Source organism: Geotrypetes seraphini, chromosome 6, assembly GCF_902459505.1.
Source record: "Geotrypetes seraphini chromosome 6, aGeoSer1.1, whole genome shotgun sequence".
NCBI classification, from domain to species: domain Eukaryota; kingdom Metazoa; phylum Chordata; class Amphibia; order Gymnophiona; family Dermophiidae; genus Geotrypetes; species Geotrypetes seraphini.
Genome location: NC_047089.1, coordinates 196418647 through 196490735, shown reverse-complemented (window position 1 = coordinate 196490735; position 72089 = coordinate 196418647). Strand labels below are relative to the sequence as shown.

Below are 72089 nucleotides of genomic sequence, written 5' to 3'. Positions count from 1 at the left end.
ATAATGTGAAATATTTGACAAAATGAATACAATACAACTAACACAAAACTTGATTATAAACAACATTTTTAGTTTCACCTCCAGGAGCAAGAACATATAAATTCTTGGGTGAACCCACCCTTGAGCAAGCAACATAGAGTTGACCATGGGAAAAACAGGGGGATCTTAAATCCACTCCACAGTATGTAATAGTCTGTCCCTGTGATTTGTTGATTGTGATAGAGAATGCAAGTATCACTGGAATTTGCAATCTCTTAAACTGAAAAGGAAGATCTGTTGGAATAAGTGGCATCCAAATGTTTCAGTATTGATTTAAACAACTCAATATGTGGAAACTCAGGTTGAAAAGAAACTCCATGCAGTTTGTTCCCGGTTCAGAATGGAACCTGTGTTCCTAGTTCAGGATATGTGAGTACTCATGTAATGTAATAACAATATGAACTGGGGTGCATGAAGGAAACAGTTACAAACACAGTTAGAACATACAAACTCTATATGTATGGTGTCCGTGGTAGAATAGAAACGATGTCCCTAGTGGTTATAGTGTCATAGAAAGTGTTTTATAGTTGGAATTACGGTGAGAATGGCAGCTGTTTACATTTTTTCCATTGACATGAATGGGTGAAATCTGATTTTCTGTTTGTAGCTCCTCCCACGTGTGCCAGGTGGGCTGCGAGACCCCCAGAACATATCACCCCAGGTAGTGAGGGATCTGCATATCAAGTTTTGTTCAAATCGGTCAAGCCGGTTTTGAATTACAGTGAGAATGGCAGGTTTTTACATTTTTTCCATTGACATGAATGGGTGAAATAAGATTTTTGGTTTGTAGCTCCGCCCACGTGTGCAGGTGGGGTGCGAGACCCCCAGAACATATCACTCCAGGTAGTGAGGGATCTGCATACCAAGTTACGTTCAAATCGGTCAAGTCGTTTTTGAATTACTGTGAGAATGGCAGCTTGTTACATTTTTTCCATTGGCATGAATGGGTGAAATCCGATTTTATGTTTGTAGCTCCACCCACGTGTGCAGGTGGGCCGTGAGACCCCCAGAACATATCACCCCAGGTAGTGAGGGATCTGCATACCAAGTTTCGTTCAAATCGGTCAAGCCGTTTTTGAATTACTGTGAGAATGGCAGCTTTTTACATTTTTTCCATTGACATGAATGGCTGAAATGTGAATTTGTGTTTGTAGCTCCGCCCACGTGTGCAGGTGGGCCGCGAGACCCCCAGAACATATCACCCCAGGTAGTGAGGGATCTGCATACCAAGTTTCATTCAAATCGGTCAAGCCGTTTTTGAATTACTGTGAGAATGGCAGCTTTTTACATTTTTTCCATTGACATGAATGGGTGAAATCTGATTTTCTGTTTGTAGCTCCGCCCACGTGTGCAGGTGGGCCGCGAGACCCCCAGAACATATCATCCCAGGTAGTGAGGGATCAGCATACCAAGTTTCGTTCAAATCGGTCAAGCCGTTTTTGCGTGATCGCGGCACATACACACACACATACATACATACACACCTCCGATTTTATATATATAGATTTATGACTTTCTTATAATTTTCAATGTAGTTCGACTTATTTTATTTAGCTTTAATGTAGTTTTCTCTAGTAGAGATGTTTTTTAATCAGGCAGGGTGACATAGCCGACATGTTTTGCGGGAAACCGCTTTATCAAGGCACCACCCCTTTAACACTATCGACCTCCTCGACTGCTGTCTATATTTTGCACTATGGCCCCCTTTTACTAAACTGCAATAGCAGTTTTTAGCGCAAGGAGCCTATGAGCGTCGAGAGCAGTACGGGGCATTCAGCACAGCTCCCTGCACTAAAAACCACTATCGCGGTTTAGTAAAAAGGGTGGGGGTATTTGTCTATTTTTGTATAGTTGTTACTGAAGTGACATTGCATAGAGTCATCTGCCTTGACCTCTTTGAAAAACCCCCCGAATATAAATGATAATTAACATTTTCTCTGCGTACAATGTGCTTTGTGTTTTTTTTAAATTTTATTATTGGTATATCATTTTGACTTGGTCATTTTAAAAGTAACTCGCAAGCCCAAAAAGTGTGGGCATCCCTTCTGTAAACAGTGGTGTCCGTCCCCGCTTGTGCTCCCTCCGGTGGTTGTTTCACTTCTGGCCGGCTCCCCTGCTCAAAGCCACGGGTATCGGCTCCTCACGCAATCCGCGGCTGCGTCAGAAATGTTCCCTCTGACGTCACGATGTCAGAGAGAAGGCTTAAAATGCAGCCGCGGATCGTGTGAGCAGGGGCTTTGAGCAGGGGAACTGGCCAGACATGCTGGGCAGGGAAGAGATGTTCCTGCTGCACAGGGAAGGGGGGGGGAAAGAAATGTTGCACAGGGAAGGGAGTGAGAAAAATGCTGCTGCTGCACCCAATTGGAGAGAGAGAGGGAAGAAGGGAGAAGGAAGACAAGGGAGAGTAACCAGAGATGCCAAGTCCATGGGAGGGATGGAAAGGAAAGGAGATACCAGACCATGGAGGGGGAAGAAGAGATGCCATGGCATGGGGGGAGGGAAGGGAAGGAGATAGAGATAGAGATACCACACCATGGTGTGGAGTGGGAAGGAAGGAAGGAAAGGAGAAGAGAAAGAGAGAGATGCCAAAGCATAGGGGAGGGGTGGAGATAGAAAAATGGAGAGGGGGTGAAGCTGAAATGAATCATGTGCAAAGGAGAGAAGGGACCCCGGATATACAGTTTATTGAAGGGACATAGAAAGAGGGAAGATGCCATATGGAAGAGAGAGAGGGTGAACGGTAGATGGAAGGGGCAGAGGGAGTGTGGGCAGTAGATGGAAGGGGTAGAGAGAGAGAGCAGAAGCTGGGTGGAAGGGGCAAAGAGAGGGCAGATGTTGCATGGAAGGGAGAGAGGACAAGCGCTGAATAGAAAGAAGAGAGAGAAGATGATTAAAGCAGAAATGACAAAAGGTAGAAAGATTTTTTTTGTTGCTGTACTTAGAATCAAGTAGTATTGTAACTGTATTGATAAAAGTTTATAAATAGGAAATGGAAATAAGGCAATTTATTGGACTACACCCCTTTCCTCAGGACAGAATAGCATAAGAGCAGTATACTGTACGGTTATGAAGAAAGATTTGGCCTCTGAAAGCTAATTGAAAAATGGATTAGTCCAATAAAATGGTATTTTTTTATTTCTCATTATTAGTTTTATTTTTATTTGTTAATTTGTAAAGTGGTGATTGTTATGTATCAGTTTTTTCAAATTTACATCTACTGTCTTTATATTTTGCACAGTATTAGGGGACAAGTGTCACTGTTTTTGTGGTGTTGTGGTGTTGCATTGTATGCACAGTCTGGTTTCTTGGCGGTTCAGTTTAACTTTTGTCTATATATTTCTATTTTTAGTTTGCGATTATTCCATATTGGGTGAGGGTGTATCTCTGTTCTGTGTGTATGAAAAGGACATAGTTGTCAGTTGGCATTGACTGCAGGATCAATTGACTGTGCGGGATCTGGCTTGTTTAGTTTTATAATGTATGTGTTGATGTTCTAGTGCTCACTGAAGTGTTTAAGATGCTGCCTTTTTCTAGGTACACTCTTGTTGTGTGATATGTGGATTATTACTAAAAATATATATCTATATATTGTAGCACACTGTAGCCCAGGACAGGGCCCAACAGCACTCTCAGTGGTTACTACAAAATAGCACACCAGCGTGTGACCCGAAATGGAGTCACCCTGCAGGACTGAACTGTTTTCAACCGGAACCAAAAATCCCAAAACAAAACACAACAATTGAAGTTCATAGGAAATAAATCAATTTTACTCATTCCTTCCTGAAGGTAAGTAGTTCATGATACAGCTGCTAAACTTGTCAGAATGTTCCCAAACAGCAGCAAACAAAAATATCAAAATAAGCAAGCAAACAAACAGCATACAATAAAGTTCTTGGCTTGCGCTCAGCAATGATTTAGTCTCAGCAGTGTCTGAGAGTTCAGCTCTCCTCAGAGCTAGTTCTGACTGCTCCCAGGCAGGCAGTTTCAAAAACACACAAAAAAACAGTTCATGGCACTTATTCAGTAGCACTAGTGCTCAAAGTTCATTAAAGCCTCTGGCCAGTTCAATTCACTGCCAGGACAGGAGAGTGTCAGGTTTTGCAAATTAAAGCCTCTAGACAGGCTTTCAAAAATTCCCTCCCAGGGTGTTAGCAAAACCTCTCCCAAACAAATCACACTCCTAGCTTGCACAACAAAAATAGTCCCCAAACAGTCCAGAGCAAAAATCACAACTCACTGTTCATAGGTGAAAGCCCAGCCCACCTGCATGGCTTCAGGAACATCAGGAGCATACTCTGCCAGACTCTCTTCATACTCCATGGGCTGTTCTCCTGGAAAAAGCAGCTCCTCAGCTTGTCCAGCCTCTAACAGCTCCATTGGAATGGGTTTGTTGCTCCTGCTTGGCCCAGGGGACTCTCTAGGGAGAAAAGGCTTAAACCTCCTCCCTAGCTGGCCTGCTTGTCTGTTCTCAACTACAGGTTTAAATACTTTAGGGCGACGCCCTACTCTGTCTGACAATGTTCCAGGGGCCTCTTGAGCTCCCCCGGTGGTAGCTCGGGGATGAATCACCCAATTCTTCATCACATAAATCAGGCTCCCTCTGGTGGTCACAGGCTAAATTATCAGTCTCAGGATTTACATGGACCTTCCTGATTCCACCTCGGGTTTTCATTTTTACTTTTTTTCCTGAACTACCAGGGACCCTGGCAGGCATCGTGTCTGCCTGGTCACAATATATAAAATCGTGCCGCGATCACGCAAAAATGGCTTGACCGATTTGAATGAAACTTGGTATGCTGATCCCTCACTACCTCAGATGATATGTTCTGGGTGTCTCGCGGCCCACCTGCACATGTGGGCGGAGCTACAAACAGAAAATCAGATTTCACCCATTCATGTCAATGGAAAAAATGTAAAAAGCTGCCATTCTCACAGTAATTCAAAAACGGCTTGACCGATTTGAACGAAACTTGGTATGCAGATCCCTCACTACCTGGGGTGATATGTTCTGGGGGTCTCGCGGCCCACCTGCACACGTGGGCGGAGCTACAAACAGAAATTCACATTTCACCCATTCATGTCAATGGAAAAAATGCAAAAAGCTGCCATTCTCACAGTAATTCAAAAACGGCTTGACCGATTTGAACGAAACTTGGTATGCAGATCCCTCACTACCTGGGGTGATATGTTCTGGGGGTCTCGCGGCCCACCTGCACACGTGGGAGGAGCTACAAACAGAAAATCAGATTTCACCCATTCATGTCAATGGAAAAAATGTAAACAGCTGCCATTCTCACAGTAATTCCAACTATAAAACACTTTCTATGACACTATAACCACTAGGGACATCGTTTCTATTCTACCACGGACACCATACATATAGAGTTTGTATGTTCTAACTGTGTTTGTAACTGTTTCCTTCATGCACCCCAGTTCATAATGTTATTACATTACATGAGTATTCACATATCCTGAACTAGGAACACAGGTTCCATTCTGAACCGGGAACAAACTGCATGGAGTTTCTTTTCAACCTGAGTTTCCACATATTGAGTTGTTTAAATCAATACTGAAACTTTTGGATGCCACTTATTCCAACAGATCTTCCTTTTCAGTTTAAGAGATTGCAAATTCCAGTGAGACTTGCATTCTCTATCACAATCAACAAATCACAGGGACAGACTATTACATACTGTGGAGTGGATTTAAGATCCCCCTGTTTTTCCCATGGACAACTCTATGTTGCTTGATCAAGGGTGGGTTCACCCAAGAATTTATATGTTCTTGCTCCTGGAGGTGAAACTAAAATTGTTGTTTATAATCAAGTTTTGTGTTAGTTGTATTGTATTCATTTTGTCAAATATTTCACATTATAATTTGATTATTGTACTTTTTATAAAGCTGTAAAAAAATAATTTCATTCACCACTATAAAGTATCTTTATTTCAATCCATTTACTGTGTTATTGCTATAATTAAATACCCGTGCAACGCCGGGGCATCAGCTAGTTTTTCATATAGATGGGGGGGTGTCAAAAAATGATGGGCCCCGGGTGTCACATATGCTAGGTACAGCTAAAAAACTCAGATATGATGGAAACCAATGTATGTGTAAGTAACTCTTCCAATGGGAGACAAATGTGGTCATAAGATGTTATGATACAATTATTGCAGAAAAGAGAAGCAGTGTCAAATCTCTATTGCTCTAAAGGAAGGAAAAACGCCTCAGAAAGGGCCCCCCCACCTCCACAATGGTGGATCTTAAAGGTGGTTCAGCGATAACCTCATAGGCGAAAACCTTCTTGATAAAGTGAGCAATTAAATCATAAACTGTGCTTCACAAAAATGCTGAAATAGATAGAGGCAAAACAACCACTTATCTTAGAGCTGATCGGCACACCGACGGAGGCCAGCGTTTCACCGACAGGCTACATCAGGGTGTGACCCGACCGATCAGTTGATGGGTCTTGCACGTCGAGCAAGCAGGCACGCCTCCGTCGGTGTGCCGATCAGCTCTAAGATAAGTGGTTGTTTTGCCTCTATCTATTTCAGCATTTTTGTGAAGCACAGTTTATGATTTAATTGCTCACTTTATCAAGAAGGTTTTCGCCTATGAGGTTATCGCTGAACCACCTTTAAGATCCACCATTGTGGAGGTGGGGGGGCCCTTTCTGAGGCGTTTTTCCTTCCTTTAGAGCAGGGGTGTCAAAGTCCCTCCTCGAGGGCCGTAATCCAGTCGGGTTTTCAGGATTTCCCCAATGAATATGCATTGAAAGCAGTGCATGCACATAGATCTCATGCATATTCATTGAGGAAATCCTGAAAACCCGACTGGATTCCGGCCCTCGAGGACCGACTTTGACACCTGTGCTTTAGAGCAATAGAGATTTGACACTGCTTCTCTTTTCTGCAATAATTGTATCATAACATCTTATGACCACATTTGTCTCCCATTGGAAGAGTTACTTACACATATGCTAGGTACGCCACTGACTACAATATAGTCGAAGAAAAGAACATAGAAGGAAATGACAAAAGGGATGGGGAAAGATATTCAGGATTGCCTTTATGTAGTCCAGGAAAATAACAGAATTAGTGCTCTTCGATTAGACTTTTTTTGAAGTACTATAGTATTTATATTTTGAGAAGTGTTACTTCTGTATTGGGAAGACACTGGTGATAAACTGTTTTTTTGGAGCAGAAGGTTTTGTTCCAGTTTGGCTTTTTTCAGCTTGGCTTTTATCCTCTGCTCTTTTCTCAAGCCTGTGATAATTTGCAGCACTCTATGAGGGCAGAGTTGTTGCAACAAGTTTTGTCAGTGTCTATGCCTGTTGAGTTCTTTGAGGCTTGTTTGTTAATATTTTGCTACATATCTATCTTCTCAATCAAGGAATTTTAAATCAATAAGTACAACACTTTGATTTTTGGTTACAGTTATAATTGTGGTGTTGGTTGCTTCCTGTGTGGACAAGCTATAACTTTTTAAAAATGTCCATATTTGATTTGAAGTCCTAGCCTTTGCAGCTGATCCTTATAACTTCTTTTTAATGATTTTCCTTATTTTTATCATAGGCACCTTTTTGAAAATATATGTTTTTGCTAAATGAACACTAGATAACTATAATGACTCCTTCAACTGTGTGAGTTGAATTTTAAAAAGGTTGTAGCTCCTGGTACTTTTTCTTTTTTTAATTCCCTTCTAAATGTTCAGTTACTCAGTCAGGAGTGAGTTATATTTTTTTTGAACCAGACCAGTTAGAAAGACTTTTATTAGAGAAGGAAGTCTAGTAATAAGAGCATAGGAGGGATTAAATGATAGAGACTGCCTTATAAGTTATCCAGGTTAAATGACTTTTTGTCTTGATATGTAGCTGAAATCAATATAACAATTAGCAACCTTATATCCTATCCTCTTCCTTAATATGGATTAGATTGTTTGCTTGGTATTTTCTTCTGTGTACTATATAAATTGAAATAAAAGGAATGTGACACTACCATTAGGGTATGGTAATGTGTATTGTTCTTGTCTTGTTTTCAATACATTTCTGCATGTTCACTGAAAATGTGATTTAAATAAGCGCATAACAGTTAATGGGTAAATATTCAGCCCTCAGTAGTGAACATATTGCTGACCACTGCTAGCATTATTCCCAGATAGTCAATGCTGGGCCATTTCCAGACTTCAGCATTGAATATCTGATTTATATATAGCCAGCTAGCATATAGCCAGTTAAGTTGATATTCAGTACTTAATAGGCCATGGGTTGCCATATACAGATAGAACTATATTTTATTCGGTTCCATTCATGCCAGTACCCTGACCAATTAAGTGCTGAACTAGAGAATGACACGGGGACCGTTTACCGCGGTAAACCGTGGTCACCGCAGTAAATCCACAAGAATGGAGACATTTGCAACTGGTTTACCACAGGAATGGGGACAAGACCTTTCACCACTCCGCGGGAACGGGGACAAGGCCTTTTACCGCCCCGTGGGAGCAGTGAAAATTCTTGCTCCTGTGGTTAAAAAAAATTGTGCCCGTGTCAGACTCGGCATCTCCTCCACAGCTCCTCTTGTGCCTAGTTTACCTTCAGGAGCCAGCCATGCCACATGAAGACAGAAGGAACCTAAAACCAAAGCCTGAGACCAATGTGATTTGAAAAATAAAATTATCAGACAAAAGGTAGAAAAAAAATAATTTTTATATTTTGTGATTAGAATATTTCAGATTTGAAATATGTATCCTGCTAGAGCTGGTATTAGACATAACTGGGGACCGCAAAGCCCAGGCTGTGCTTCTTTAGCTTCCAGCTGGCTTAGGGCTCTCTCTCTGACCAGGGGGCAGTTGCCCTAGTTGCTCTCCCCTAACACTATTCCTGTCATGTGTGACTGTGGCATTCTGTTAGCTTGATTTTTCTATGTAGCATTCTGTAGTAATTTGGTTTGTTCAGTTTTCACAATAGTGGAGGGGATATTTGTGAAAGGGAGGGGAGACAGGGGTTTTGTTGATCCTTGCTCTGTATTATTTGTGTTTATAAAATGACAATTATACAGAATATTGTCTCTTTTTATACTTTACTAAAATAAGTTCAGTATAAAATCATAACTATTCGAGGCTTTTGCAGATGGGATCTAACAGTTTGCAAGGCGGGAACGAGGACTGAACTCGTGGAGATGAGACAGGAGACTGAGCTCGCAGAGACGGGGCAGGGACAGGGACCGAGCTCGCTGGGACGGGGCAGGGATGGGGATGTGCTCACTGGGATGGGTCAGGAACGGTGATAAATTTTTTTCCCCATGTCATTCTCTATGCTGAACATCAGCACTTAACCAGTCAAGTGTTGACTCCACCCCTGGAATTTCCCGAAACAGCCGGTTTACACTTAGGCGCTAACCACTAATTTTCAGTGGCAGTAATTGGTTAAGTGCCACTGAAAATTAGCAGATAGCCCCAAACAAGTGATTTAACTGGTCAGCAGCTGTTCCTGGTTGAATATCAACCATCAGGGGTTTTTTTTCTTTATATATTTATTCCATATTTCCAATTTGCAGTGCACATATTTTCTGGAAACTTTTCCCTTTTGGTATTTGCAGCTATTTAAAGTCATGCATAACTATGGGCCAATATTTTAATAATTTTAGTCATGAGTGGAGAACTTGAAGAAAATTAGTGTTTACCTCTCTGGAAAATAAAACCATTCTGAGACTACCAAAAAAAATTACATTTTAGAGCTCAAATCCTTAATTGCACTAGCAGGTTTTACATATGTAAGTGACATAATAAAATCAGCACTTATACATGTAAAATCCTGATGCTTACACATGCAAAGCTCAATGTGATGCCACTTTTTATGTACCCATGGTTTTTTTTGTTTTTTTTTTCTAATATGGCTTCCAGTGCTGTGCTTACTAACAAATACATGAGTTTCTTCCACAGTGCTAATGAATTATATAAATGGATCCATGTTTAACAATTTCTTTTTATAAAATACAATCTCTGTTTTGCAAGCAAGGACCTAAACATCTATTTTCTGACCTAGATCCCTATCCAAAACTGGGTTTTGCATGACTGAATATCGCCATTTAGATGTATATGTTGTCATCTGTGAAGATCCCCAAAGCTCCCTCCCCCCCCTTCTGAATTAATAATTTTTGGCTATATAACAATTTCTACTTTATAAATTATCCCTTCCAAGTGGTTTGGACTTTTTTTTTACGCATTTATGAGGGCAACCCCAATGATCCAAATAAATGATTTTGTATATCAACCTTACAATTTTTAGCTGTTAAAGTATTCATAAAGTATGTATTCATTTTGTAATAAGGCGCATCCTATGCATTATACACTGTGACCTGGATTCTGTAAACAGCACCTAAATCGGCCAGTGCCTAGAAAAATCGTTGTCAACCACATGTCAATCACACTTAGGCACCGTTAACAGACTCATGGCTAACAGCGCCTAAGAAAAACTTAGCCGCCTATAATGTAGGCCAGGGTTTTACTGGCCTACATTTTCAGTGCCTAGGTTTTCAGAGAATTGCGCAAAGTGGTGCCTAGTGATGTCTAATTTCCACCCCTAAACATACCTACTTTGACCTTAGGCACGATTATGGCACCTACTTATTTTTTTATTTGTATTTTTAATCAGTTTTAAAAGGTGTGGTCGGTTTCTACACTGATTAAAGCAATTAAGCTAGGCACCAGTAGGCGAAATCTAAAGACATCTACTGGCACCTATGTTTTAGCACTGTTTACAGAATTATGGCTCTGTATGTTTTATAGCTGTGGTTTATTTACCTTGGAAGCAGAATCACCACAAAGGATTAATTTTACAAAGAATTCCAGCTATTAGAATGTATATTCATTGCAGCCATCCTGTAGACCAGTGTATCGCAAACTGTGTGCTGTCCGAGATTCCAGGTGTGCTGCAAGACGCCGAGAAGGAGAGGTGCCAGGCCCAGCTGACTGCTTACAGGACATCCCTCTCACTGCGAGAGGCACATCCTGTAAGTAGTCAGCCAGCACCAGCACCTCTCCTCCTCCCTGGCGCCTCTCTGCATCTCTTCCCTTCCAGCATCCCCCCCCCCCCCCTCCACTGTTGACTCTGGCTCCCATCTAGAGGGCCTTCGCACATGACAACATCATGCATGCATGTGATGTCATTACATCGACATCTGTGTACTTTGTATGCCCTCGAGCCGTGGCCACCAGTTTAGTGTACCGCAGCTTTGCAAAGTTTGTGAGCCACTGCTGTGGACTAAAGTAGAGAACCAATAGCATAAGATATGGAAATTGATAATGCTAATGTATTGTGGTGGCAGCTGCACACTGTAGGAAATCCACAGGCCTATTTCAGCCTTTGTTGCAGTAGAGTCAAGTGAGGGTTGCCACAGGTTATAACTACCAGAACTAATATAGGAGTACAATAGGCAGCCAGAAGACAGTCTAATCCAACAAATGTAAGGATTGTCATAAGCTTTACATTTAGACCTATTAACTTATCATTACATCCTTTGTTGCATCTCTAACATTCTTTAAAAAGCTCATAATTGGTGATCCTCCAGTCCCTCGCTCTTCTAAAGCTGAGGAAGGGGCATAAAGGCTGCCCATCTTCCCTCTTTCTGCTTTGGCATTGACTCCTGCCAAGGAAACATACTTGCTCACTATGGCAATGTGATAGGTCCTGAGTTTGACTAGGGCGGCCACACATTCATTGTAAACACAGATGAGTTGCTGGTTTTTAGAGGTGAGAACATTCTGTCGAAGGGACGGACTGGCGTGTATTTCCTCTATGAATGCCTTGTGGTGCGGTGGCATGTAATCTCTCATCCGATGGAGAAATGCAGCTGAAACAAACCAGCAGAGAGAGTTATCACAACATAGTGCAAAGTCTATGCCAAATACAGCAGGTGAGTCAAGGCTATTGTCCTTAATACAAAGGAGCTGTATTCTTACCTGGTCATGCACATGTTGTAGAAAAACCTGACAAGTAAAATAAACTATTTCTTGGAATGTACATGGCATAAACTCCAAGAACCCGTAATCCGTAAGTTTGTTTTTCCACATAACAGTGCATGACTTTATAGGATACTAGCTGATGCCCCGGCGTTGCACGGGTATTTAATTATAGCAATAACACAGTAAATGGATTGAAATAAAGATACTTTATAGTGGTGAATGAAATTATTTTTTTACAGCTTTATAAAAAGTACAATAATCAAATTATAATGTGAAATATTTGACAAAATGAATACAATACAACTAACACAAAACTTGATTATAAACAACAATTTTAGTTTCACCTCCAGGAGCAAGAACATATAAATTCTTGGGTGAACCCACCCTTGATCAAGCAACATAGAGTTGTCCATGGGAAAAACAGGGGGATCTTAAATCCACTCCACAGTATGTAATAGTCTGTCCCTGTGATTTGTTGATTGTGATAGAGAATGCAAGTCTCACTGGAATTTGCAATCTCTTAAACTGAAAAGGAAGATCTGTTGGAATAAGTGGCATCCAAAAGTTTCAGTATTGATTTAAACAACTCAATATGTGGAAACTCAGGTTGAAAAGAAACTCCATGCAGTTTGTTCCCGGTTCAGAATGGAACCTGTGTTCCTAGTTCAGGATATGTGAGTACTCATGTAATGTAATAACATTATGAACTGGGGTGCATGAAGGAAACAGTTACAAACACAGTTAGAACATACAAACTCTATATGTATGGTGTCCGTGGTAGAATAGAAACGATGTCCCTAGTGGTTATAGTGTCATAGAAAGTGTTTTATAGTTGGAATTACTGTGAGAATGGCAGCTGTTTACATTTTTTCCATTGACATGAATGGGTGAAATCTGATTTTCTATTTGTAGCTTCGCCCACGTGTGCAGGTGGGCCGCGAGACCCCCCAGAACATATCACCCCAGGTAGTGAGGGATCTGCATACCAAGTTTTGTTCAAATAGGTCAAGCCGGTTTTGAATTACAGTGAGAATGGCAGGTTTTTACATTTTTTCCATTGACATGAATGGGTAAAATCCGATTTTCTGTTTGTAGCTCCGCCCACGTGTGCAGGTGGGCCGCGAGACCCCCAGAACATATCACCCCAGGTAGTGAGGGTTCTGCATACCAAGTTTCGTTCAAATCGGTCAAGCCGTTTTTGAATTACTGTGAGAATGGCAGCTTTTTACATTTTTTCCATTGACATGAATGGGTGAAATGTGAATTTCTATTTGTAGCTCCGCCCATGTGTGCAGGTGGGCCGCGAGACCCCCAGAACATATCACCCCAGGTAGTGAGGGTTCTGCATACCAAGTTTCGTTCAAATCGGTCAAGCCGTTTTTGAATTACTGTGAGAATGGCAGCTTTTTACATTTTTTCCATTGACATGAATGGGTGAAATCTGATTTTCTGTTTGTAGCTCCGCCCACGTGTGCAGGTGGGCCGCGAGACCCCCAGAACATATCATCCCAGGTAGTGAGGGATCAGCATACCAAGTTTCGTTCAAATCGGTCAAGCCGTTTTTGCGTGATCGCGGCACATACACACACACATACATACATACACACATACATACCTCCGATTTTATATATATAGATATATTCAAATGGATTTTTAACTGGGCAGGAAGGCTCCTACCTGGTTTAATCCTGCTGGCTGGCCCCAGAGTACATAATCAGTGGACCCTTACTGGCTAGTGCAACTGAATATGTACTCTAACAGCCACTGGTTAATGCCGGGAAGGTATGGGACAAGTCAGGACAGCGCCGAGACTTCCCTAATTAGTGATGATTTTAGGTCACTAACTGGATAGGTGCCTGAAAAAAAAGTTAGGACAGGAAAAAATCTTTATCTAGGTTGGTACCTGGACAGCAGTTTAAATATCCAGCATCCAAATAACTTCCAGCAGCTAGCCAGACCCCAAAATTCAATACCAGTGTCTGGATTAAGTGTGTCATTGAATACCTAGTGCCAGTGGCAGTTATTGTCTTTAAATTTCTTGACTGCCGTGGGTGGAATATTGGGCACTATAGTTTTTCTACCACCAGTATGTGCACTATTACTTTTTTAGAAAATTATTAAAGACATAACTATTCGATAAATTTGTAACTTAAGCTTATGCTTTTATTATTCTTATGTACTGTTTACATTTTCTATGAAACTGATGTATTTTTTATGCATTGTTTATCTTCTGAATGTTGAGCATTATTTGTTGTGAACCGCCTTGAACCATTTGTGATCTGGCAGTATATAAGAATAAATTATTATTATTACTACTATTTATTATTCAATAGCGGTACCAGACGCACACCCCTGTTGAACTGGTTCTAAGGGATTATTGCCAAATCTGGACAATTGTGCTGCTGGAATTCACAAGACTAAAGAGAAGCTGCCTATCTATTTGGCTGGCTAGGCCTTCAAGAGGAAGGGAAGAGGTTTGTTAGGCCATCTTGCTGTGATTGAGATGAAGAGATTATTCTTTTCATTATATCTTTATTAATTTTCCATTTAAACAGCCCAAAGAAGGTTTTAGTGAGAGTGGTGAATGTCTATCTGATTGTTGCACTGTAAGTTTTGCACTGTAAGTTTCGAGGAGCTCATCCAGAGTGCTACAAATGATTTTCAAACACCCTTAGAAGTATAGTATTGCATAAAGACTGTATTGCTCTACACTCTGCCTCAGTCTGTTAACCCTTCCAATAATAAATCTTGTGGGGTAAAGGGGTTTTCCCCAGTTCTGTGGCTAACTACTTCTGGGTCAAACACAAAGTCTCTCCTTTCAGGGACCCACTTCCTACTACTACACTACTTATCATTTCTATAGTGCTGCGAGACATATGCAGCACTGTACATTAACATGAAAGAGATAATCCCTACTCAGTAGATTTTGCAATCTAATTAAAACGCAGACAGGACAAATAGGGGATTACAGAGTAATTTCTTACATGGTACCTCTACCTGTTGTCTAGCTCCTAAGTGGGGTTTATTTTCCTTGTCTTGAGGGCCAAGTAGCTGGTCCCCTTCTCAATTAAATAGCAAGAAAATGAGTGGTCAAAACCTCTTTCTAGTGCAACAGGCACATCATTCCTGAACCTTCGGGTAGCCAGTCTATTCCCACGAGAATCTGTGTAGAGAGTCTCATTATAATTTTTTGCTCCGCCTCCCATCTCTCTGAGCTGTTCTCCAACTCCCCAGTTGTCTCTCTACACACGAGATGGTAGGAGCCAGTTTCTTCTGCTCATGTTTATTTTTCCTTTCTTTTCTGGTTTTCTAGGTTTTTTTTCTATCTGTTTGTGAGGCTTTTGGTGCTACAGAGGCTCCCAGTTCTAGAACATCTCTGGTTGCAGGAGAGCTCCATAGAACTAACATAAGGGCAAGTACCTATACATGGCAGGAATGAGTGCAACTTACAGCATTCAGTATGCTAATTGGGTAGAAGGTACCTAACTCGATAGGCACTTATGACTTTCAGGTAGGTGTCTACCAGAAAGTGGGCGTGTTAAGGTACATATTAAAGTGAATTCTTAAAACAAACAAAAATATCTGAATATTGGGGAAAAAAGCAGTGCGTGTCATTACATGTTAAAGAGCCTACTTTGTATAGCAGAAGCGAAAGGAGGAGAAGAGAACCCATTTTAAACTTACCACTCTCCTGGCTATGGCTGATCCCTAGCAATTCATCAACGGCATGAAGTATTGTGCTCTGTGCTGCACTGCCTCCAGAGTATGCCTTTGGGTCTTCAGAGACCCCCTCATATATCAGCCCTTCTGGCATTGCCGCATTATCTTTCCATCTGAGGAAGAATATAGGATTGATAAAAATGAGTACCACCGAGTTGTGCTATGTGTGAGACAAATTTAGGTAATGTGCTAACAGGATCCTTCCAATCAGTCAGCACAGTTAGAGCTGGATTCAGTACGCGGCGCTCAAAATTTGGTGCTGAAAAAAATTCAGCATTGAATGGTATTCTTTAAAGGGCGTTCTGGGATCTGTACTCACCTGTGGGTGCAAGGAGTTATACCAATTGAAACCATATGTAAATCCTGGTAAGCAAGTTGGGTGCAGATCCACACTATTCTGTGATACTGAGCGCACCTTAAGAGAGCGCCTCTGATTCATCTATGTCCCTCTCATTGTTACATCCCCCTTTGCAGATCCACAGACCGAAACACATAGGCACTATTATATACATGGGTGCGTAAGTGTATTTTCATGTGGATTTGCTGTTCCTGCACAGAAGTAGCACCTAACCTTAGACATTATAGGCCTGATTCTGGAAATGGCACCTGCCATGGTAGATGTCTGCAAAATGGGTGCCTACTGCATGCCACGTCCAGAATCACGTCTATTTTCTTCTACAGTGGCATCCACTCTTCTGTGCACAGTTCTTTGCTTCCTATATTATACAGTTCTCAGTGGCATACCTAGGGTATGTAACACCTGGGGCTGATCATTTCTAACCCCCCACCCAATATAAAAAAAAATATTTTTAGTAATTTTATTAATTCATTAATTTATTGATTTTTTTATAGCCCATCCTCCCCAGAGATCTCAGACAGATTACAGTTTAACATTCACAGTGTTACAGTATAACATTACATTAGTTGTTCTATGTTGAAATTTTTCCTATACAACTGGGACCAGGCTGTCACAAATGACTGTGGTCTAGCAGAGTGCTAGGTGCCCTGTGGGTTGCTGGGCATCCAACATGCAGTATAGGTTTCTCCTTTGTTAGGCTGTGAATGTGGTTCTCCTATCATCATTGGAGTTGTTTTCTACTCTGATTTTATTGTATATATCACTATGATCTGCTCACCAGGCTAAGAAGTATATCAAAGTTTTAAATAAATATATAAAAGTAAATAAACTTGCTCAAGGTCACAAGAAGTATCATTTGGAGATGTAGGATTCAAATCTTGGCTTTTCTCATTGTGTTAGACTCTAGACTACTCCTTTTGCTTACTACAAAAAGCTGTAACCTGATAAAAATGGCATGCCAAAATGCTGAAAAACAAAATTGTTTTTCCATGATAAAAAAAAAAGTGGCCACTGAGTTTCTGTGCTGTGGAACCTCTGGCTTTCATGATAAACTAAGTTAAGTTATAAACTTAAGAGGATGATAAACTAGATTATGAAGCTAACTAAAGTTTTTTTTCCTAATAAGGAGATTATTGCCCCCAAGATGAAGGTTATTTAATAAACCAGAGCTTAGCTATCTGAACTGACTGTAGAAAAGGAAAGAGGCATAATATCTCTACTGAGATTGCAAAAATCTGAGCAAAAGGAAAGAAAGTCGCTTATTGAAAAGTTTGCTAAAATGCAAATCACCTAAGCAGCAGCAAAACCTGTAACAGGAGCCAGAAAGTTGACCAATCTGACCTGTGGATATATACCAAAATTTGCAATCAAAGCTAATGCAATGACACAAATTATTCATGTGAAAAATATTGTGATACACCCATTCATCACAAGATATAATTCAAAAAAATGGGTGCAGGCCTGGATCCACCTCTCCTGGCAGTGTACTTGAAAAATGGAAAGCATTGCTGCAGCTGGTATTTAATAACTTTAGATGATGATCCATAAAGAAATGTATCAAATGCTATAGCCTCAAAAAATTATTTAAGCTGCCATAGAAATATCACATCTACAACATATAGCAGTGCACACAATTCAAGATCAATTTAAATAATTTTTTTTTTTTTGCAGATTTATCAGATATGCCTCCACCAGCCAATTATTATTTGAAACGGCTGCATGAACAAATATTTGGCGTATATATCATCATCTAATCTGCTTTATTTATATTTTTAAGAGTGCTTAGTGCTCATAATCTCACTTAAAAAATCTTCACAAAACTTTCACATCCATAAGAATGTCCCGGGAAGGGACTGGTCAACATGTTTCGCTGTCAAGCTTTGTCAAGAACAACCCGGCACAGATAAGCAAAATAAAAAACGAAAGCAAAAGCCATCAGCCTAGCGACTACAAAGCTAAGTTATTTAATATTTCTATGGACATTCTTATGGATCTGAAAGTTTTGTGAAGATTTTTTAAGTGAGATTATGAGCACTAAGCACTCTTTAACAATATAAATGAAGCAGATTAGATGATGATATATACGCCAAAAATTTGTTTATGCGGCCGTTTCAAATAATAATTGGCTAGTGGAGGCATATCTGATAAATCTCCAGAAAGAACTGTAGCATACTCCAAAGATCACTTTGGAGGCCCAGATGCAGCCACTTCTGAGATGGATGGCCAGTGTAAAGATTCCTGGTATACTGTATTTCAGCACAGTTTTAGGGAAGAGTCACTATTTTGTTAATGATACAAACTGCGGATCACTTAGTTAAAGAATCATGATCAGACAGATAGTTTACTAGTAAACAGGGATGCACCTTTACTATTTAACCACCTGGTTACACCCATATGTAGTATTATTTAATCAGAATTGGTGATGCTGAGGTGATAGTTCTCCTGTTTTGTGTTGGTTGTATTCACTCTGAGTCAAAAAATGGATAAAACGTCTTGATTCTTTATAAGAAGAAAACTGTCCCTTGTCTAATGTACTTCTCATCCAGATGTTAATTAGGACTATAAATGTTTACTGAAGCTAAGGCAAAAAAGACTAGGACACTGAATAATTGAGACCAATATTCTTTACAACATATTCTTTTTTTATCAGCTGGAGGATACACAGAGTTTTAAATAGATTGAGCACTAAATATGAGGCTTACATTTTGGTCTTGCTTAGACCCAAGGGACTAAGCAATAAGCAGGAACAGCTGTGTCAGAGACTTGAGAGAAAAACAGCTGAAACATCCTTTCTCAGCTATTTTTAGCATTTCTAAAAATACATCTCAGCATACCAAATGGAATGAGAAGTTGCAAACATTTTTTTTTATTGTAATAGTATGTTTTTGATGTTTCAACCTATCCACAAAATAAGCTAATTTTAAGAAGCAAAGGTGTAGCTGCACTATCAAAACCCTCCTCCTGCTTATGAGAAGGGCTTAACTGACTGGAGTAATGGCTCAGAGCAGACAGTATGAGTTTGCTTCCTGGGTCAATGTGCCTGATTCCTGTGCCAGCCAGGATAAGGGTGGTGCGGAGGAGGCATTCATAATCCCTGATGGGTGGAGGAAAGATAATTCTAATCATCATGCAATGGTGACACCTAAAGGCAAACAAAAGTTCTTGGCTAGTAGGTCACATGTGAGGAGTGGCCAATAGGAATCTTAGGCCACTCCTAGTACATGCCTGTTGAGCCACCGCGTGAGCGGACTGCTGGGCGTGATGGACCTCAGGTCTGACCCAGCAGAGGCATTTCTTATGTTCTTATGTTCTTATGCCAGAATACACTGGGAAGGAGGCCTAAGACTCCGGTTGGCCCAGGTGCCTAAATACCCTCATATAGGAAGGCCCTTAGGCACCTGGGCCAAACAGAGCCTTAGGCTCCTCTCCAGTGCATCCCAGGATGCACTGGGAAGGGGAAGGCCTGCCATTCTGAAGAGGTAGGTCTGCCAGCCGGAGGGAGTAGGCATCCCTCCGGCCGTCCTTCCTGTTAAAGGTCTGAGGGGTCAGGGTAGGCTTTGGGGGTGGGAGTTCAGTGGTGGTGGCAGGAGGGAGTGGGCATCCTCCTGCCGGCCGACTTGTGGTGGGATTTGGGGGTTCCCTGCCGCTGCTGCTCAGCTGATCACGACAGATAGATTTCCTTGCTGCGATAAGTTTAGCAGCTGCATCTAATTGAAATGTAAGCCAGCATCCCTATGCATCTCCCTCAACTGCGGCAGAAGCCTGCAGTGTAGGTGACCTGCCTTGGGTTGTTGTTTGTAGAAAACGTGTCCCACGATTTGCTGGTTAGACAGCAGTAGGATGTCTACCGCCACCTACAATCAGACACCATTTATAGAATATGGCCTTTAGTCTTCATTTGTTATTTCCCATTTCTGTGTCATCAATAACAGAAAAAGATGATTGTGGAATGATACATACCCAGATAGGAAGATACGGATGACTGTATAGAATATTGCTGAATCAACGTAATCTGCAAGAGAAAGTCAGAACCTGAGAGTCACTACTGGCATTGACATTTGTAAACTTTGTTAAAATGATAGAAACAAGTTCACCTATTCTTAGATTTTAATAAGATTCCTTGGTATAAAGTGTCACCAGCCACTCATTATTCCATGGTATGTAACCCAAGATCAAGTACAATAAAAACAAAACATTTTAACAGGGTACTATTTAAATAGGTTTTCCACATTATTAGACAGGTTTCTGAAGACTTATTTTGGGGAATGGGGATTCTTTTAACTCTGTCCATGTGGCTAAAAAACATCTCAGTTCCACCATTACCTATCTACTATCTGCTGATGGCATCCTCTTATGAAGAGCGGTCATAAGCTCAAAATGATGCTTCTTTCCTGTTTAGCAGGAGAGAGTTCAATGGTAAACAGTTATGTGGCATTCTCCCCTTTATGAATTCATCTGTACATGTTGTAAAGAATTGCCCCATGGACAGCTGCTTCAGAACAGCAAAATCTCATTATGGTTTCTGAATTAACCATCATCCATCTAGCGCTGTACAGCTGCATGGCATGTATTCCACTCATGGTTTCCATGCTCCTGCCCCTGTATAGCCTGACTTTTCTGGACCTGCAGGGTACAGTGGAATGGGAGTTAAGATATCAGTTGTGACCCAACATCATATGTTGACATGCAGTCTATGGCTCGGTTCAGACATCAGTCACTCAGTCCCTTCTCCTTTTCAATACTTAATGCAACGATACAGCTAGGCTGATTGTAAGAGATATTTGTAATCTGAGATTGTTTACTGTGCTTATCACAATAAGAACATGCTTGAGCACTCCACTTATGGCAGTCCACTGGCTAGCTTTGTTGCAGCATTGTTTAAATACCTAAACTAAACTAAATCTTGGACTTGTATACCGAGTCATCCCTGAGAAACAAGGCTCGACTCGGTTAACAATAGTTGTAGTTAATAGAAATAATTGACATTGGAAACTTATCTGCCAGAAAACGCTAAACAGAATTTTAAAAAATAGATAGGTTGTTCCAAATTGTTGTTAGTAAATAGGGGAAGGAATGAACAATTTTACTGATAGATCTGGCACCTTTTACAGTGGGGAAAGAAAGTTTAAATACATGGATAGTTCTGCACTTGAAGATCTCAAAGAATTTAAAGCTAGAGGGACCAACAAATCAAAGATACCATGTAAGATTTTAAAAACTGTGAATTCTCAATCGAAAAGGAAGCCAATGTAAACTCCTTAACAGAGGTGACATGTGGTCACAAGGGAATGGGGATAGATTATTACAGTCATATTTAACTTTTCTTCCCTACACAAAACTAGTTTGGGAAGGATTTTCGGTGCTTGGTTCCAACATCACACAGAATCAAAGTTACAAACTTAGATCTGTGTCAAAGATGACCCCCTTTATAAATATTTGATTCAGCTATGCCACCTCTGTTATGAAAAGGAGAGAAAACCCTCCCAGAGTCTCTCTACCCACTCCAGCTTCTCACTCCAGTCCCTTCCCTATACACTTGCCAAACAATATAGATAAAACCTAAACAAAATGTTTTAGGTGATGTAGAAAAAAAATGGATATATCATGTGCAGTAAGTAAATGTATGTCTATATCCAAAACCTAGTGGTTGAGAGGGAATTAAAAGTAAAGAATATTGAATAGGTCCACATTAAACATAAAATATGCAAACATCCAAAGGAGACATAGGGGGTTAATTCTCAAAAGTTCACCTACAGATAGGCACCTAAAGTGTGTAGGCCTTTAAAACCCTGGCCTACATTACCAGCGCCTAAATTCATCATTAGGTGCCAGGTGCTGTGATTCTCTAAGTGGTGCCTGAATGTGATTGGCAAGCAGCAGATGAGGAAAAAGAAGAAGTTCTTCGCCTCAAATAACAAACAGTACAGGGAAAGAGGCAAGGGAGGCATCCTGTCAGCCCAAAAGAACTATCTTTATTCAAGCTAATGGTCCCAGCAAAGATCCAAGTTTTGGCGTTTCAAACAACGCTTTCCTCAGGGGACACTGGCACAGTGTACTCTATGGCGTACTTACAAAGCAATGTGAATCAGATTTCCAAAGAAATCTGATTCACATTGCTTTGTAAGTGCGCCATAGAGTACGCTGTGCCAGTATCCCCTGAGGAAGGCGTTGTTTGAAACGCCGAAACTTGGATCCTTGCTGGGTCCATTAGCTTGGATAAAGATAGTTCTTTTGAGCTGACAGGACGCCTCCCTTGCCTCTTTCTCTGTACTGATAAGCAGCAGATGACATTTTTCTAGGCGCCTGCCGTTTCAGGCACCACTTATAGAATCAGTCTCTAATTGACTCATTCATTAAGTTGCAGTCATAAACTGGGTGCACGTCCAAATGTATGCACACAACTCAAAACACCATATATAGAATTTACTTTTTGTGCCAAAAGATTATGAAAATGTGCAGCTCTTGAAACCAGTGATAGTTGTAACCCCTTCAAGAGGCAATGGGAGTGTATGGTGCAGTGGTGGAAGTGTGTGGTGCAGTGGTTAGAGCTACAGCCTTAGCACCCTGAGGTTGTGGGTTTGAATCTCACACTGCTCCTTGTGACTCTGGGCAAGTCACTTAATCCCCATTGCCCCAGGTACATTAGATAGAGAGGGAGCCCGCTGGGACAGTTAGGGGAAAATGCTTGAGTTCCTGAATAATTTGGAATCCGCATAGAATTGTAGGATATGCGGAATATAAAATATAAAAAAAAGAAAAAAATATATTGTGAATGAGCATATACCATGCATCTGTTTCAGAGCCTCTGTCATCTTCTCAATTGACTTTGCCAGATCTTCTAGTGCATGGAGCAGCAATGTGGAATTATGCTGAAGTAAGGCATCGACTGTCTGGACGATAGCCTGCAAGCCATTAAAAAGCAGAAGAGTTTGAAGGTTAGGCTTGCAGTTGTTTCACCAGCGTGGAGCCCTGATTTTGCATAGGTTGTCTAGATAGAAGAAGAGATGTGTATCTCTGGATGTTCAGAATCAGCAGAGTATTTTGAAAGAGTTCTCTGGGTGTGAAACCTTTTCTAAGGGTATGGCAAATACATAGATAAAGGCCAGCACAGGGGCAGTGCAACATCTTTATGACTGGACGGTCCATATGAACCAATTTTCTGCCCTACTTTTTAAGCTCTCTATTTGCTAATGCTATGTTGGGTGAAATATTTGTGGTCCCTGTTACCCACCCCATTGTACTGACTATATGCCAGCATATACAGGTGAGCATCAGTTTTGGAAAGATCTTAAAACTTATCTATTAAAAAAAATATGAAATCCAGAATTGATGTTAATCTTTATTCTATATTTCCATCTAACTTCCTATTTGATGCTTTTACTATTTGTACTGTCAACTGAATTGCGAAATTTCTATTTTTAATAGTTTTATGATGCAGAAAACTTTTTTGCTTAATGTTTTATTATTCTGAATTATGTAATTTCTATTCTTAATCAATGCCTTATGACATTGTATTTCCAATGCCCAGTGCATTATTATTGTGAACCACCATGAACTGATGGTTTGGCGGTATATAAAAATAAACTATTATTATTAAAATGACATTCAGAAAAGGAGCAACAGCATTCAGAGCTTAGTAAGTGTAAATGCCGCCGCACGTGTGAGAAGCAGATTTGCAAACCTACTTAGCTAAGTGCATCTGTTCACACATACAAATGCCCAAGTTTAAAAAACTCCGTCAAAAGGGAGTCAATTAAAGATCCGAGGTACAAACTGATTTTGTGTTTTTTAAACACCAAAGAGGTAAGCCCAATTGCCCCCTTAATCATTTTTATGAGGCTAAATAAGTAGTAAGCTGGCACTTATGCATCCCTTGGAGCTGCTATAAATGCCAGTATCTCGATGTTTTAAAATATACGTGTATATTTTTCAGAGTCGCTCAGATCACGCCTACAACAAGCAGCTTTTCAAAACAGTGTGTGCTGCAGAATTACATGTGTAAGTAGCAGCTTTTCTAAAATTAATACTTACATATGCAAGGCATCTACACATGTAAACAAAGCTATTTTTATGATTGTGGCCTGATAGTGTCCAATCTTTCAACGGTATAGCCTTTATTAGTCATATCTGCAGAAACAATTGTATTGGTGTAAAAGTCACTTGCATCAAAAATGTTTCTCTTCTTTCATTGAAATAGGGGAGAACATGGAAAGAAAATATACATTAAAGCTGTCAGCAAAAGGCTGAATTATTTCAACAGCACTGTTAAATTTTTGACACACATTTTTAGTCTGTTTGGAAGTTTCAAGTGCAAGGCCTTGAAGAAAGGGCTCTGACTTCCAATATGCTTCTGCATAACTGGGCTAATCTTTGTACCTCCACTTTTACTGATCTGTGCTTTTTATGGCCTGGTGCATACCATACTATCAGTGTTCTCTAACTATAAAACGCATAACATAATACAATCTCTCTTTAATGATGTCAAGTGACAAAATCCTTTGGTGGTGAATGCACATGTAGCGACATACAGTAAAACCTTGGTCTGCGAGCATAATTTGTTCCAGAAGCATGCTTGTAATCTAAAGCACTCATATCAAAGCAAATTTCTCCATAGGAAATAATGGAAACTCAGATGGCCACAACCCAAAAACCCCAAATACAAAATACTGTACTTGTATTGCAAGACCTCACTCGTATAGAAGTCACAACACTCCCGCAGCGTCAGAGAGAGACGAACCATCAGCTCAGTTGTGATGATGTGACACGTGTGTACTGTATGTACTCGTATTGCAAGACTTTGCTCGTTTAGAACAGTCTATACACTCTTGCAGTGTCAGAGGGAGAAGAACCATCGGCTCAGTTGTGATGTGTGTATACTATATATACTTGTATTGTAAGACATTGCTTGTATATCAAGTTAAAATTTAATAAAATGTTTTGCTTGTCTTGCAAAACACTTGCAAACCAAGTTACTTGCAATCCAAGGTTTTACTGTATATTGTAATTCAATATACTCTCTATTAACCGGCACCCATGGGGATTGATAAATGCAGGGTAAATGTATTTTCTAGCACTTGAGAGATACTATTAAAAATAGGCATAATGACCATATATACAGTACTCAAATATATACCAAGATTTTGGGCCCAAAAAATGGGCCATAAATGGGGGGGGGGTCTCTGTTTATATTTGAGCCTCCCCTGAAGACCACTGTCATTGCTGTCCTCTCACTCCAAACTCTCCCCCCCCCCCCCGAGGCCACTGGTGCTTCTACCCTCCACTTCAACTTCCCCTCCCCCCCACCCCACACACACATGCAAGGTCACTGGCACTGCTATCCTCCACTGCAAAATCCCCCACCCCTGAGGCCACCGGCACTGCTACCCTCCAAACCAAATATCCCTCCCCAAGGCCACTGGTGCTACTATCCTCCACTGCAACACCCGAGGCCACTGGCTCCTGCCCTCTCCAAGTCTATCCAAGTCTCAGAGAGGGCGGAAGCCAGAAGGCCTTGAGCATGCGCAGATACTCAAGGTCCCGCAGAGGCCCAGCATAGAACATCAAAATAGAACATCAGCTCTTTCAGCGCTGGCATGCATATGGTAAGCACAGTGCCTGTCAGCAGGGGGAGGGGATGAATAGCAGCACCAGTGCAAAGGGAGGAGAGCAGCACCGGTGGCCTCGGGGGGGGATGTTTGCAATGGAGGATAGCAACGCCAGTGGCCTCAGGGAGGGGGGATTTGGATTGGAGGGGAGGGGAGCAGCATCTGTGGTCTTGGGGGGGTTACAGTGGAGGATAGCAGCACCGGTGGCCTCGGGGAAGGGGGATTTGGATTGGAGGGTAGCACCGGTGGTTTTGGGGGTTGGGTTTGGAGTGGAGGGCAGCAATGAAGGTGATCTTGGGGGGATTTTTTTTGCTGGTTGCTTGAGAGTGCCAGTTAACCAGGATTCTACTGTACCTTGTATTTTTATTTGAACATTTTCACTGCACCAATTCTGTGTTTGACTTATCCTCATTATACACTACCTTGGTTGAATTCCTTCAATCCTAATAAATAACTAAATAAATGTGGGGGTTAGAAGGAGAGTATGATCCAGAGATGCAAAACTCTGTTGAAAATATATTATTGTACTCCATGCCTTTGGCTTATAGGTGTCGGGGTCTATATAAGTGTTTGCAAGGAACTGGTTTATAAATGTCTGTTAGTTTTTTTGTTAGTTTGATTGTGTTGGTCTATCCTATTTTAAAATGGAGATCTTTTCTATTTTAGATTATTTTTATAAACCACTGTAACCTATTTAATTTTAAAAGCACAGCAATTTTCTTGAATAAACATAAGCATAAACAATGTCTTACATTTTCCCTTCAAATAATCGTTATGTAAATGTTTATGGGGAATACAAGTAAAAAGAATAGCAAACTGTCTGTAACCAAAAAAACATCAATAGCAAGCTAAAAACAGTTTTCTAATAGATTGGATGCTAAATAATGAAGGCATCTATCAGTTCCAAAGGCCCGTTTCTTAAAAATGTCATTGGTCTAATAAAATAATTATATCTACTTAACTACTTATCAGGTGATGGCTTTAGTGGTCTGCCAATCATCCCTTTTATACTTCTTTCTGAAACGTGTACAGTCAGTAGTGATGAATACAACAGGAGCAGTTGTTTCATGTGACTGAATGTGATCTGTGCTGGAAGACAGTGCAGTTCAAGAACTGGCTGTATTGACATAAAAAGAATCATCAGCATTGACTCACTCCAGGCATGTGCAAGACTCTTAGAATCTCAACTGTGTTCTGAGTCGTCGTTACAGGAGGTCAACTGGCAGATTGAATGGGTGTTATGGTCCATATATCTCATTGTTCTCTATCCTATAAGATACCTTAATTCCAGGTACAGCTGCTAATTCAACAAGAAAGGTAACCAAAATGAAGCCTCTCAGGCTCTCTCCACCAGGCAAAGAAACAATGGGGTCCAAGTTCCTTGCAAAGAGACATTAACAGCAGCATATTAGAGTGAGTCATTTCAAACTGCAGTCTGATTTTCAAACCCTTTATTACAGTGCCTCGCAAACTGTGTCAAGCTGCGGCACGCTAAACATAGTGGCCGTGGCTCGAGGCAACCAGAAGTGCACAGATGTCGTTGCAATTGCATCACGTGCATGCGTGACATCATCACGCCAATGTCTGCGCATGTGCAAAGGCCCTCCAGATGGACCTTGAGCCGTCAGTGGGGGGGGTGCTAGAAGGAAAGACACACGGAGAGAAGGAGAGGCGCTGGTGATGGCCGTTTGCCTATAGAATGTGCCTTTCGCCACGAGAGGCACATCCTGTAGGCAGTCTCACGGCACACCTGAAATCTTGGGCGGCACACAGTTTGCGATACACTGCTTTATTATATCCCAGGCTCTTTTCCCCTTCTTATAAAACTTGAATACTGAGAGTTTCACATCTTCCAATTCACCAAACAACAAAAGTAATTCTGGATGACATGCAACAACTAATAAACAGTCTTGGTGGGATTGGTTCTAGGACAGCCAGAGTTAGGAGTGGGGTAGCCAGCAAATGCCACAGGTGGGAAGGAGCTTCCCTATAGTAGGATGCAGCCAGCAGTTCTGGGATGAAACAACAGCAATTTAAACCATAGTTCCTCCCACCCTACAATACCTATAAAAGCTTTAATTTGCACTGCAATTCATTAGACACCACATCCCTTTTTTATTACTAAAATACAGAAGTGCATCACATGTTAGTTTTGAATGCAGGGCTCGGCTAAGAGGCTTAAGTAAAATTTCAAGGGGTAGTTTTTCTATAGCTGTAAATATGCTCAAGCACGAGAGCTATCCAGCTGGGGAAAAATGTGGTTAGCTTACTCAATTTCCAGAGGTCTATGTGCAATTTCCAGGCAGCAATGACAGATGTGTTGGGAAGGAAAAGAAGAAATAGAAATTAGTTTTCAGTGTAAATTTGATATTTAATAAATAATAAGGGGAAAATTCTACATCTGAGCACTTCCATTTATGTGCCCCAATACAGTGCAATAGGAGTCTTGTATTATGGATTCTTAGAGCCCAGGTATTATAAAATACTGGCCTAATCTGATAATGGCTCATTTAGCATGTACCTGCCCACAGTTAGACCAGAACAACAAGAAGAGGCAAGGAGGATGTCTTTAAACCAAAAATAAAGTCTTTGTTCGATGCAAAAAGGTCCCAACAAGGATCCCAGTTTGGTCGTTTAGAAGACGCAGAGTCAAAAAAAGGTTTGACAACGGGAAAACCCATTTGCAGGCAGTCTGCCCTGTTCTGAACACTACGAAAGCGAAAGTAGCGTTCAGAACAGGACAGATTGCCTGCAAACGGGTTTTCCCGTTGTCAAACCTTTTCTTGACTCTGCGTCTTCTAAATGCCGAAACTGGGATCCTTGTTGGGACCTTTTTTGCTTCAAATAAAGACTTTATTTATGGTTGAAAAGACATCCCCCCTTGCCTTTTCTTGTTCTGTTTGAATCTCAAGATGAGGAGCGCTTCTGCCTGTCGGCACAGTTAGACCAGCCATAGACCCGGCACAATTCTGTGTGCACAAATGCAGCAGGGAGATGCATAATGTACAATGTTCTGGAAGTTACATACGAATAGTAAGTTACATGCAAATACTATAGTGCAAAATGCGGCAGTTAGGTTGATTTTTAAGTTGAACAAATACGATCACGTAACACCCTCCTATTGAGTGCTGCATTGGCTGCCGGTGGAGGCGCTAGTGAAGTTTAAATTTGGTTGTTACTGTTTTAAGCTTTTGTTTGGTATAGCGCCCAAATATATAATTGAGTTTTTTTCTTTTGCAACCAATAGACATAAGAGAAACTCACATCTGAATTTTGCTTTTCCGCCTGTTAGAGGATGTTATTGGCTTTTAACTTTTTAGTTCTATTCAACTTTTTATTGTATTTTTTTAAAACTATTGTAAACCGCATAGAACTTTATGGCCTTGCGGTATATAAACTGATTATTATTATTATTAACTGGGAGCCCTGCTCATAATTGTACTGTATTTACAAACTATGTAAATTAGGCATGTCATTTTTGACGGTATGTGTGCACTTACATGTGTAAGTGCTAATATTCTTTCCATTTATGTGTACAAGTGTCATGTAAAAGTGGGCACCTAGATTACACATTTGCTCTTTAAGGGCTCCTTTTACAAAGCTGTGGTAGAGGTTTCATCTGTGGGCTGGTGAGGAAAATGCTCCGATGTTCATAGGAATTCTATGAGCATCGAGCAATTATCTCGCCGGCCCATGGTAAAAGCCTCTACCGCAGCTTGGTAAAAGCCAGCATAAATGACATTTGATGTAGCATATCCACAAACCTAGTGATAATGTTTAGAATTGTGCTGCCAGTTGCCTTAGTGCTCCTGTGGGTGGGGCCTTAGGCGCCTGGCCAATCAGACTCTAAGGCCCGCCATTCAGAGGATGGCGGGCCTGCCGGGTGGACGGGCTTGGGACCTGTCCGTCCGGCCAACTGATTGTAAGTAAGGGGGTGTCGGGGTTGGGAGGCTGGTCAGGAGGTCACGGGGTGAGAGGAGGCGATCGGGGTTTTTGGGGTGGTCGTGGGGGGGGTGCGTCGTGGGCAGGAGTTGTTGGGCTCCTTCCTGCCCGTATTGGTTCGGGGGAGTGGGGTAACATTGTGGGCAGGAGGAGTTGGGATCCCTCCTGCCCTTATTGGTTCGGGGGGGTTGCATCTTGGCAGGAGAGATTGGGTAAATCAATTATAAATGAAGAAAACACAAATTTGTCCAAAACCAAAACATTCATACAAAACAGAGAACAAAATTAAATCAAGTTATATTTAAATTACCAGACCTCAAATCACCCAAAGCACTACTCAATTGAATTTTTGTGCCCTTACTGGGGTGGTAAATTTATCATCGGTCTTTGGTAAAGTGACTTGTGCTGTGCAAAATTATTTAAATATCAATTGTCGATAAATATTAATATAAAAGTGCTTTAAGTGCATAAGGTGCTTGGAAAAGGAAAGCACTTAACTTTTGTGCCTGAAGGCTGCCCAGCCATTTCACATTTGTTTCGTCAGGGGCTATGCTTCCTTGTATTATTGCACCTAAACTGTTTTGGAGAATATTGTCAGCAAAGTTGTAATCCGTACCCGCACAGCAACGTTGCTGACAATATTCTCCAAAACAGTTTAGGTGCAATAATACAAGGAAGCATAGCCCCTGCCGAAACAAATGTGAAACGGTTGGGCAGCCTTCAGGCACAAAAGTTAAGTGCTCTCCTTTTCCAAGCACCTTATGCACTTAAAGCACTTTCATATTAATATTTATTGACAATTGATATTTAAATAATTTTGCACAGCACAAGTCACTTTACCAAAGACCGATGATGAATTTACCACCTCAGTAAGGGCACGAAAATTCAACTGAGTAGTGCTTTGGGTAATTTGAGGTCTGGTAATTTAAATATAACTTGATTTGATTTTGTTCTCTGTTTTGTAGGAGAGATTGGGCAACTATCCTGCTGTGATCTTGATCACCCCTCTCCCTGAACTGCAGCAGGAAAGATTGGGCCCATGTGCCTAAGACCCCACCCACAAGAGGGGCCTAAGGCTACTGGGCGGATTCCAGTTGGCCCAGGCACCTCAGGCCCCACCTGTGGGCAGAGTTTGAGCCGCCTGGGCCAATCAGGCCCTAAGGCCCACCATTTGAGAGATGGCAGGCCTGCCGGACAGATGGGCTTGGGACCCGTCCGTCCGTCCAACTATTTTTACAGGTACGGGGAGGGGGATTGGGGGCGGGGGAGTCAAGGGGTCGACAGGGAGTCTCACAGGTCGGCGGGTGGGGTCGATCGGAGATTCAGGGGGGCCATCGTGGGAGGGGAGTACGTCGAGGGCAGGAGGGCCTGGGATCCCTCCTGGCCGTATCTTAGTGGAGTGGGGGGTAAGGGGTTGCCTGGGCAGGAGGGGTTGGGCTCCTTCCTGGACCCTCCTTCATCTAAAAGCCCTTGTTTTGGGCGTTTGGGACTTAGGCGATTATATAATGTAAGTTTAGATATAGCGGTGGTCTGGATGTTTAAACAGCTGAACGTAGAGGCAGGCCATTATTAAAAATAACCTCCTTTTGGACGTTTTTTTTATAATGGACATTTTCCCTGCTTCTACTTTCAATGTTTAGGGCCTTAGGCCAAAAGGGGACTTAGACGTTTTTTTGTTTTTTTATTATGCCCCTCTATATGTTTAGATGATTACCCATATTTGTCTAAAAGTTTGTTTATTATTTAAGAAGTTTATATTTTGTATTATCTCAATATTTTAAGTGGAGCACAAATAATTAATTTCCTTTCCTTGAGTTTCAAGGAGCCTGAGATCGACCTGAAGGTATTAAAGCTCAAATGAATAAACTGAATACAGTGATCTGCAGAATTAAATTGTAAGAGCGAGTAAGTGGATTCAGTTTCTGCATAGGCATTCTTTGGTTTTGCTTGGCTTACATACCCATTTGGGTTTCTTTTTTCCCAGTTAGCTAGCACTAAATCTGCATGAATGAGAATAGGTGGCAGCCCAAGTGTCTTAGAGATCTCATAATAAGGAACTGCAAGGTTATGTGGCAGAACCTGAAAAAAAAAACACATAAAATGTATGTGTCTACTATTTTCATTTTTCATTTAAATTTCAATTATTACTCTTTCTCTCCTCTAAAACAGTGTTTCTCAACTCAGTCCTGGTGTACCCCCTTGCCGAGCAGGTTTCTGGATATCCACAATGAATATGCATGAAAAAAATTTGCATATAATGAAGGCAGTGAATGCAAATCAAGTTTATGTAAATTCATTATGGATATCCTGAAAACCTGACCTAGAGTGGCTTACCATATGAAACCAGGCAATAAAATAAGCTACAGAATACAAATCACAAATGGTATATAACACAGTGGTTCTTAAACCTGACCTGATTCATTTGGGTAATATGAATGAGGCAGATTTGCATATAATAGAAGTGACAGGCATGCAAATCTGCCACATGCATATTCATTAGGGATATCTTGAAAATCTGACTTGCTCTGGACAGGTTTAAGAACCACTGATATAACACACTATGAATAAAATGTTTCACAACAATATCAATCCATCCTAATTTTGCCAAAATTTCTTAACTCCAACATTATATATAATATCAAGCATTCAATATATCCGCTGGACAGTTATTAAAAATGTTCAACTTGTATCCCCGAAGACACATCAAGCTTTGACTCAGTAAAAGTTTTTTTGAGTCCCGAGTGGTGTTGCTGAGGACTTTGGGGATATAAGTTATTAAAACAATTAATAACTGTCCAGCAGATATATTGAATGTTTCACAACAGTATCAGTCACACTTTTCCACAATCAGTTCCACTCTCCCTCAGAAAGGCACAATAAGGTAGCATGGCTCATCCACTGGAAACTAAGGAGCCCTTTTATTAATCTGCAGTAAGCACAAGTACATACTTACTGCAGCAAAAAAAATGGCTTACTACGGGGCACAGTGACGCATCCTGAGATAATTTTCAGATGTGCACATGCACCCACGTGGGCCTGGGAATGAGTCTTGGGGGCAGAGAGTGGGTGTGTTCTATGCTGATCAGTGTAGCTACATTGCTGAATGCTAACCGGTTAGTGCATGCTTAGCTCATGATCCTTTACCACCTACATAATAGGTGGAAATAGGGGCTTATTCCCTAATAGCCACATGCTAATGGAAAAATTAGTGCATGGTCATTACTAGGAAAAATAGAAAATTTGATCATTTTATCCCAGTAAAAAAATGGCCTTAATGTGCTGGAATGACCTATGTAAGGATGCACTAAAGTCACTTTGTACAGTAGTTTGGTAAAAGAGACCCTATGTAAATACCATGTCATTGCTGTACCAAAAATACATTGGGATCATAGCCCTAAAAAATTGTGGAGATTGAGGAGGCTGTGATTATCTAGGACAGGGGTGTACAACCTTTTGGCTTCCCTGGGCCGCATTGGCCGAATAAAATGTTTCTGGGGCCGTGCAAACGCTGCAGCAAGACAGAGGAGGGAGCTAGAAAGACGGTAAACACCCGGGGGCAGCAGAAGAAAACACTACATCGCCCTCGACCGGTGCCGCACAAAATACTTCACGGGGCCGCATGTGGCCCTTGGGCCGCAAGTTGGACACTCCTGATCTAGGACATTCCAGTTCCAACTGACAAAAGGTTTGATGCAAGAGAAATGGCCATGTTGGTAAAAGAAAAAACAGCAATTAATTCTTTAGAATGCATAGAGAAAAAGAAGAACCTCAGATTCCAAGAATGATATTTAAACATTCTTAATTGTTTTGGGTTCCAATGGCTTAATTAAAAAAAAAAAAAATCTCAAGTGCTCCTATTTATTTAGATTATGAAATATTTGGCCAATATAAGAACATAAGGGCTACTATACTGGGACAGACTGCAGGTCCATCAAGCCCAGTATCCTGTTTCCAACAGTGGCCAACCCAGGTCACAAGCACCTGGCAAGATCCCAAAGAGTAAAATATATTTAATGCTACTTATCCTAGGAATGAGCAATGGGATTTTCCCAAATCCATCTTATTTATGGACTTCTCTGTCAGGAAGTTATCCAAACTTTTTTTTAAACTCTTATAAGCAAACTGGACTGGTTTCACCACATTCTCTGGCTAAAAATAAGGTTAAGCATTAGGATAATTACCTAGCGATGCGATGAATTGTGTTGAAGGAATTTTTACAAGGAAAGAAGGATCCCCTTGAGCTCCTAAAGGGAAGTTTTCCGAGGTCATAATTGTTAACCTGTAGAATTTATTATTTTACGGAGAGCTATCAACACGAGCTACTATTAAGATTAGTTATTTTACCAAGTTGTGTTATTATAGTACAGAATCTCTTTGCATAAAGTAGGACCCTGTGCTAAAATAGTACAACTTATGGTAAAATAACCTATTTTTACAGTAGCCCATGCTGATAACTGGGCTTCTTCCCTCTTTAATGTTGCATTGCCAGTATCTGTTCTGTTTGAACTTGCCTTTCCTTTATTCTTCCTACCTCACAAATCCCAATGAAATTTGAGTGCTACTGTATTCCAAGTTTATTCGTGTCTTATTATCCTGCACCAAGGGCGGCTTACAATCTAAAATCAACTCAAACATAAAAAAATAAAATCACATTACAGCAAAAAATAAGTTAAAAGTAAGACTACAATTGTTATAGGAAAGAAAGGATGAAAATTGATTAGGATAAAACTTCCTGTGTCTTGAAAATTCTCAGAAGCCTAATGCCACTATTTGTTATGATAAGCATCTGAAAAATGAAGTATTCCGTCCCCAGTGTCAGCCCCTGTCCTCTACCACCAGAGAAATCTTACTTGACTGTTTCTACCAACAGAAGCAAAATCTCTTTTCGTGCCCAGCCCTGTGGGAGGGTTGGTGCCCAATGGTGTTAACTTGAAAGTGGTGACACAGAGGTATCCATGTGATTCACCTTAATTGCACAGATGAAAGGGCTACATAATAAAACCCTAAGCGCGCATGCGCACTTAGGGTTTTGTGATCCCTGCGGCCGTGTTTTCTGATCCGTGGCCGGATTCTATTTTAGAACGCGGCAGCAGGGATCACTCTGGCCACTCCCCTCCTCACGCCCTCACTCACCAAATGCTGGAGGAAGCGCAGGCAAGCTGTCTCCCTGCCCGCCGCCCTGTCACTCCTCACACACGCATGTTTTGGGAGGGCACACCTTCTGTACCTGAGGCCCGGCGCCCAGCTCAACCCGTGCAACCACTCCTCCCCTCACTCACTAAGTGGCAGCATCCTCTCTTCGGGACCCGCTGACCCTCCTATCTCTCCCTCCCATGTGACCCTCACAACGAATGACCTTAACAACAAACCTCCCTCCAACATTGGCAGCCACAGCACGCTAAACAGGCTGCTTCACAGCTTTCTCCTGCCGGTGAGTCCCTCTGCCGCATTACTAATGACATCATCAGTGACACGGCAGAGGGACTCACTGGCAGGAGAAAGCCACAAAGCAGCCTGTTTAGCGTGCTGCAGATGCCAACACTGGAGGGAGATTTGTTATTAAGGTCACTCGCTGGGAGGGTCGCATGGGAGGGAGAGATAGGAGAGTCAGCGGGGGTTGGGCTGGGAGAGGAGAGAAGAGAAGTGGTCTGCCTCGGGTGCTTCAAGGCCTGGCTTCTTCGGGCAGCAGCAGCGTTTACAATTTGCTGCTGTTGCCGGCTTCAAGCCTTCCTCTCTGGCGGGTCCTGTCTACTTCCTGTTTTCATGAAGACAGGACCACGCCAGAGAGGAAGGCCTGAAGCCGACAACAACAATGAATTGTGAATGCTGCTGCCCGATGAAGTTCAAGGAGGAAAGGGAGCAGAGGGGGAGAGAATGGCTTGGAGGGAAGAAGAGATGGCAGGGTATGGAGGGAAGGAGGAAGGTATTGCAGACCAAGGGAAAAGGAAGGGAGAAAGGAAGGAGGACATGCCATATGGAACAGAGAGAGAGAGAGGGTGGACACTGGATGGAAAAAGAAGAGAGGGCAGTGAATGGAAGGGGCAAGACAGAGGATGAACAGTACACAGAAGGGGTAGAGAGAGGGAGGCAGACACTGAATGGAAGTGTGGGGGAGAGGAGGGACAGCCGCTGAATGGAAGTCTGAGGGATAGGGGGAGCAGAATTTGGAAGGAAGAGGGAGGAGAAAGAAAAAAGGGCACATGCAGGATTGAGGGAAGAGGATAGAGTTAGAAATAAAGATAGACAGACTGGGGGCCAGGTAAAGACACAGACAGAAAGAATGACAGACAGACAGCGTCCAAGGAGAGAGAGACAAATAAAATAAAAACAAGACAGACAGACATCTACTCTAGCACCCATTAATGTAATGGGCTAAAACACTAGGTGCTACTGGACTGGAGGAGCAAGGAAGAGGAACAGGGGGAGCAGGGAAGACATGCTACTGGGCCGGGGGAGCAATGAAGAGGGACAGGGGGAGCAGGAAAGAGGTGCGACTGGGCCGGGGGAGCAATGAAGAGGGACAGGGGGAGCAGGGAAGAGGTGCTGCTGGAGAGGGAAGTAGAGTGGGGAGGGAAATGCTGCTGGTGAGAAAAGGGGGCTCGGGCTGAAAGGGAACAGATGGGAGAAGGGGGCTAGGGGGGTAAAAATGGGTTTGGAGCTGGGGTTGAAAATAGGGGACATGTGAGGGAAGGAGGCTTTATTAGCACCCGTTAATGTAAAGGGCTTAAACACTAGTTTTGTATAATTTATCAAATATTGTTTAAGATTTTTTTTTGGTCTATTTGAGGTCAGAAGAAATATCAGGTACATTGACTTTGCTTTGCCTCTATGTACTCTACACTCCACAATCAGAATCTGAGCTGTTTGTAATCACTTGTAGTCAGCATTTTTACCATCATTTAAATATTGCCGTGAGTTTCTACCATAGAGATAAATTCAGCTTTACATCTAGGGCAAATTTTCTGACCTGGTATAATGTTTCCTTTTGTCAGCTGATTCAATTTATTAGCCATTTCAAGATCAATTTTCAAAAATTCCATTTTTTACAAGATGATTTTGCTTTCCAAATTGGCTACAGCATGTCTTTTGCATTGCTTCATATTTCATGAGATGTAAACAGATTTGGTCTTGATCCGTTAGATTGATTTCTGATCGCCAAATAAGTAGTAACTTGTGATCTGCTGATAATTTGTGTACCGATTTGAGCCCAGCTTTTTTATAATAAAATAAAACTTTGACAGTGGTCACTGCTTTTTAAATTATTTGGATTTTTTGCATTATAATTTTCCCTTGCCTACTAGGAGTTCTCATCAAAGCCTCCATGGATTTCAGTGACTCCTCTTGAAATAATCCTGCCTTGACTGTTAAAATTTCACTGTAGTTCTAATATAGATCATAGACTATTTGAAGCTTTTATCATCTAGAAATATCTAGCAACTAATTCCATGGAGCTCAAGACCCAAGTGTTTTGAAATAAATACATTTAAAAATTGATATGTGCATATCTATCTATAGATAGAAAGATACACTGCCTACTTCTTTTGACGAGGAAATTAATGGTTGTCTGACGACTAGCATTTGGATGATGAAGCAATTAAGTCAGCCCTTAAATGTCTCAGAATCAGAACAAATTTGCATACATTAATGGCAGCAGCAGAAATTATACAGATTGAGAGTGCTTCAAAAAATTATTGAAAGGAACTAGACCCTGAAATTGAGCCACTGGGTATTTCAAATAATTTAGTGCAAAGAAAATATTCCAGGTGTGTCTAGATACTTTTGTCCAAACCATTTATTAGTATTTATTTATTCATTTATTTAAACATTTCTAGTCTACTACTACTACTATTTTTTTGGTTTTCCAGACGTACGTAGCACTGTACAGAGTCACAAAGAAGACAGTCCCTGCTTGAAAGAGCTTACAATCTAAACAGACAAGATTGACAAACAGAATGTCATGGATACAGTTAAAGGGAATGGTTAATCTGCTGGCTTGGTGGGCAATGAGGAGTAGGGTTACGGATTGAAGGCTATATCAGAAAGGTGGATTTTCAGTCTGCTTTTAAACAAGAGAAGGGAAGGGGCTTGGTGGACAAACTCGGTAATTTAATCCAGGCATAGGGGGCAGCTAGATGAAAGGAACGGTCAGCTCCATTGTCATGCTTCTAGGCAGGGAACACCAAAAAAACAGAATAAAATGCACAAAAATACAAAATATTTATTAATCTAATCTAATCTAATCTAAACCTTAAGTTTATATACCGCATCATCTCCATGAGAATGGAGCTCGACACGGTTTACAAGAACTTAAAATAGTGGGTAGAGAAGAAGAAAAAGGATTACATGAACTTATGTGTAGAAGGGGGATGAGAAAGGGGGGAAGGATAGAGCTACAATTTGCTGAAAAGCCAGGTTTTCAGTTGTTTGCGGAATAACTGAAGGGAGCTCAGGTTCCGCAGCGGGGTGGTGAGGTCGTTCCAAAGACCTGTGATTTTGAAGAGAAAGGATTTTCCCAGTTTGCCTGAATAGTGGATGCCGCGTGGAGAGGGGAAGGCTAGTTTAAGCCTTTGGGCAGTTCTGGAGGAATAAGTATAACATAAAATACAATCATTTTATATTTTAACATCACTTAGGGTTCCTTTTACGAAGGTGTGCTAGAGTTTTTAGCACACGCATATAATTACCGTGCGCTATAGCGCGCGGTAGCTGAAAATCTACTGCCTCCTAAAAAGGAGGCGGTAGTGGCTAGCACTCTCAGGAATTTAACGCGTGCTATTGCATGCGTTAAGGCCCTAGCGCACCTTTATATAAGGAGCCCTTAATAAATCATCAAATTCTAACTCGCATCAAATATCCCCCCTCCCTCATACCCAACAATTATTCATAATTATAAGAAATCATAAAATAGGTGTTAAATTATTCACATATTTTACTAGTATTCTATTGTCCTTGTATAACCTAAGCATCTTAATACTTAACACATTACTCAATCTCAAAGGTGGCATGAGTTGCCATTCCAACCTTAACCAATCTGGGATATTTTCCGTATATTTTCCAAAATATTTAAAACCCCATCATAATAGTAACACAGTAAATGATGACAGATAAAGACCTGCACAGTCCCTCCAGTCTGCTCAATGAGGCAGAACAAAATACACATACTTTGAATCTATTGTTGCCATGTTTTGGAACGCAGACGGGGGAAACAGAGAAACAGAAAATAAAGGCAGATGAAGACAACTCTGCTCATCCATACCATTTACCAGCCTTTCCTCCCTCTCAAAGATCCCATGTGTCTTTCCCAAACATTCTTGAATTCAGATACAGTCTTCATTTCCACCACTTCCACAAGGAAGGCATTCTATGAATTTGCTGTCCTTTTTTCCCATGCTTCTGGAATTTATAGTATTTGGAAAGCATAGCCAGCATGGGCAGGAGCAATTAAGACTTGTTCCTGCCTCATTTATTCTATTAGACTACCAGGGCTTGTATAGAGGACCCGAGGGGGGGGCCTACAGGCAGGTGGGATCTGAAAGGGGGGCTGCTGCTGCAGCTGTTTGAGAGGAAGGGGAGATGCAATGAGTGTGACAGGGGGGATGGAGGAAGGAAATCAAAGTCAGTATTTTAATATACTGAAAAGGTTTCAGAAATTGAGCAGCCATTTTGATGAAAAAAGTATCCAATTTGCCCATTTTTTTCTCTGAAGACTCTCTTGGCCATTCAATCTGAAATTCTGATCACTTGTTCTAGGCTTCCTTTTCTATTATTGTGCATTGTTTATACTCCAGAAAAATTGTAATATTTACCATCATGTCCACCTCTCTGTCCTCTTTGTCAGCATTATTTATTTATTTAGGGGGTCTTTTACTAAGGTGGGCTAGCCGATTTAGCACATGCTAAATATTAACACACGCTAAATGCTAACGCGCCCATTATATTCTATGGAGGCGTTAGCATTTAGTGCGCGCTAAATCGACTAGTGAGCCATAGTAAAAGATCTCCTTAGTTTGGGGTTGTTTTTTTTTTAACCTATATTCTGCTTATACCGAGTGGATTACAAAAAACCCCAAACATAATCATAAGATTTTAAAAAACACCAAAAACCAGTATAAAACACAATAAAAGAAAACAATATACAGATAACATTTCCATTAATCATTTCATTCCTCCGGTCACTGCTTCTTAACTACTTAAAAAGCTTCTAAAAAAAGAGATTTTTAAATAATTTTTTAAACTCTGAAAGTTATTATTCATTCCCAATTGTCCAAACAGATTATTCCAAAGCTTCACCCCTGCCACCGAAATAGCCATAGCTGTGATACAAGTATACCTCACATGCTGTAACTCATCAACAGATACATACATCGTGTTCTCTGATCTTAAGGATCAACAGGGCTGATGTACATAAGAACATAAAAATAGCCTTAGTGGGTCAGACCAATAATCCATCATGGAGGCAACAGTAGATTTTTTCATATCTGGAATGCTCTTCTTCGGTACCGTGAACTGCCTCAATTATTATAACTCCTGGCTTTAGATAATAACTTGGGTTGCTTTGTATATTTGTTCCTTCCAACATTATCAATATAGTAGGCACCCACTTTCATGTATAGAATATGTGCCAATCAGATGCACTCTGGATGCCTATATATAGGCTCACTGTTATAGAATTACCTCTCATGTCCTTCACTTGCAGCTAGGGGGTACTTTCAACTTCCCGAACACCATGCTGTCTTCACATTCAAACATACCTTGTGAGTGTGATCATTATATACATTCAAGTATTTAGCATCTAAGTAAAATAAAGCAAAGGTTTCTATCTTACCTTTACAGTACTGTGCTCTCCTTCCTGCCATACATAGCCCATAGTAATAAAACTGAGAGCTAAGTGAGCCAGGCGCAGTTCTCGATGGCCATTCAGGTACTGAACCTTCAAATCAGGCATCTGACAAAGAAAATGTTATCAATAGGGGCTGATATTTAATACCATTTACAGACTGCCTCCGTATGATCCAGTATGATCCCCTCCCCCGCCGCCGACCCTACCCGGCACACCAGAAACCTGGTACTTCCTTTTAGGCTTGCTGATACAGTTTGCTGTCAATTCTATAATGCAAGAAAAACCCTCTAGTGGAACACGAAAAACTCAACTCTCTAGAATCCTCAGTGCCACCAATGTTAATTCATAGGAGACACTATTGTCATAAAGAAGGACACACAAATCCAGACAGCAACCCCTTAAGTTTTTGCAGGGGGACCCAAACTGGAATGCAAAGGGAGAAATGGAGAGAAATTCACACTGGCACACATAACGGATCAATATTGAATAACACAGAAGCTTCAGAGAGACACTCTCTGGCCAGCCTAAATGCAATATGCAACCTAGATTGTCTCCAAGAAATCCTGCAGCCCCTTGCCTTTTATTAGATCAAAACTGAAAAAGGAGTTATTAATCCAACATGTCATTTGACACAATATGCCATCTGATACAATATGTCATTAATCTCATTACCATCTATCAGGCCATTTTCATATTAACAAAAAACGTTACCATACAGGACAAAAATCCAAAACATAGGCACCAGAACTTAGATGTGATCAGCTGTGATGACATTGTATAAAAGCCATCACTAGTGCATCCTATATAATAAAATGCTAAGCGCGCATGCGCACTCTTACACCGTGTTCCCTGATCCCTGATCTGTCGGGCTGTGGCAGGTAAGAGTACGCATGCGTGCGTCTATGGACCGGCGACAGGTAACACGCCGTGACTTCCCCCCTCCTCCGCCGCCAACCCTATCCGGCACACTAGAAACCCCCGTTGACCCTCCCAGCCGACCCTCCCAGCGAGACGATCACAAACCTCCCGGCTCCAGCAGCGTCCGAGGCAGAGTAAACACACTGCTTCGCATCCTTCTACTGGCCTAATTTCCTCTGCCGCATCCCTGATGACATCATCAGAGACGCGGCAGAGGAAATTAGGCCAGTAGAAGACCGCGAAGCAGCGTGTTTACTGTGTCTCGGATGCTGCTGGAGCTGGGAGGTTTGTCGGCTGTCTAGCGGTGGGAGAGTCAGCTGGGAGGGTCAATGGGGGTTTCGGGTGTGCCGGGTAGGGTCGGCGCAGGGGGGGGTTAAATGAATACATGCTGCTCAAGGGGATGGGAGGCAGGCAGGCAGGCTGGCATCAGGGGGGGATTAAATGGAAACATGCTGCTCAGGGGGATGGGAGGCAGGCAGGAAGGCTGGCATTGGGGGGTGGGGGGGTTTAAATGGAAATATGCTGCTCAGAGGGATGGGAGGCAGGCAGGCAGGCTGGCATCGGGGTAGGGGTGGGACAAAGTCTGGAAGATAATGATGGGGACATAGGAAGGAGGCACTGGGGGCACCAAGGATATAGAAAGGGGCACTGAGAGCACTAAGGACATAGGATGCACTGAGGGCACTAAGCAGGACAGAGGCACTGGGGCCACTAAGGACATGGGAAGGGGGCACTGGGGCACTAAGGCCACAGGAAGGAGGCACTGGGGGTATTAAGGACACAGTACGCTGGCACTGGGGCACTAAGGACACAGTACGCAGGCACTGGGGCACTAAGGTAAGGACGAAGGAAGGGGTACTAAGGACATGGGAAGGAGGCACTAGGGGCACTAAGGACATAGGAAGGAGGCACTGAGGGCACTAAGGACATAGGGAGAGACACAGACAGAAAAAATGACAGACAGACAGGCAGTGTGCAAGGAAAGAGAGACAAATAAAAGAAAAAAAAACAACAGACAGACATCTACTCTAGCACCCGTTAATGTAACGGGCTTAAAGACTAGTTGCATAATAAAGCATAAACAGTATTCTGCATGTAAAGGCTGTGTTCTTAGTTCTTTGTTTCTAAAGTAAATCTTAATTCTCTGTCTCTTTCTACACTGCTTAATAACTAATAACCTTTGCTCACATTAGCCTCAAGGTTTCTGCAAATGTCCAAGCAGTGTTTCATAAAGAAGCAGCTCTATTTTCTTATCAGAACAAAGAGTGTTGACACTATAAACATCAGTCCAATAGATTAGACCCAGGCTAAAGACACCTTCACCATTCATTTAAGGTTACTTAAAGGTAGCCTCAGCCCCACCACTCCACCGCTAAATCAATATTTCATTGCGGGAAGAATTATGTGAGAACTCATCATTGGCTGCCTCTAACATATTTTTAATACCAAAAGTTTGTTATATCAAAAAGTCTTCATGTACCTCAATAATAGTAATAAATATTCAATGCTTTAAAGCGTCATTGTACTTAGCTTGTTTTTATCAGCCAACGTCCGGGAGTTGAACCCGACATGCATGTTTCGCACTACAAGAGTGCTGTATCAAGGGTCTCCCAAGAACGCCCGTGTCATCCGACTCCACCAATTTTAAGAGCGGCAGTTTGTCCAGGTTTTGGAAGGACCCGAACTCGGGGCTGCATCTAAAGAGAGTCTGCGTATGTGCGTATGTCAATGTGATGATGTCACATGCAGGCGCACATACACATGACATCATCATGTCGATGTCACACGCATGCGCAGAGGCCCTTCAGACGTAGTCCCATATCTCAGGGAATGAGATATGAGGTTTGTATGGGGGTGGGGGTGGGGGGACAGAATGGGGCAAGGCCAGGTGTCCTCTTTTTTTTTAAAGAGGAAATCTAGTAACCTTAGCCTCGCTTTACACAACTGTAACTGAGCTATAATGCATGCTCATTCTGCTCTTTTGGATGCTTTAAGTGTCATTCATACAATAGCGCTTGGCACCAGGAACTTTAGGTGCGATCACTTGAACCAGCTAAACCCTAGTGTAAATACTCAGGCCTAAATTAGGTTCAGATCCCCCTTATTCTATAACACCACACATAAATTACAGAAATACCTCTGATCCACCCATGAGCCTCCCGTAGGGTTATCAGAGTTCATAACATTCAAGTGCCAGCCATGCCAAGCTAAGTGTTTATACTTTATTGATTATAGAGATTTGAAAGAACAATATTGAACTGTATACATATTGGATGGGACGTGGTTTTTTGAGCAATGAGATTATTACCCTTTCCAGTGTCTGTTTAGCTTTATACTTACAGTACACGGGGATCTGAGGCTCTTTCCCCCAGTAAGTAAGATACAGCACTCATATTACATATAATTTGAGGCAAGTAATGAGAAGAGGATTCTTCACAATTCTATGTCTATTTAAAAGTATGAAGTGATACGATAGGGGTATTAGTAGCAAATATTTTGTTCTCTCTTATTTCTGTTATTCTCTCTTATTCCGCTTAATAGCATGTGTATAATTTTAAAAGTTGAAGTCAGCATCCCATCGTGCATGTATGGGTGCCTTCCTGCCTGCTTCACAAGCGTGGGACCAGCAGTACCATATATACCGTGTTTCCCCAAAAATATGATAGTGTCTTATATTCATTTGGGGCCCACAAAAGGCACTAGGTCTTATTTTTGGATAGGGCTTATTTTTTTCATGTACATGATCATCTCTCCCTTTCTCTCCACCCCTATTATTTCTCTTTGCTTTCCCCCCACATGTGCAACATTTTTCCTCCCCGATCACCCATCCCCTTATGTCTTCTCTCTGCAGCATCTTTCCATCCCCCTGTGCAGCAGAACCCTTGCCCAGCTTCCATCCTTCTCTCCCTCCCATCCTCCTGTATAGCAGAACCCTTGCCCAGCTTCCATCCTTCCCTCCCTCCCATCCTTCGTGCAGCAAACCATTGAGCACCCGCCACCGTACCCGCCGCGCAGCTGAACCGCCAATGACCCTCCATCCTTCCCTCCCATCAGTACACAGAAGGCCCCAGCAAGAAGGCCACGAAGCAGTCTGCGAGTGCTGCTGGCCTGACGCTCCTCTGCAGCAAGGTTTTTATAGTTGCGATTGGCGGGGATCGATTGTGAGGGAAGGAAGGAGGGTCAGAGGAGGTTCAGCAGTTCAGCTGCACAGAAGCCTACGACTAGGGCTTATTTTTTTGTGTAAGGCTTATATTAAGACCTACCCCAAAAATCATGCTAGGGCTTATTTTGGGGGTAGGTCTTATTTTTGGGGAAACACGGTAGCTAAAACTCTAGACTTCAACTTCTAGGGGCGAAAGGAGAGTATGTGAGATTATTGGTCTAGAACACTTGCTACAGATAAGTATCTGCTTTCTCCGAGGGCAAATGTGGGAATCCCTAGTCACCATATTCTACTTTGTACATTTGTATTTATGATTTTGCTATGAAGCCTTGCAGTATCCAAAGACTTTGAAACTGTAGTGAGCAAACGTGTAATGGTGAAACTCAACAACCTTCCTGCTATTTTATATTGTTTTTGTTAAATCCTAGAAAATTGAGTAAATAAATAAATAGTTAAAACAAACCACTGTTCTGTAAGTTTATACTGACATCTAGTGGAAATAGATATTAATGTTTTAGAATTTGGTAAAGTCAAACAATTCTTTCACTCTTGAAGCTAATCAAAGAATGTACTTAGTCTAATACAATGGTCAAGGAAAAAAAGAACAAACTCTCCACAGAAACAGCCAAAGAAACACAAAAAGTGGAATTCCAACCACGCTCCAACTTGGGAAGTCAGAAATACTGAGAATAGTCAACGCTTAATTTTTAAAAAAGTCTTTATTGGTACAAAATAACCTGACCCTTTTCATTCAACGTTGACTATTCTCAGTACTTCTGACTTCCTAAGTTGGAGCGTGGTTGGAACTCTAATACAATGGTACCATGCAATGGTACTAGCTGAAACCTGAATACTGTACTGACATATTGCCCAGATCTCTGAAAAAAGTGGTGCTATGTACTGAGTATTCACAAATAGTTCTTTGTTTTAAAATTGTGAGGATGTTCTTAGTAACATTGCCCATCTGGGAGATTATATTTCTCACTGGACCATCAAGCACATCCAGAAATAGAGAAGAGATACCATGTGAACTTCAGAGCGCAGCTGACGGTTTTCAATAAGGTGGGGCAAGTTCTTAGCAATCTTCATCCAAGGCCCATAGTATTCTGGAAGTTCTGTCTATAAAGCACAACATTGAACATTAAAGCAGATATGCAGCACGCCAATGGCCTTTTAAAAAAAAATATCTTCCATCATTTTGAAAGTGTCTGAGAAGAGATTTTTACATTATTCTCTATCCCCCGCTTTTATTAAACCGTGATAGTGGTTATTAGCACAGGGAGCTACACTGAATGCAGGGCGCTGCTCCCAACACTCATAGGAACTCTATGAGCGTCAGGAGCAGCACGGAGCATTCAGCGCGGCACCATGCGCTAATAACCACTATCATGGTTTAGTAAAAAGGGGGGTATATAATGGTGAAGCATTCCATTCTCCGTAGTTTTTGCTGTTTTTAGATCCAGGTAACTCTGATTGCATGTCAGGTCACATTTAGGTATACTTTACATAATTTTTAACAGATTTAGAAGGCCATTTTTGATATGACATCCAAATCTGAGTTTGGATGTTTTGCATAAGATGCACAACAATCCAGTATAAAAAAATGTCCATTTTCAAATCTGCAAAATATCTATCCTGGGGGGGGGGTTCCCCCAAAATGGCCATTTTCAGATCTTTATGAACCATTAAAAAAAAAAAAAAAAAAACCACCCCACCTCCAAAAGAAAAACACACCATACAATTCATTGGGATATAGGAGGAGAACACATTTTTAATAGACTGGCCACACAGACATCCTAGCAGAGCAGTGGCAGACAGGGTATGTGACACTTGGGGCTGATCATTTGTTATAACCCCCCCCCTCCCCATAATGAAAAATATTTTAATTGTATTTATTTATTTATCCCATCCTCCCAAGGGAGCTCAGAACAGGTTGCAGTTTAACATTCACAGTGTTACAATATAATATTACATAGGGTTACAACCTCTCCAATCTCACGCCGGTGCTGTGATGTAAACAAAATAAACAATAAATACTTTTCCTCTCTCTTTTAGGTACTAGCTCACGCTTGCTAACACCTGCTCTGGCAGGATACACATTCCAAATCTGACATATTGTAATCACAAAATAGAAAATAAAATTATATTTTCTACCGTTGTTGTCTGGTCATTTTATTATTCAAATCATGTTGGTCCCAGGCTCTGGTTTCTGTTTGTATTCTGTTAATTCGCTCACCAGGGTCTCCTGCTCATTTGAAGTTTTCTTCTTTCTCTGTGCCTTTCTTCCATCTCTGTGCCTTTCCTGCCATTGCCATAACCAACATTTCTGTTTCTTTCCCACTATCTACCATCTCTCTCTCTCTCCCTGCCTTGTGCCCTGGGTTAAATCTCTCTATTCCAATCCATGCAGCATCTTTCCCTTCCTCCCCTCCATTATCATGTACAATATTTCTTTCTCTCTCCCCATGCACCATCTCTTCCTGCTCTCCACCCTATGTCCAACATTTCTCCTTCTCTCTTCTCCATACATGTCTCCCTCCCCTCCACCATATGCAGGATTTTTTCCTCTCATCCCTTTCTACCTCTTTGTTACATATCCCTTTCTCTTTTCCAGCCCATGTCCAACAATTCTTCCTCTCATCTCTCTCTGCCCAGGTACAGCAGCTTTCTATCCCTCCCTCCTATCCCCCTGTACAGCAGCTTTTCACCCTCCCTTTCATCTCCCTGTGCAGCACCTCCGGACCCGACCAACCTCCACCATGAGATTTCTTTCGGCCTGCACTGCCAGGGCTTCTCTCTGCTTAGTCATCAGTGATGCGGCAGAAAGAAGGCCCCAGAGGGCCATAAGAATCCTGTTCAGAATGTTCCCTCATTGTCGGCAAGCTTAACTCACTGCTCTGCCAGCATTGGGCTTTCCTCCTGGTGCTGGCAGAGCAGTGAAGTTCCTGGATTATGATGCCAACCGCAGGAGCACCCCCTTATGGTCTGCATCCGGGGTGGACTGCCCCCCACCCTCACCCTCTTGGTATGCCACTGCTATAACCCCCTTATATTGTCTGATGACCCCTTCAAAACCCACCCAAATCCTATTAGACCCAACTGTATACCACACCAATAGTCCTTATGCCTGCAGGTGTTCCTATATGATGATACAGTAGGTTCTTGGTTGGCTCATACCTTCTATATATTGTTTCATGTACATCTTTTGGGGGTGGATAGGAAGGTGTCAGTGACCACTAGGGGAGTGTGGGAAGTCATGCCTACTAGAGAATGACACGGTGACAAAATTCATCACCGTTCCCGTCCCCGCGAATAACCGCGGGAAATAATCCCATGTCATTTTCTAGTGTCTATTTCAACCTCAGTCCTTTTACACCAGCATTCTTCAAAGCAAAGCTTGTGGGTCAGTGGTTGTGGCCATTCATACTCTGATTCTTCTCTCTCTCCTTAAAGAATGACATGAAGATGGTTTCCCACGGTTATCCGCAGGGACGGGAACGGTGATGAATTTTGTCACCGTGTCATTCTCTAATGCCTACATCTCTCCAGTGGTCATCTGGTCAGTTTGAGCACCTTTTTGACACTTATTTGTTAAAACAGATCTAACCCCAAACATCCAAATTGTGTCCTGGACGTATTCTTAAATGTTCTATTATAGCAGAAAAGCATTCAAGTCATAAGCCTGCCCTAGTCCTGCCATTATGCCTTTACCATGCTCACTCAAGATTTTGACAAACTGCAGACAAATATCATAGATATCCATCTACAAAATAGGTTTTGAAAATAGCAAATTGGAAGGATTTCATAAGAAAAACATCCATCTGTTCCTTATGCCACTTTCTTTTATGCCGTCTTTCTTTTTTGAAAATGAGCCCCTTACTCATCTTGCTTTGGACATGGATGTAATGTTATTGTAACTGCCAGTCGCTCCTTATATTGAACAGGTTCACAGGCCCAGCTAATAGACTAAGACAGTGTCCCGCAAACTTTACCGGCCAGCGGCACACTAAATGCATTGCCTCGGCCGGATGGCACCCGGAAGTCGATGCAATTACGTCACATGCATGCATGATGTCATCGTGTCAACATCTGCGCATGTGCGGAGGCCCATCTTGCCGTGACCCCACCGTTACAGGGATCCGGAAGGTGCAGAGAGAAGAGGAGAGACACCGGCCAGGAGGAGAGTCATCCACACCAGCTGATTTCCTACAGGACGTGCCTTTCCCCTCCCCCCTGCCGAATCCAATGGGGCCAGGAGGGAGCCCAAGCCCTCCTGGCCAGGTGATCTCCAACCCCCCTCCCCCCCAATCTGGCCAGGAGGGAGCCCAAGCCTTCCTAGTCCAGTGACACCCCCTAACCCCCATCACCCACTAAAATACAGGTAGGAGAGATCCCAGGCCCTCCTGCCCTCAAAACAACCCCCCATGACTGCCCCCCCAAGCTCCCGATCGCCCCCCCCCCCCCGCTGACCTGTGAACCACCGATCCTACCATCCCCCCACCCCCTCTCCCCGTACCTTAAAAATTGTTGGTCGGACAGACGGGTGCCAAGCCATCCGTCCAACAGGCCAACCAACTCCGGAATGGCTGGCCTTAGGCCTGATTGGCCCAGGTGGCTCAAATCCACCTACAGGTGGGGCTTGAGGTGCCTGGGCCAACAGGAATGGGCCCAGTTGTCTTAGGCCCCTCCTGTTGCCGGTGCCTTAGGCACATGGTTCGGTGGTTCGGAGTGTTGCCAGGCAGGAGGTCTTTGGCCCCCTCCTGCCCAATCGTAATAGCCGGGGGAGGGCTAATCGCTGCAGGAGAGATGGCTCATCTCTCCTGCCAGCGATGGTGATCGCCCACCCCCCTCCGAATCGCGGCACTTCGGGGTGAGCATCGCCAGCAGGGGAGACGCCCTGCCACGATGCTCACTCTGAAGTGCCACGTTTTGGAGGGGGGTGGGTGATCACCATTGCTGGCAGGAAAGATGAGCCATCTCTCTTACAGTGAATGTTGCATTAGGGCAGTGGTTCCCAAACCCTGTCCTGGGGGACCCCCAGCCAGTCGGGTTTTCAAGATATCCCTTTGGTGCAACATTGGCATCATACAAAACATATTCTGTCAGATCTTAAATTTACTGTATTGGACTGTGTAACTCACTCCAGGGGTGGAGATACCGCTCGCATCTTGTGGAGGAAAGAGCAAAAATGGATATACACATTGAACACTCTCCACCCATATAGCCTCAATAACGAAATTGAATGGATTGCCTTCCTCTGATTATGTCTGACAAATCATCTACAGCTCTCATAACATTTTCCAATCCTTTGTTTTTCTGTCAGTGAATGAATAACATCATTACGTTCCTCATGCACGGTTTTCTCCTCCCCCTCCGGTTTAAAAGTCGGACTGGTGGCTGGCGTTTTCCATTGCGTGGAATCTTTTTGTTGCGTTACCTCTTCAACTGGTATGTACTACTTGTGTGCCACCTCTCCATTATGGCAGCTATAAGTACTTTTTAGCCAGCACGGATAGGTGGCCATTAGAAACTCAGTGCTCGTATCACATGCGTATTCTTATGCTTATTTCTTGCATTGCAGATTATTGTTCACGGATATTACAATACCAATACCTTTTGATGTTTAGCAAGTATTGAACCATAGCTGGTGGGGTCTCCTGAAGCAGACGCCAAAATGGGGCCACATTGGGACCCTGTTGAACCCCTCCTTAAAAAAGCTAAGTGAGGTTTACCTAACATTCCAGTGACAACCTGAATGCAAAAATTTTTTACTATTTGAAATGTCATCAATTTAATTATAACATACACAAAGTTACAAGTTTTTATACCTCAGAGAGTGACCTGTCTTTAAGATTAATGATGCAATGACTGGATGGTAAACTCTTGTTCCAAGAGGGGGTTACCTCCCCCTCTTCAGAGTTTAATTTCTCTGAGCGAAATAATTGCAAAGTGGGTCTCACTCTCTGGAGTTGTAGCTTAATTTAGTCAGTTTCTCGATTGCAGCTAAACCACTTCACTGACTCCTTTTATAGGATACATGGTCCCTGTTTTGTGTTGGAAACGTAATATTCTGAAAGCCTAGGTTTGATTAAAGCCAGTCTTTCTTGAAGGCTTACAGCACAACAGCCAAAATAATAATGGGGAGGATGACTTTCAAATCAATTTCTGCAGTTAATTCAGCATTTTACCTGTTAAAAAGGATTTTTGAAAACTGCCCACTCTTTATGCACATACTTTTACCTGCATGCTTTGAAGCATTTGCAGAAATTTGCAGGTATCACATTTGATTAACCCTCTTTTGGCTTCAATAGTATAAATTCCACTAAGCAGCCCTTGTGGTGCAGAGGAATCGAAAGAAGGATGAAACGCACAGCCATTGCCATATCCTGTACACATTAAGTCCTGCAAAATGCCCTGGGCACCCAATGGTAGGGGAACCTGAGATTTATCCAGTTTACCACTACATCAGTTTTTACTATCCCTCCCCCTTCCCCTTTTACATTAGGCTTTTTTATTGTTGGCCGCAGCGGTATTAGCTCTAGCATTCATGCAATTCCTATGAGTGCCAGAGCTTATACCGCCACAGCTGACGATTAAAAAAAAAAGCCTAACGCAGCTTCAAAAAAGGGGGGTAATTTTTTTAATTTGTGGTATATTTAATAAAGGTGAAATGTGAAAAAATTAGGATACAAAATATGATGGATAATTTTGGCCAAACTAATATTTGTCTTTTATAAGCTCCTGTGTTTGTGATGTAGTTAATTTGCCGGATATTAAACACTATTAAGCTAACCAGGTATAGTTCCTGGCTGGCAAAATTGCACTAAGCCTGCTAGCCGCTGAATATTCACAATCAGCGGTTCGCCTAGTCACCAGCTACATCACACAACATAGCCAATTAGCACCAGTATTCATTGATCGATTGGCTAATTTTAGCAGCCAGAATGACCTTCCTAAATAGAAGGACTAAGTTTGGCCACTATGACTTAGCTGATCAGCCAACAAATATTGGCTTGACTACCTATGTCAATTGTGGCTAAAAATATACCAGAAATTCAATGCCAGTCACCAGATATGGCCAAGCATTGAATTTCTGGATTTACTACCAACCATAGGAGTCAGCCTGGCTAACTTAAGCAGTCTCAATACCGACCCCAATGTAACTATATTTATAGCTCGGAGAGATGAAGCAAGATATAAAGAACTCTGAAAGTTATGGAAGTAAATAGAGTTTTAAATAAAACCTTTAGTTAATGACTCGGATTCTGCCTAGGCATGAGAGTATGGTGTATATATATGCACTTAGATTAAGCAGAGAAAAATAAAGAAGTATGACTATTTTATTCACACATGGATACTATCCAAACCTTCATCAATACAGAAGAATCCTGGCACTGCCAACCTGAATAATTTAACCTACTGGATTTTTTTTATCCAGTGCCTTATATAGAAGAGTTTGAATAAAGGCCAGGCATGGGGTGTTGTTGGTTTTTTTCATGTTGTACTATAGAACAATGGTCTTTTCTTTTCTGCAGGACAAGAACACAATGTGAAGTACCGTATTTTTCGCTCCATAAGATGCACCTGACCATAAGAAAGCACCCTAAATTTAGAGGAGGAAAACAAGAAAAAAAACATTCTGAATCAAATTCTCCCTGCCAGGCTCTGCACCCAACCTGACACTCCTTGCCAGCAGGATCTGCATCCTGTCCCCTTCTCTGCAAGGCTTTGTACCCCTCCTTGCCACCCTTTGTCCCCCCTCCCCCCTCTGGTGGTGTAGTGGTAGGCAGGGACAGGGCACAGATGTCAAGGCAGATGACTTTTTATAATATGCAATGTCACCTCAATAACAACTATAGAAAAATAGACAAATATAGTGCAAAATATAGACAGGAGATATAAATTCTCAAAACTGACACATTTTGATCACTAAATTGAAAATAAAATCATTTTTCCTACCTTTGGTTGTCTGGTGATTTCTTTCTTTTCTACCTCACGCCCAACAATTGTCCCTTCCTCCTTCCCTCCTTCCTATGACCCCCCTCCCCTCAATGCCTTCCAGCCTTTGTCCTCTTCCTCCTCCCCTCCCCCCATTGTCTGATAATTTCTTTCTTTCTTTTTCTCTTTCTTTCCTTCCTCAGGCTCAACAATTGTCCCTTCCTCCCTCCTTTCCTCCTATGTTCCCCTCACTGCCTTCCAGCGTTTGTCCGCTTTCTTCCCCTATTGTCTGGTGATTTCTTTCTTTCCTTCCTCAGGCCAATCAATTGTCCCTTCCTTCCTTCCATGTTTCCCTCACTGCCTTTCCAGCCTTTGTCCTCTTCCACCCCCCCCCCTCTCAAGCCTGCCTACTGAATTTAATTACCTTCCGCTGCTGCCGCTGTGAGAATACGTCAATGAAGCAGCAGCGGCGGGGGGGTTGGACTCCTGGTTCAGCAGTGGGTCGAGGGACGAGCGGGGAGCTGGCATGGAATGAATTGCTGGGAAGGGCCAGGCGGGTGCAGGGATTGCATGCTGCCGGCTTAGAAGCCTTACCCCCAATGTCAATTCTGACATCGGAAGTAAGGCTTCTGATCTGGCGACGTGCAATCATTGCACCCGCCTGGCCTTTCCCTTCCTCTACCTATGGCAACATTGAGAGACCAGAAGCAGCGGCAGTGGGCGGCAGTCGAAATATGGTAACGGCCGGGGGGGGGGGGGGGTGTTGGGTATTCGCTCCATAGGACGCAACCTTTTTTCCACCTACTTTTTTGGGGGGAAAAGTGCTTCTTATAGAGCAAAAAATACGGTACCGTGGAATTATCTGCTATACTTAAAAAACAACTGGGGTTTTTTTTCTGTGACCCTTTGTCCTATTACTATCTCAAAGTGGGCAGGAAATGCAGCCTTTTGCCTCAAATTATCACCCCATTGCTAATATTCCATTTTTAGCTATACTAACAGAAAAATAGTATTTGATCACCTATCAGATTTTGTTGAATCAACTAATGCTTTACATCCAAATCAAATCATATACTTTTTTGTCTTATTAATATCTCATCAAGGACTACCCATAGATATTGTTCTTACTTGTATGGACCTTCAGACCGCCACTGGGCCAAGCACTCCCGGTTGCTGAATACTCTTCGTTGGTCCAACCTTTATTAATTATTCATAAGGAACTCATTTTATATTTTTTCATCTATTATTTTTTTAAAATTTTCTATATTTTGAAACATCACTTGGCTTATAGTGAACTCTTCCTAGATTCACGTCTCCCAACATGCATGTTTCATAGAAAAACTTTTCTTCAGGGTCGAGGGAAACTGCGCAAACAAAAATAACCACTGACTATGCCTTGCTTTCTCATAATTAAAAGACAAATTAACAACAGAAAGGGCCTCTACTGTATTATAAAATCCAAAAAAGAGCCAGTTGCTTACCGGTTGAGGGAGCTAATTCGGGCTTGTAACATGGCCGCGGTTTGTAATTAAGATCCTTAAGTACAGCTGGCCTGACGTACATCACTAACGTATAATGTCATCGTCATACCAGTGCGAGGCAAGGCTCTAACAGGACCAGAACCGGAGACCTAAAGGCCCTATAGGATCGATAGCCACTCAATCTCTTCATTTAATCCAGATAAAGCACCATATTTTGTGTGGGTGTAGTCATGCCACCCATCCTCTCAAAAGAAGAGATGGGGGCACTAGGGACGTGAACACTCACAGTACTGAACAACCTCCTTCACTGTTTCCAGGGGAGAATTTGTGTTGAGTTTGGCTCCTATGCTCAAAAATCAAACAAAATTTTTTCAGACCTCCACCCAAACTATAACAAAACGTTTTATGATTTTAATGGCTACATTACATTAGTGATTTCTATTCCACTTTTACCTTGTGGTTCAAGGCGGATTACATAAGAATTGTTATGATATTAAGAAGTACATATTGTAAGATAATAAGAAGTACTTAAGGAATAGTTTGAACACTTTCTAATTTACTAAGGAGTAGATAGTATTGCAGGAGGCGTTCGGGACATGTCTGGTTGTGTTATATTGGTTTTATATATTTTTTGAAGAATAGGGTTTTTGTTTCTTTTTTGAAGGTTTTGTAGTCTGTGTTCGAAATTAGCAGATTGATGAGTTGTCGGTCCAGTTTCGCTGCTCTGGTGGCCAGTAGGTTGTCATACAGTTTTCTTAGTTTGAATTTTTGGTTGGCAGGTGTGTGAATATTGTGTGGGTTCTCCTGTGTCTGGTTGAGGTGGATTGAATTAGTCGATTGTTCCAGTAGGTTGGGCTGTCTCTGTTTATAGCTTTGAATAGTAATGGGGTAGGGACAGGGACAAAACTCGCAGGGATGGGATGGGGAAATTGAGTTCCTGCGGGGACTGGGAAAAATTTGTCCCTGTGTTATTCTCAACTCTGTAGTTTCTATTAAAGGTCCCCTTTACTAAGTTGCATAGAGCAGTCAACACAGGTTACACAGTAAAGTAGCTGCTAGTGTGGACCCATAGTAGCAGACTTCACAAATTAAACCAGCCAGGACGATAAAAGACATATGCTAGCTGATTACTGTCCAGGACTTGCCCCTCCCTGTGTTAAAGGGGGGACAGCAGTGCATGCTTGGCCATAAGAGCTAGCACGTGGGGCAGTGCCATGCACTAACTGCCATGATTGCCAATAACATGGATGTAGCAAATGCCACCTCAAGAAGTGACCTTAAATGCAGTCCAGTAGCATGACTGCTGCCCAAAGTTAATATACAAAAGAGGCACAGTGGTGGTTGCATACCTTCATATTTCCCCCTGCACTTCAGAACCTCCCCCAGAGATATTCCCCCTTCCCCCTACCTGCATAGCCCAACCTTCCCCCCTACCCCTACCCCAGGGTTTCCCCAATAGTTTAGCAGCACTAGATAGGTGCTTGCCCTCTGCTCCTGCCACATATGGCTCTGGGTTTCAAAATGTAGAAGTACCACTGGGAGTAATGTGACCATACGTCCTGTTTTGAAAGGGACTATCCCGTTTTTAGGTAGCCTATCCCCTTGTCCCCAGCACAGCTTCGGGACACCGAAATGTCCCGTTTTCAGAAAGAGAGCAACCCATTGTAACAATTTAAAAAAAAAAAAAAAAGTTGCTCTGCTTGGGGAGAAAGAGATGCGACTTTACAAGCAGAGGGCCCACAAGCCTTCCCCCCACCCCACCCTCCCCTCCGATGTCAATTCTGACATCGGAGAGGAAGTTCCGGGCCATCCAATCGCTGCCTGGCTGACCCGGAACTTCCTCTCTGATGTCAGAATTGACGTTGGGGGAAAGGCTTGTGGGCCCGCCACTTATAAAGTTACTGCATGCACCTAGCCTGTTACTGTATCGGCGTCGGGGAAGCAGGAAGAAATCGGCAGTGGTGGCTTGGAGAAATCGACAGCGGTGGGGGGTTGGGGCAGGGAGAGAGAAAACGAAAGACAGAAAGGGGGGGGCAGGGAGAGAGAGAGAGAGAGAGAGAGAAAGAAAGACAGATATCTACAATGTTATTACCTAAAAATAGGCAGGGCTTCCAGCAGAATCCTTAAATCTATGCCGTAAATGTGTCCATTCCATGATGAGTGGATCTCCCTGTACCTATAAACTGTAGGCTCTGAGTTTGTAGCATCCCTAGTTAATTTGGAGAGTAAACAATCTGATCTGGGAATTGAACTCAGGTCTCATTACATGGCAGTGCATAACTTGAACCGTTGGACTGGTCTTTTTGTTACTTTTTAAGAAAACTGTTCAATCAATATTCAGTGGGACTGTACGTGTTGGGCAGGGGTGCAGATAATGCCACTTACAATCTGGATAGACCTCCTCTGCACTCTCCATGTAATACTGAGCCAGTCCAATGGCATAGCCTGGACCGAATTGGCACATATATCCTGTTAGTCGTGATATTCAGTCCACTAAACCAGGTAACTGCCCAGATAAAGTCAGAACAGCAAAAGTACTCCCCTGACTTTATCCAAACACAGGTCCGAATATTGCTGGTACTCAGATACTTAGTGGCTGCTCCAAATACCAGCATTCAATATCTGTGTATAAAATAAAATGGAGGCGGTTGACATTTTTAAAAATGCTGATCACCAGGGGGGGTATATTTATTCTGTGTTGTGGTTCTACTATAGATGCCAACCAAGACTACAACAATTTCATATGGAGGATGGAAATGTACCCAGAGTCACCGCTAAGTGACCTCTAACCATTTTGCAGATCATACCACTTCTTTTTCTATTAACATTCCTGTATTTTACTATTGCGAGCCTCTTATTGTGAGCCTCTTTATCCATGCTGTCTCGGCAAAGGTGATACCTTAACATTGGGACCATTTCCCTCCTTTAATGACTGCATGCTGTCAGTCTGTTCGGGTGGGAGTCCCGCAAACAGTGTCCCCTCCTGAAGACGCTCCAATTCATGAAACTTGAGTTGGGGGGGGGGGGGTCGAGGGAAATATGAGACAGCGTTAGAATTCTGATCACAAGGTTTTAAGACCAGAGCGATGTCCCAGAAGCACCACCGCTTAAGATAAGTACAGACTGATAAGTTAAGAGTTTAAGATCTATATGCAGTGGTATGAGATGGTGATCAGCTCTGATGGCCTCATTAACAACCTGCTCCGTGTTGATCATTAGAGGTTGGTTGTTGGGTCTGAGCTTGTCACATACACACTTTTTTAATGTATTTATTTATTTGCAGAAATTAAAGTTAGAAAAAAAAGCTTTCAAGATGATGAGTTATTTGGAGTTAAAATATTAATACACATAAGTCCCAAAACCACACTTTCTGGTAGCTTTTCAAGTCCAGAGGTAAACTTCATTACTCTTCTGCTGCCACATGCATTACTATTTGATTTTATAGCTTCGGTTTTAGTGAAAAATAAATATTATTCAAAATGGCAAAAAGCAGATCATTTAAAATACAGCAAGCACACAATAATCATTTTTCTGTGTAACTTGATCATCACATTTCCCTCAAATTAGCACTGTTTAAATGATAAACACTGCTCAATGAATTACTGAAATTAAAAAAGAGCATGCACTTCATATGTCTACTTGGAGGTAACCATCTCTGGTTTTAAGGCAGTTTCACCACATTTTATTTAAGCTTTCAAGAAAACAGAAAAGATCCTTACCAGCGGGTTTGGAAGAATAAATCCATATTCTTTGGATATATAGAACTTTTCTAAACTAAAAGGCATGGATGTCTTTTGATGGGCACTGTTGGTATCCATGATGTGACGTTAATCTGAATCTACTTTCCCTGTGAATCAGCAGATTATAAATCTTAACGTGGTGCTGCGGTCAGGGTACAGAGTACTGAACTAGATGAAATGATGTTCTGGTCTGGAGGTGCACAACCCTTTAAATGTTCAAAATGCTGGATCACAGCTAGTCAAGGTACACAATCCTTCCTCTAAAAGCTAGGTGGATGATAAGCCGATATTGTGGTGAGCGAGCACAGCATAATGGTGTTTGCCTGAAGATTTGACAGAAATTTCTAAGTACCTTGTCCTGGGGTGGAATATATGCTGACCAATGACTTTCAGACCAAGCTAAACATTGCTGAATGCCAGCTGATAACACTCTGTTATAGCCTAGCCAACATAAAAAGCATGGATTAAAGGAATAGCCGAAGAGGCCAATGTCCAAGGCCCTCCAAATTCTGATTGCATCCAGTGTCCCTTACCAATTCAGACCTGAATTTTCATTTTATCCACTTTCATGATTTACAAGCACAATAGCTCAGGTAACCCCTATGCTCCTGGCCTGTTTGTGATGGCTCTGAGATTTCCAGGTCATGTTTAGTTAGTATCTTATTTTTCTCTCTTTTTTCTTCTTCTTTGTAGTGCATTATATGGCACAAGCCAAGGAATTAGGGCCAGGGCTGCAGATTTCCATTGAACGTGGGCCTAAAGTTTTCCACACCACTTAGGGCTAGATTCACTAAACCTTCCGATCCTGTACTGACGATCACAAAACCAGTTTTACTGGTTTTGCAATCGTTCCCTGACCCCAACCCGATTCACTAAACTGCTGCCCGACCAATCTCCTATCCGATCAGATCCAACCCATGCAAATTAGGAAAACCCCATGCAAAATAAGCAAGCCACTTGTTTGGCCAATCAGGGACTTCCTTAGGTTCTGCCCTTAGGAAATCCCTGATTGGCTCAGGCAATCTCAGGCTCCTCCCAAGGGAGGAGCCTGGGGCACCTGAGCCAATCAGGACCTTAGGACCCTCCCCGTGCATCACATGCCAGGGCAGGGCCTAAGGCCAGCAGTGCTTCGCGAGCCCGACAAGGAGCAAGAGCAGGAAGACTTTGCAATCCATCCTGCACCCGAAGATTGGAGGCCTACGGAGCAGGAGGAACTGAGCACTGCTCCTGCACCCAACATTTACAGGTACAGGGGACGGGGCATTCACCTGCATCCGGTGGCAAGAGGGAGTCGATATCCCTCGTGCCGTTTGGTTTGGGGGTTGAGTCTGGAGTCAGCACGATGGCAGGAGGGAATCGGCAGCCCTCCTGCCATTTTTTTGCAGCGGCAGGCATTTTTGGGGGGGTGAGGGAAGAGAGCACTTTGTAGGGGTGGCTTTTTTATCTTTATCTTTTAATTGGCCAGATATTTGCGTGTGTAATATATGCAAAATATCTGTGCCATAAAAAAAAAGTAAAAAGAACCCGGCTGAAACCATGACAGCAGTGATATGAGGCTGCTTCGCCTGTCACTACTGTCGGGGCTGCCCCGACTCAATCACTCACTGAGCGATTGAGTCAGGGAGTTTGCATGCGCACATTGGTTACCCGTTGAACATAGAATTAGTTATAAAATCTTACTTTTAACCTTTACAACACGTTTAAATTATCAACCGGAGTTCATTAACAGACTTTTAATTCCTTATAATTCTTTAAAATCGCTTCGTTCAATGTCACAAAATCTCTTCATTAAAATTAATCAACACGTTGCGTTCCAATAATTTTGCTGTTACTGCCCCTATTACCCAATCATTTGCGCAATGAATCCGAAATAAAACAATTCAAATCAAAATTAAAAACATTTTTGTTCCAGGATGCCTTTGGACAATCTGTCCTCTTAAGGACAAAAACAAACAAATTTTATCATTTTGTACCCTAACCTATTGTTCTTTCCTTTTTTGTTTTGCTTTTTCTTTCACGATTGTAGTTCTTCCCTTTCTTTCCTATTGTTTGAAGTAAGTCCATATGTCTTATTATGTATTTTACTAAGCCACTTTGGTTTTGTCTAGTATCCCTGATTTATAATCTGTTTTTATGTAAATTTTATATTGTACACCGTTTAGAAACTGATTAAGCAGTTTAAAATTTTTTTAATAAACTTGAAACTTGATTTGCACCTCTCTGCAAATCATTTGCATGCAAAAAAGATAGTGAATCAATTGCTGTTTCAAAATCGGCCAGGAATCGGTCAACAGCGATTGAATCGCTATCATTAGTGAATCTGGGCCATAGTTCATGGGTACATAGATCTGGTTTTTAGCTAGGTCACATTATGCAAATACATTCAATGAATATTCATAGTGGATATCCTGATAGCCAGATCAGTTTTTATGCTACACTGAGTACCTCTCCAGTAGTATATTGTATTTTACATACTTTGCAAAAGGAACAGTCTGAGCTTTGTATTCCCTTTTCCATGTACAATAGCTAGGTTTGCAGAAAGTGTTTTGAAATCATTTGAAGCAAACTAATCAGAGAGAAGATAAAAGACACCAATGAGAGGTGAAGTAGGAAACCTTAATTCCTAAACAAAGCTTCATTTATAATTATAACACTGCCTATGAAAGATGCTTCTGAACATTTGCTTAGTATTACTGTATGGTTGCATAAGGAATAGGTAACTATAGAAACATAGAAACATAGAAACATAGAAATAGACGGCAGATAAGGGCCACGGCCCATCAAGTCTGCCCACTCCAATGACCCTCCCTATCTATCTTTGCGGATAGATCCCACATGTTTGTCCCATTTGGCCTTAAAATCTTGCACGCTTCTGGCCTCAATAACCTGAAGTGGAAGACTATTCCAGCGATCAACCACCCTTTCTGTGAAGAAGAACTTCCTAGTGTCACCGTGCAGTTTCCCGCCCCTGATTTTCCACTGATGTCCCCTTGTTGCCGCGGGACCCTTGAAAAAGAAGATATCCTCTTCTACTTCGATGCGACCCGTGAGGTACTTGAATGTCTCGATCATATCTCCCCTCTCTCTACGTTCCTCGAGTGAGTAGAGCTGCAACTTCCCTAACCGCTCCTCGTACAGGAGCTCCTTGAGTCCCGAGACCATCCTGGTGGCCATTCTCTGGACCGATTCCAGTCTCAGTACATCCTTGCGGTAATGTGGCTTCCAAAATTGTACACAGTACTCCAGGTGCGGTCTCACCATGGATCTATACAGTGGCATAATGACTTCCGGTTTACGGCTGACGAAACTCCTGCGTATGCAACCTATGATTTGCCTTGCTTTGGATGAAGCTTGCTCAACTTGATTTGCAGACTTCATGTCTTCCCTGACAATCACTCCTAAGTCTCTTTCTGCTTCAGTTTTTGTCAAGATCTCGCCATTTAGGGTGTAAAGTTTGCGTGGATTTCGGCTTCCCAGGTGCATGACTTTGCATTTTTTGGCATTGAAACTGAGTTGCCAGGACCTAGACCAGTGCTCCAGTAGAAGTAGGTCATGCATCATGTCATCTGCCATTGAATTATTGTCTGTTGTGCTCTTGTTCACTACATTGCTTAGCTTGGCATCATCGGCGAATAAAGTTATTCTTCCTCGGAGCCCTTCTGTCAAGTCTCCTATGTAGATGTTGAACAAGATCGGGCCCAGGACGGAGCCCTGTGGCACTCCACTTATCACCTCTGACATTTCGGAGGGGGTGCCATTCACCACTACCCTCTGAAGCCTACCTCCAAGCCAGTTCCCAACCCAATTTGTCAATGTGTCGCCCAGACCTAAAGAACTCATCTTGCTTAGCAACCTGCGGTGTGGTACGCTATCAAATGCTTTGCTGAAATCTAGGTAGACAATGTCCAGGGACTCACCAGCATCCAGCTTCCTCGTTACCCAGTCAAAGAAGCTGATCAGGTTGGATTGGCAGGATCTCCCCTTAGTAAATCCATGCTGGCGGGGATCCCTTAGTTTCTCCTCGTCCATGATTCTATCCAATTGGTGTTTGATTAGGGTTTCCATTAGTTTGCTCACTATCGATGTGAGACTCACTGGTCTGTAATTTGCCATCTCCATCTTGGAGCCTTTCTTGTGGAGTGGGATGACGTTAGCTGTCTTCCAGTCCATCGGGACGTTACCTGTACTAAGGGAGAGATTGAAGAGCGCGGATAGCGGTTCCGCTAGGACATCACCCAACTCCCTGAGCACCCTAGGGTGTAGGTTGTCAGGCCCCATTGCCTTGTTGACCTTGATTTTTGACAGCTCGCAATAGACGCAATTAGTGAACTCAGGAATTATGACTTGGTACGAAGATTTCACTAGGTCAAGTTTCAAGTTTAATAAGATTTGTTATCTACTCAAAATCATGTATTTCAATGCGTATTACAGTTTTCCAATAGATACAATAAAAAAGGGTAGACAAAATATGACATTATATACAGATTAAATCTATTCTAACACAATCTGATACAAACTGATACATAAAGGGTAAATGGGGTGGATTACAATCTTTAATAAAAAAAAAAAAAAAAAAGGAACATTTAGGGAGGAACATGAAGAATGGGATCACATAAAATTCATTAAGATCTGGGAATTTTATTTTTGGGAAGTTAAGTTGTCTATATATTGAATGCATCTTTATATAGAAAGCTTTTTAAAGAACGCTTGAATTTTTCCAAAGATGATTCATTACGTAGGTACAGTGGTAAGTTGTTCCACAACTGAGGAGCTATGACTGAAAAAATTGTAGATCTCCTGGTCCCTATTATTTTTAGAGAGGGAATCGTTAGTAGATTTTGTTGCATCGATCTCAGTGCTCTAAATGGAGAGTACAGTATCAAGAGTCGATCCAAAAATAATGACATGTGTGACTGTTGAATTTTAAAAGTTAGCAATATGATTTTATAAGTTATTCTGTGTGTAATTGGTAGCCAATGTGCAGCTTGTAAGAGTGGTGTAACGTGGTCGTATTTTTTTTGAACTTGTAATAATTTTTAAAGCTGTATTTTGTATTATCTGTAACCTTCTTATTTCTTTATTAGTTATGCCATGGTATAAAGTATTACAATAATCTAACCTGGAAATGATTAATGAGTGAATAAGAATATTGAGAGCTTCGGGTTTTAGAACTTTTGATAATGATCTGATGAGGCGTAATTTATAAAAGCAATTTTTAACTACTGAACTAATTTGATTATGATAGGAGAGTTCCTGGTCCAAAATTACTCCAAGAAATCCCAGCTAACATATGGTGAACCTTTAAATGAATACAAATATTCCCTATGCATACCCAAGCTCCATGAGTAATCCCTTCCAAAAAAGTTTCCTTGTTTCTCAGCCCCCTTCCATCTCTCCTGCACATACAGTATAACCTTGTGCATAGTAAATAACCAGTGGCGGGGGGGGGGGGGAAGAAGTCTATCCCAGGCACCCTTTTGGTGGGGCTGCTAGCACCCATCCTCCTCTCTGCCCCCCTCCTTTCCCACCCCCCACGCCTCCATATCTTTTTAACGTTCCTGGCGCAAGCAGCAACCTGCTGCTCACGCCAGCATTGGTTCTTCTTCTGATGTCACTTTCTGGACTTGCATCTAAGAAGTGACATCAGAGAAAGAGCCGATGCTGGAACGAGCAGCAGGTTGGAAATACAAATAGATCTCATGCATATTCATTTGGGAAATCCTGAAAACCCAACCTGGCAAAGGCTGAAGTTGTATATCCCTGCTTTATCAGCTCATTTAGCCAGTTAGTAGACTGTCTATCACTGCTTACTGGTTGAGTGTTGGTTCTGCCTATGTTCCACCCTGGACCACCCCTAACTTAGCTGGTTGGTGTTTTGGCAGTCAGAGGAGATATTCAGAACTCTATCCAGTTAAGTGCTGCTATATATCCAGGCAGTGGGGTTTAACCAGGCAGGGGCAGGAGGCGAGTTTAGACCATATGTTCTGGCCTTGTTTTACATCTCAACAATTCTGGGGTGAGGTTTCGTATGGAGATATAATGTTAATAATATTAATATAAGAGTTGGACCACTTTAATTGTTGCTGACATGCATCTCTGAAACAAACATTCCTATATCAATATTACTAGCACAAGAAACACTAACAACACAGAATGACATTAACAAGCCAGTGAACTACTGCATATATGTGAAAGAAGCAGAGATCATCAAGATAAGAATGCTAAAACACGGCTTGAATTCTCTTCTGTGCTCTGATAAACAAAACTTTTTTCAAACTTTCCTTCATACTGTTTTTCTCTGACTTTAACCATAATAAAGTATTTCAAATTATCTTTCCTACCCCTTCATAACTCATTTTTCTCTCTCTGTGATTTTTTTGTTCTGTATTACTTAACAAGGGGCCCAGTTTCGCCTTCCATTAAGATTCTCATATATTTTGGCTCTGTTCCATTATTTCTCTTGATAATCCATATCACATGATAAAAGAGCGCAGATCCAGCAAGTAGGCCACCTGGATCCCAGGGAGATGTAGAAACAGTCACAAATCAATTATTGTCAAGTAAGTGCAAAGTATACATCTAGTTGGCAATATAAGAAACACAAAACCTATTTTATGGCCTTTCTGGCGTCATCCTGAGGGATATTTTTCAGCCCCCAGTGAACATAAGAAGCTTTTCTATACTATGGGAAAGGAATTTAGTGATAAGGAAACTTCAAGAAAGTTTATTATTTAAAGATTAGCATAGATAATATGTATGTGAATGCCTAGAAACTTCCTGCTTAGGTTAAAGCATTAGGGGACTTTTGCAGAGATTTATCTGCATTTTATGATGGTCAGTGCAAATTCCTCCCACTCCTCTGTCCTCTCTTTCTCTCTGGCTTTTTCCCTTTGCCTGTGTGTCAGGAACTCTGTGTGTGTGGAGCATGTTTTAGTAGGGCTTTTTTTCAGGGGGGAACTATATTATCTTTGTTTCATGGGGGGGGGGAATCTATATTATGTACTGAAACATTTTAGTACATGAGCTTGTGTTTTTTTCCTCTAGAAATCCTTAGAGCTTAAGGTGAAAATTTCGGCTTTAATACTTTCTACTTGTAATTTCTTTTTATCTGTAACATATTCTTCTATGAGTGTGTGAAAACCTTAGCTATCCTAAGTACCGTATTTTCACGTAGATACCGTGCACCCGTGTAAAACGCGCACACGGGTATAGCGCGCGAAAATCACAAATTTATGTACAGAAATTTTTATATACCGCACACACCCGTATACCGTGCATGCCGCCCCGACTCTCCCGTCGCCGCCCGACTCTCCTTTCGCCCGCCCAGAGTCTCCTCTGGTCCCGACTGCTCGTTTCCACCCCTGCCCCAGTCTCCTCTGGTCCCGACTGCTCATTTCCAGCCCTGCCCCAGTCTCCTCTGGTCCCGACTGCTCGTTTCCAGCCCTGCCCCAGTCTCCTCTGGTCCCGCCTGCTCGTTTCCAGCCCTGCCCCAGTCTCCTCTGGTCCCGCCTGCTCGTTTCCAGCCCTTCCCCAGTCTCCTCTGGTCCCGACTGCTCGTTTCCAGCCCTGCCCCAGTCTCCTCTGGTCCCGCCTGCTCGTTTCCAGCCCTGCCCCGAGTCTCCTCTGGTCCCGCCTGCTCGTTTTCAGCCCTGCCCCGAGTCTCCTCTGGTCCCAAATGCTCGTTTCCAGCCCTGCCCCAGTCTCCTCTGGTCCCGAATGCTCGTTTCCAGCCCTGACCCAGTCTCCTCTGGTCCCGCCTGCTCGTTTCCAGCCCTGCCCCAGTCTCCTCTGGTCCCGCCTGCTCGTTTCCAGCCCTGCCCCGAGTCTCCTCTGGTCCCGCCTGCTCGTTTCGCCACCCTGTCCTGCTTGCCGCTCTGTAAGCATGCGCAGACCATCTACAGACAAAGAAGATGGTCTGAGCATGCTTGCCGCTCAGTTTTCTGTGCCGGGTTGTCGGGGCGCGCTTTTGATCTGTCACCAAGGCGGGCCTTTGTCACGGTGTGCTTTTGACCATGTGGCTGTTTCCCCCCCTCTATCTGGTAATTTGCCCAGTAAATACCATTTTGCCTTTACAACAGCATCTCAGCCTTTGGGTAAGCCTATAAAAGATTAATGCTGCATGTAGAGCCCACATTTCAGTAATTTGATCTCTTCAGATTGGTATTCTGCATTTATCTACCTGGTAGTAGAGTTTATCAATTAAATTTAAATTTACCGCCATAATGGAAGGAATGAGACGAAAGTCATATACAGCGGACTTTAAGCTTAAAGTCATTGCGAAAGCTGAGGAAATAGGCAACCGAGCCGCAGCGAGAGAGTTCAATGTTGGAGAAACATCGGTGCGTGAATGGAGAAAAGATAAGAAGGAACTGGAGAAATGCAATCCGCGCAAACGGGCACATCGTGGGGCCAAACCAAAATGGCCTATGACTTGAAGCACTGGATTCTGGAGAGAAGGGAGCAAAATCAATCAGTCTCTACTGTTGCGATTCAGATAAAGGCAAAACTACTTGCCAATAGAAGAGGAATACCCGACTTCAAAGCTGGCTTCACATGGATCTCAAAATTTATGAAAAGGAAAGGACTATCAGTTCGAATGAGAACAACTGTTGGCCAGCGACTTCCGGATGACTGGCAGCAAAAATTGATTGATTTCCGTGACTTTGTCGCCAAAGAAATATCTGAACTTGGCATCACTGCAAAGGACGTCATCAACATGGATGAAATTCCAAAGGCATTCGACATTCCAGCGACAAGAACCGTAGCCCCCACAGGTACTAAATCTGTTGCCATCACCACAACTGGGCATGAAAGAATATGTTTTACAGTAGTTCTTGGTTGCTCAGCTAGCGGGGTTAAGTTAAAGCTCATGCTCATTTTCAAAAGGGTCACTATGCCCAGTGGAAAGCTGCCCACCAGTGTGGTTGTGCACTGCAACAAGAAGGGATGGATGGACTGAGACGTAATGAGATTGTGGGTAGATAAATGCTTTAGGGCAAGACAGGGTGGATTCTTTGCAAAAAAATCCTTGTTAATTTTTGATGCCATGGCTGCCCACAAAGAAAAAAATGTTCAGGCCTATATTAATTCTACTCGTGCCCACATCGCTGTGATACCTGGAGGCCTGACGTGTAAGCTGCAGCCACTTGACATCGCAGTGAATCATCCATTCAAGACTTTTGTTAGAAAGGAGTGGGAGCAGTGGATGTAGAGCGGCACGCACGAGTACACACCTGCGGGGCGGCTGAAGCGGGCAACTTTCACAGAAGTCTGCAAGTGGGTGGCTTCAGCATGGGACAAAATAACACCAGATACCATTCGAAACGGATTTAGAAAAGCGGGCATTGTTTATGAAACCAATGACACTACGGCTACTACCAGTGCAGCGGAAGGAGGCAACAACACGGATATCAGCGATGATGACGACGATGACGATATCACTTCAGAAATAAACAAGGATCGTCTGCAGGCTGTGCTCACTTTATTTAATGATGATGATGACAATTCAGATTTTGATGGATTCAAGGATTCAGATGACTGTGATGATGATGACTGAATAAACCTGTAAACTTTGTTTATTTACCGTACAACTTTACCGTAACTACGGTAACTGTATTTAGATTATTTTGTCCTCGATACTTCGTTTGATCTACCGGTTAATGTTATAGTTTATAAGAATGAACATGTGATTTCTGTTCTTGTTGCTGAATTCATACTCACTAACTCTAGATTAAAAGTTATACGGTTGTTTACAAGAATGAACAGTTTTTTTCTTTTGACGTTTTTGGTTGGAGGGTGTGTGAATGGTGCGTGAGTTCTCCTATGTCCATTTTTGTTCCCATTATAAAAAACACTGATAAGTTCCCAGAAAAAGATACATTAAAATAAGAAGTGAAAACAAAGGCCCCTACAGATGAGAACATAAGAATAGCCTAACTGGGTCAATCCAATGGTCCATCATGCCCAGTAGCCCATTCTCATGGTAGCCAATCCAGGTCACTAAATACCTGGTCAAAACCCAAAGAATAACAACATTCCATGCTACCGATCCAGGGCAAGCAGACGCTTCCCCCATGTCTTAATAACAGACTGTGGACTTTTCCTCCAGGAATTTGTCCAAACCTTTTTAAAACCAGCAACGCTATCTGCTTTTACCATAACATAAATCTTTCATTCCAAACAGAGACCTTGCTAGATGTCAAATACAGAAAGAACAAGGTACCGTAACTTCACAAGGACTTAGCTGTGCAGGAATACCTATACCTATATACCTATACCATATACCTAGTGCAAAAATGTGCTTCCGGATGCCAGCGAGCCCAGCTGTTTCCTCTGCTGGCGGTCCCGCCCCTTCTCTGAGCCCTGCTGCGCTGCTTCCTCTTCCGGCGGTCCCGCCCTTTCTCTGATGTCAGAGAAAGGGCGGGACCGCCGGAAGAGAAAGCAGCGCAGCACAGGGCTCTGAGAAGGGGCAGGACCGCCGGCAGAGGAAGCAGCTGGGCTGGCATCCGGAAACAAGGTAGACAGCTTCTCCATGGGGGAGGGGTGGAGGCTGTGGGGGTGCGAGAGGTCCTTCGGGTGGGGGTGCAAGCGGTCCTTTGGGGTGGGAGTGCGAGCGCTCCTTCCGGTTGATGAATCGGGCGTCGGGGGGGAAACTATGTAAAAAAAATTTTGTACAACGCGCTCACGCGTATAACACGAAAGGGTATGCGCAGTTCGTAAAAACCACATATAACGCGCGCGTTATATGCGAGAAAATACGGTATTAATGAGAAAAGATTATGAGTTTTGGCTGTGTACTAATTTAGGCATGAGTAAATACTTTGGATGTTTTTAGAGTGTGGCCCCTGAGAGCCTGTCTAGTGTCCCACAGTTTCCAACAAAGTTCAACAAATTTTTGGCTTTCATTTCCCTCTTCTAAAATTATCTTGGGATTGAGTGGTGCAGTGGTTAGAGCTACAGCCTCAGCACCCTAAGGTTGTGGTTTCAAATCTCATGCTACTCCTTAGGGTTTCATGATTCCTGCCGCTGTGTTTTCTGATCCGTGGCCGAATTCTATTTTAGAATGCGATAGCAGGGAACACTCTGGCCACTCCCCTCCTTCCGCCCCGACTCACTTTAAGGCCCGCTGTTCGTCGTCGTCGCCCCCCCCCCCCCCCGCGCACCCCTCCCCGCCGCATCCGAACCCCCATTGACCCTCCCACCATGAGATGACCGACAAACCTCCTGGCTCGAGCGGCGTCTGCAGCACTCTAAATATGCTGCTTCGCGGCCTTCTACTGCCCTGATTTCCTCTGCTGCATCCCTGTTGACGTCATCGGGGATGCAGCAGAGGAAATCAGGGCAGTAGAAGGCCGCGAAGCAGCATATTTAGAGTAATGCGGATGCCGCTGGAGCCAGGTGGTTTGTCGGTTTTCTCGCGGTGGGAGGATTGGATGGGAGGTCAGTGGAGTCGGCTGCACGGCGGCGGTAGTGGCAGGGGGGAGATGGAAAGATGTTGCTCAAGGGTTCTACTGCACAGGGGGATGGGAGGGAGATAGGCAGGCAGGCAGGCTTTGGGGGTGGGGATGGGACAAAGCCTGAAAGGGGACATAGGAAGGAGGCACTGGGGGCACTAAGGACATAGGAGGCACTGAGGGCACTAAGGACACGGGAAGGAGGCACTGGGAGCACTAAAGACATGGGAAGGAGGGACTGGGGCACTAAGGACATGGGAAGGGGCACTGAGGGCACTAAGGACATAGGAGGCAATGAGGGCACTAAGGACATAGGAAGGAGGCACTGAGGACACTAAGGACATAGGATGGAACACTAAGGACATAGGAAGGAGGCACTGGGGCACTAAGGACATAGGAAGGTGGCACTGGGGGTATTGAGGAAACAGGAAGGAAGCAATGAGGGCACTAAGGACATAGGATGGGACACTAAGGACATAGAAAGGTGGCACTGGGGGCACTAAGGACATAGGAAGGAGGCACTGAGGGCACTAAGGATATAGGAAGGGGGCCACAGAGAGACAGGCAGGCATGGCGCAACAGAGAAATACAGGCAGGCAGGGGGACAGGGAGACAGAGACAGAAAGAAAGACAGACAGACAGGGGGCCAGGGCGAGACACAGACAGAAAGAATGACAGACAGCGTCCAAGGAGAGAGAGACAAAAAAAAAAGATAGACAGACATCTACTCTAGCACTCGTTAATGTAACAGGCTCAAACACTAGTTTAGACTATAAGTGGTATATAAATACTAAAATAAATATCTTGTTTGACTGTTAAGTTACCATTGTTGTGCCAAACCAAATAAGATCAAACATTGCATTACATTTCCAATGGCCAGAAGAGCCATCCTATTACAGTGATTGAATGCTATTCCCCTCAATAGAATTCAATGGTTGAATCTGCTGTATGCCATAATGATCATGAAATGTCATAAGGTTGACTGGAATCGTTCTGCCCTATGGAGAAAGTTTCAGTAGATATGAGAACCTTTGTGGACGGCTGTGCTATATAGAACACGCGGCTAGATTGTGAACTGTTGATATTTTTACTATTTTATATTTGATCCTCAAACTTTTAAATACTTTCAGACTTGGATAAGTCTGGAAGTCATAATTTCTCTTTAGGGAAAAGGGGAAAGGGAGAAGGGGAGTGTGGGTTGTGTAGCTGTTTATATCTGTTTCATTGTTCTGTTGGATTTTCAATTTAAAAAACTATATTATTTTAACACCCTAATTTCTTGGGCTTCAGATTTGGAATGACAGGGTCTTTTGGCTTGTCGCTTGGGCAGAACTGACAAGACAGAGAGAACCCTGCGGTTGTGCTTCCTTTTCCTATCACAATATAGATTGGAAGTAATATTCAGCTGCCAGTGGTGAACATTGTTTTTAACTCTGTCTATGGCTGGATAAATTATATATAAATATTCAGTTGCAGGCCATGTGTGGGCACCAGCATGGAATATCAGGGGCTAAATATTCCAGTGCTAGCTGCTGGATCTTACAAAGATCTGGGCCAATATTCAGCCTGGGCCCACATAAGATAGTTATGCAGGCCCTGGCTGAATATAAGCACGGATCCGAATAACCCCCAAAAAGCTTTCAAAAGCCAACCAATTTCCCCCCACACACACACACACACAAACAACTTGGGAGCCTCCTGCCTCCTGCCACCTTCCCCTGACCATGAAAACATGTCCCCCACCCTTCTAACATGCAGGATAGGCCCTCCCAAATCTACCTGCAATCCCTGGTGGTCCAGCAAGGGTGGCGAGTATACTCACTTCTGGCCCCAGTCACTGTATTTGAATAATGGCTGCCATGATCTCTTGTGGTAGCTTTACAGTACTACCAAAGTAGCACGAGGCTGCTGCTAGAGGTTGCAGAAAGTTCAGGAAGCCCTTGCATATATACTTTAATCATGCTTCCAGGTAATGCTGCTCCATTTCACTTTCCTCTGTAAACTAGAATATTTTGGATAAAAGAAATGTATGAATGTCTGTGGGTATTATCTGTCACCTGCCAGGCCAAAAAGGGAATATTTTCAGGGTTTATCTTTTCCCCCAGTCTTTTATGCTGAATTCTGATAAATGTGTTAGTACTATTAAATCAGGTTTTATATTTGGGTCTATTCTCCCTTCAGCAGAATCTGGTATTCCTCCCATTCCATCCCTTCCCTGAGGTGTCACACCACCATCACAGCCACCTCTCCCCCCCCCCTTCCCCCCCAACTGGAATCTCATTTCCTCACTTTGTCTCTCCTTCCCTCCTTCCTCCCACTTCTGGCCATGCAAAACCCTCACCTCCCAGATGCATGTGTAAACCCCTCCCCAGGCCTACCTTAAAGCCCTGCTGGTCGATTAGCAAGCTGGGGCAGGAGTGATCCCCCACATGCTCCTTTCCTTGTGGCCGTGGCCTCTGTAGGAAAAATGGCTGCTGCAAGTTCCAACAGCAGTTTCATGAAAATTCCACCAATTAGTGGTATCAGCATGAAAGAATAGACATCTTTTGAGATAAACGCCTTCTGTATTCCTGAGATAAGATGTTTAACATCTTGAGACCATGTTTATCTTGTTTTTCTCAAAAATGTGTATGAGCAAATTTGCACAGTCCGAATCCAGCAAAGGAGATGATTTTGATAGGCTGGAGTGAGCTTCAACAGCAACTCCAGTGGTTGGAACCTAAGGATAGTACTGGGTAGACTTCTAAGGTCTATGGCCCAGAAATAACTATGAAAAAAAAAGATATTTTAATTTAATCATGAAATTGTAATACATGTGATTACAGGGCAGACTGGATGGACTATTCAGGTCTTTATCTGCCGTCATTTACTATGTTACTATGATGACATGACAAATTATGTCTATAAAAATCTGTCCTTTGATATTTGTAAGTT

The 72089-nt window shown here is 42.6% G+C and overlaps 1 protein-coding gene across 1 annotated transcript; it reads right to left on the bottom strand.

Annotated features, from left to right (window-relative positions):
• Window positions 1-11532: 11532 nt before the first annotated feature.
• On the bottom strand, window positions 11533-57780 carry LOC117362937 (indoleamine 2,3-dioxygenase 2-like). Its single transcript, XM_033950027.1, has 10 exons — window positions 57682-57780; window positions 45567-45662; window positions 40448-40567; window positions 31583-31701; window positions 27951-27965; window positions 26961-27060; window positions 22860-22977; window positions 20036-20087; window positions 15682-15830; window positions 11533-11885 (listed from the first exon to the last, which is right to left on the bottom strand). The coding sequence occupies exons 1-10, from the start codon at window positions 57778-57780 to the stop codon at window positions 11533-11535; spliced, it is 1221 nt and encodes a 406-aa protein (XP_033805918.1).
• Window positions 57781-72089: the final 14309 nt, after the last annotated feature.

What these genes read in the sequence shown, in the direction of transcription:
- LOC117362937 (XM_033950027.1), bottom strand. Translation starts at nt 57,780, where the DNA reads ATGGATACCAACAGTGCCCATCAAAAGACATCCATGCCTTTTAGTTTA. An exon ending in GAGAGCACAGTACTGTAAAG is followed by an intron (nt 31,702 to 40,447) that starts GTAAGATAGAAA and finishes TTTTTTTTTCAG; the next exon opens with GTTCTGCCACATAACCTTGC. An exon ending in GGCTCTGAAACAGATGCATG is followed by an intron (nt 20,088 to 22,859) that starts GTATATGCTCAT and finishes TTTCTCTTGCAG; the next exon opens with ATTACGTTGATTCAGCAATA.